Raw genomic sequence first — 60,948 nt, 5'->3', positions numbered from 1 at the left:
TATTATTATTATTATTATTATTAACATTACTACTGCATATTACAATTACCACTCGTACGTCGGGTTTCTTTTCGTTTCAAGATGTCGCGTTGGCTCAGTGAATGGCGGGGCCGACTTGTGAGCAAATTATTACGGATTAGAACCCGAATACTGTGTCAGGTCGTGTCGGCCACAATGGTATATTTTTGGGCAGGACACTTTACGTCATATTCCTACTTATGTTGCTGTGCCATAATGCGCAAAAAGCCAAAATCTTTCATTCGGAATAATTCAGTTCACCTATTTCGATATTTAATAAACACAACCAAACATGTGGTTTAGTTAGAGCCGATTCAGTTGCCACGGAAAGGTCTGAAACACATCAGACTAAAACTTATACAGGCAAGAACATTACAACATATGTAAGTAATATTAGTAGTATTTCGTAATCAATATGCAATTATTTTGTTGTACTATTACTGAATGTTTCGAAATAAATATATATACACAGTGAACAGGAAATAATGAAATTATGTCAACAGTTTGAAAAGCAGAATAGTTACAGATATTACCAAATGTGGTAGGTAGTATTTGTAATACAGGGAAAAATAACACCCCATACATACATGTCACATGTCTTTCAACACGTGCCTATGTGTATAATCTTTCAACTATCACTCAGATGATAGATGAACTATAACAGTACACAATAATACGGTAGGTTTCAAGTTGGATTGCATGGTATTCAGTTGCATTTCTGTACTTTATTGTGTACAGTCGAGAACCTGATAGTCTGAGAACAAAGTATGTTTTTAAGGGAACGAAGTGGAGATCTTCATTTGGCAGATATAACAAATACGTATATTTAGGCGGATTCGTGTATAGCGCGGCTAGAATGATTGGACGCGGTGGTGACAAAAACTCGCCCCGTCTAACCAAACCTTCTTTAAAGTAGCAAGTCAGTTACTTCTCGTAAATATTGAAATGCACATTCGTATTTATTGAACCGGTCTTGTAAATGGTCTGATTGTTCATTAGTAAACATGGACAGAAGATCTCATTTTTCCGGTTTGAATTGAACACCCTATCAATTATAAAACTCAATAAAACAGAGGTCGCCTGAATAAGCCGTCCCACAGTTCAGTCCAAGGGCTTTGTTTAGAATCGTCTTTCATGGGGATTGTATTCCCTTGATAAACAGATTCATCAAATTTACATACGGCACATCAGCTACTCTGGTTTAATGATTGATCGGACCTGACCAGGACACTACGATTTTTCTTCTTCGTGTGCCGACTTTGAGATAACACCGAAATGGTAAGCAAATACTATAAATACTATATCTTACTTTGAGAAAATAGGAATTGATTAATACGAACTTATCACACGTTTGTGGTGGTTTACATGAATACATTAAACAGTTTCGTTACGTATTGGCCATGAGCTGACGATGGAAACAGTAAATGACTTAACTGGATTGCTGTCAGATTAACGAGGTGTCAGATTATCGGTGTGTCAGATTATCGAGGTGTCAGATACATCAATGTGCAACCACGATATCTATATTCAAATAATAGCCTCTGTAATTTCATATCAATGTCAATGCATGTATTTAAGAACATTGGGGATGGGTAAATATGTATCTTCATAGTGAAAGGAATCGTTTTTCCTTAGTTTGCTTTTGAAGCTATTTTTGTCTTCTTTTGCATGTTTTTGTTGCAACAATGGACTTGGACAATATAAGTATATTCACTCACTGAGTTACCTTCTTTAAATAAAATGCATGATGCTAATGACGATGGCGAAAATGATGATGATAACGATACAGATTATTATTATTAGTAGTAGTATTGATCACAAAGAGATATATTAATTATCTTTGTCTTTTAAGAGCGCGTTTCAGTGACTTCAGTGGAATATTGATAATCGAATATATATTCTTTTCATCATCAAATCCTGTTTGTGTGTCCTATTTCTGTTTGTGTGTCCCATTTAGAGATGCTTTTAAAAAAAAATTGATAACTGCTTCTGTTGACTTATCTCATTTGAATCTCTGAATCAAAGTATGTATGTATGTATGCATGTATGTATGTGTGTGTGTGTGTGTGTGTGTGTGTGTCAACGGATGGATGGATGAATGGTTGGATGGATGGATAATGAATAAAAGTGTGAACGTTTATCTGCGTGCCTATCTGTCTGTCTGTCGTGTAGATCCATCCGCAGGTAGTCTTTCAAACGGTTTTATGTAGTTTCCGTCGATCCAATGATCTGGTTATGTACACACAATCCGTGCGTGCGTAGACATTATATATATCTCTAAATGGCATGCACCAACTTGATAAAAATCTATTATGTTACACTTTGTATGATGTGATCATTTCTACGTGTCAATTTTCAGTTATCTTTATTGATTATTTTACCTTGTAATATTACCTGAGCCATATGTCAATGCAATTTAATTTTGTGCTAAAAGAACATTTGTTACCAAAGCACTGTCACTTGCTTCAGATCCTATCATATCGATTTTCCGCACCATATGTTTTGCATTGCATCACTTGAAATCGATAATTTGATATTAGACCCCGAAGGACAATAACGACTGCTCCACTTACTTGCCGAATGATAAGAAAGTATGAATCATCTTGTTTTCTACGGAAGCACATTCTAAAACGTCAGTCTGAGAAAAAAATCTAAATGAACAATGAAAGACATTACTCATCAAGAAGGACATGCATGTTAATATCAGCAGGAGAGAGAGAGAGAGAGAGAGAGAGGACATCAGCACATATTTAAATGAAACTATAGAGGTAAATAAAATCGTCAGCATTTCAAAAGGTTGTACGTGAACGTTCTAAAGCAAATGGTTCTAAAATTGAAGAAATCGTTCCAATTTGTCACAATAAATCACCGAAAATGTCAATAGTTACAATTAAAGAAAAGCGGGTCATCACACACACACACACACACACACATACACTGAAGTGTAAGGTCCCATCTTAGCAAGTACGTTATTGAAATCGCTGCTTAAAAAGACGTTTGGTGGTACATATAGTTTAACTGTAGAAACAAAAAATAAATTATATAGTGTTTTAAAAACTCAACATCCCTTGCTGATTTATTCATTTTGGCCATATGATCAAATCTCTAGGTTAGCGATGGACCTCGAAGGAAATGTCAGGTGGATATCTGACATTATTTTCATGACCCCCCCCCCCCAAATCAGATACGCAATTAAAACTGGTTACGAGCAATCTCTACTTTATGTATTTCTCTTTTCTCTCTTTACACACACACACACACACACACACACACACACACACACACACTTCACGGTAATTATCTGCGTGGTTATGTCTTTTGCTTTTCAGTGATGTTTCTTGTGTGCAAACATTCTTTGTAATGTTTTTATAAACTGGAGCGATGTTTTTCAGATTTACATTCATGTACTTGCTTGTTTATTTCTTTTTATTACTTATGTTTTTATTTTCTTCAAATTTGCGAGGATGTCATATATTTTCTTGTAATGTCCCTTCAACTTTTAAATAAAAAGTTTTCTTCCAGATTTATTTCATGAATCTTTCGTTGACGTATTTTGTTTTGGCCCTTTCATCCGCCCATACATATGGCTTTCTCATAATGAAAGGTCTAATGCATGTACTTCTATCATTTTCCGAAGAAGCAGTGACGCACGCAATAGATATGCTTAGTTATACTTATACTTTTATGGACATTAAGCAACGATTTATGCTAATAACATTACAAACGTTCGCATGTAAGCAATAAATATCAAACATAATGCATTAATATCACTTACGTATGCATGTAAAAACTATCACGTACATCATTGATAAAACGTAAGAGATACTAATTTGCCGAAAATTTAATCATAGATTTAAACCGATGTTAGAAATGACATCGATCCACCAGGAGTTAAAATGCTATAGTCTGTATCACTGGTTGACCACTATTGTCTGCAACAGCATTTGACTCTATTGTATGTACGAGTCTTTAAACGTTATCTGTACCAGAATCAGTTGGACTACCTTCGCTATTTCTGCGAGACAAAAACTAGACTACTGAAGTCAAGTCCATCTGCAATGGTGTTTCTATTTCCGGTCGACCAGCGGCCCCTTCCCCATAACTATTGTTCAGGTTTTCCTATTTACAATGAAATATATACTTCACTTGGAAGAGAAGTTTTGATCACACTGGGTATAGAGATAACTATCATACGACCTTTACCCCGCAATCGCCAAGGCAGACTACTGTTCTGTCGCAAACATTGTATTTACCTTTTTACAAAGCACAAGAGGCCCATGGGTGGCCGAATGGTCTAGGGCGTTCGCATTTACGGATCACTTATACATCACCTCGGTCTGTGTGGGTTTGAATCTCGGGCTTGGCTATCGTGGGTATGCGAGAAAGTCTGCCTGTAGCGAACCGTGGGTCGGTAGCTCTTTCCGGGGTTTCTGTGGTTATTCCTCCTCAAGATATACTAGCCGACATTTAGAGCCTATCATGTGCTGAAAAGATGGTAAGAATCCCACAACAGCAACAACAATGCGCAACTAACTGCATACCATAATATTATCATACGGGCTACTCTTAGCCTGAACCCTGTCCCCGGCTGGTGAAAAGAATTCGTTCACGCACATTTTCCTTCATCAGACCTGAAAATTCTAAAGTCCCATTAGCATACTGCCATAGAATGTCTTGCAATTAAGCTTGGACAATCTTGGAAATAAATTTTAACTTAGTACTATCAAGTAATATTTAGTTATAAAACAAAAATGACCGACTACAAGGATTTGGTTCATCCTCAGACTCAAATGCATAAAGGCATAAGATCCGAGCCAATTATCTTCTCGAAGAAGCCAAAGTTTTTAAATGTACATTTGGTTTAATTATATAATGTTTACATTTTCCTAATTTGCATAGGTTTAGATATTTAACGAAAAAGAGTGTTCTCATGTTTTCCTCACTAGTTATAATGGATATTTAGAAAAGACCTTGTGTATCTTAGGTATTGTTAAAAGTACTTGTTATTCCCTTTATTTGGTGTATGATCGATAGGTGTAATATGGGTTACAGAATATAAAGCTTGACCTACTTCAGATGTGCACTTTAAATAAAACTGCTAGCTCCGCTTGTCGTTTTGACTTCATGGTCTTTGGAGGTAAATTGTACAAAAATGGCCGATACTTTTTTAATTATACATTTGATATATTTTGGTGATTAATTCATTGCACTTTTAGAAGCTGTAATTGTCTAGTCTTGCAAAATGTGTCTCCCAATTTTAATAACTTCTAAAGATAGTGTACTTGAGTTTAATTCAGGCTGATTTTTCGAGCACATGAAAGCAGGTATTTTGGTTAGCTGTGTACTTAGATCATGTATAATTTTCACAGGTACAATATCCAAATAAATTGCAGCCACAGTACATGAAAGTAACATATATGTATGCCAACATTCTCTCCATTGTGAAAGGTTGCAAATGCAAACAACTTCACCTTACACCTGTTACTCTCTCAGATGTGCAAAATATATAGAGCGCCTCCTATAATCGAAAGGTGATGGCAAACTTGAACAGAATTTTGATGACGCATTTAGGCTTCACGCTTACAATACAAATAACAAAAGCGACTACAGTAACACAACTACTCTTACAACAGTTCCTTGTGCGTAATACACTATCAAGTATGTTTTCTTTTTGGACGCATAAATCTATTTTAATAAGACTACAGGTTAGCCTGTATAATTTATCGTTATACCGACAGTAAAAGTATCAAGTCGAAAATACGCTCACATTAAAGCCCTTACAGATTGAGCGATAAACGATCGATATCGATCTTTGTTGCGTTCATATCATACAATTACCTCTAGAATATCTCTTGTAATCTGACCGTATAGGCCAACTGAGTAACAAAACACTGGGTTTCAACAAGTAGGACATATTTATTTGATTTAAATGCTTCTTTAGGCATTGCATGGAAAACAAATTGTACATTGAAATTTTCTCACGGGTCAGACACTCCACCCCGCCTGATAGAATTAAACAAAAGGACAGGAGGATAAATGTTTAAGATTTTTTTTTATTTGTGGTTTAAATCTGTCTTATGCTATTTATATTCTTCAGTTTCATTATATTTAATGCTTTTGTGTGTTTATCTGTCCATTCATCCGTCCGTTACGAACTTTAATTTCTGGGGCAAATTATCAAAACCATTTAAGATATCTTCTTTGACATTTGGCAGTCTTACTGGACTATGGTACATATAAGTCTTTTGCTATCATAGTTTCTTTACTTCAACATTTGCAACATTTTCGATCCATTTATATGCTTATACATCGATCCTTCTCGCTTTCGTTTTAGGAACGAAACTCAAATCCCTCAAGATATCACCATGAATCTAAATACACATGCTAGACTAGTGGTACTGATGTTTATTTCCTATTCAAAATTCTTCGGTTTTGAATTTCTTTTTAACGTCCTTATCCATCCATCCATCCATCCATCAATTGTGTCCTGGGCAAAGTTAGTTTAAAATATCCTTATGCAATTTTGTAAACATAGTAGACAATAACTGTAAATATTTTTAACGTGTTTGTCCATTTGTCTGCACATAGCCTATCCACCATTACATTTCCCTTTCTGGAAGAAAACTGACTAAGTACACCACTTCCCTCTGTACGTGTGTATATGGGAAATTCATACATATGAAATCGTCGATATATCATTATATCTTCAGACATTTTGCCATGGAGATGAAATGAGATGGCACGTTGTTTTATCCCTAGCTCACGCATTATTTAACAGGTGGGGAGTATAGCTCTTTTTGCACCCATCTCTTTGTATATCCGTCAGTCCATACACATTTTCGTGTCCGGAGCATAAATCTAAAACGTTCAGAATATTAGTATTTCAAACAAACTATGTACACATACGGAACAAGTTGCATAACTGTTTCTTTTGATATTAAGAATTTAACATATTCATTATTTTTATTAAACAAATCTTACCATGGAAACGAAGTATATCATCACAGTGTACGACCCTAAGCAGTATAAGTATGAAAGTACTGGACCAAAGAATACTTTCCGTATGAGACTTAACATAAGCTCGGGACCGGAATCCGGGTAAGTATTTCAACTTTAACTGGGGACCAGAAATCGGTATGAGTTTTTACATAAACTGGGGACCGGAAGCCTGGTAAGGTGGCGCTCTACAGTTTCATATTTTGCATCGGGTTAGAATTTTTAAGAAAAAGAATTTCCCTGGGTTTCCTCACTGGTTATACTGGAAATTTAAAAAAGACCTTGTATAGCTAAGATATTGTTCAAAGAACCTTTAATTCCCTTTATTTTGGTGTATGATTGATGGGTGTAATATGGATTATATAGTATACCGCTTGGCCTTGCTCCAGATGTGCATCTATCAACAAAGTGCTAGCTCCACTTGGTTATTTTCACTTCCTGGACATCAGAGGTAAATTGTGAAAAAAAGAGCTGATAACTTTTGTTTTACATTTTATATACTAGTATTTGGTAATTCATTCATTGCACTTTCAGGAGCTGGTATTGTCTAGTCTGTCAAAATTCATTTTTCCTATTTTAATAGCTGCTAAGGATAATGTACTTTAGACTGATTTTTGGAGCACAAGGGAACAGGCAATTTAGTTAGCAGTGTGCTTAGATCATTTACAGTTTCCAAAAGTACAATATCAAAAGAAATATCAGCCAAATTACATTAAAGCAGCACAGAGGTATGCCAAAATTCTCTCCACTGTACGTGTTTTAAATCCAAACAATTTCATCTTACATACGTCACTCTCTCAAATGTAAATTATAACTGGTGAGCGCCCCCTAAGAATTTTTACATAAACTGGGGACCGGAAATCGGAGGATATGTCACATTACTCTTATTAAACCGCAAATAGTTTATTTATATATATATTTATGGGAAATATCCCACAAACATATGCATCGATTCTTTCAAACTGATTGATGATGGCTGGTATATAGTATTGATAATAGTAAGATAATACTCGTGGATTCCGAATATAGTTCTTCAAGGTTTATTATATTAGGTAGTTACAGGAACACAGCCAAAGACCACAGGCTTTGTGTACTAATTAAAATAGAGTATCATACTGTTCTTGTGAGTCCGTTTGATGTTGTTATTCTAGGGTTTAACGCCATAACTGGTGGAGGAAGAACCCTGGAAAACCCAGGGAAGAACCACCGACCCACGAAAAGCTACTGGCAGGCTTTCCCACGTACCCACGCTAGCCGAGCCCTGGACTCGAACCCACACAGACAGAGGTGAGATGGCAGTGTTCCGGAACGGTAAGCGCTTTAGACTACTCGGCCACTCGGGGTTCCAAGTCCTTTCGATAGCAAACATCAAAACAAGTAGTCACCTAAGTAGTTTTGGTTTGTCCTACATTAATCAAATTTTAATCTTACATTTTATCGCGGTCAAAGGAATGAATTATTGGACGAGCTAAATACATTCATTTCTCCATGAAATTAATGGTTATCGTGAGAGTTTGATCACTTCTTTCGTCGTATGCTCTCTGATTATTCTTTTTTCTCGCAGAGATATCAATACTTGTAAATACAGTTATTCTACAGGGACGTGATATTATTACTGTTCAAGCTATAAATGTTATACGCGCTTAAAATTGATTAAACTCGTCTGCGCTATACAGTGTATACGACCCCTACCAGGTTAGGTCATTATATGTAAATCAAATTACTGAGAACCACTCCTATTGCCGCATGATAATCGCTAGAGATACGCTTATTGGTACTTTGAAACTGGAAAGTATTTTCTCTTTTTTTCCAATAGCGTCTGTTCAGTTATGACGGGTTTCTCTTTATGAATAGACATGTCCGCCCGTTTATATGTATGTATCTGTCTAATTATAACGGGGTTCCATCTGCTACTGCAAACGTTTTATTGGTTCACATCTGTAAATGCACACGTTGGCCTTTTATAGCGGTTTCTCATCTGCAAATGCACACGTATACCCATTTATAACGGATTCTTATCTGCAAATGCACACGTATACCCATTTATAACGGATTCTTATCAGCAAATGCACACGTATACCCATTTATAACGGATTCTTATCAGCAAATGCACACGTATACCCATTTATAACGGATTCTTATCAGCAAATGCACACGTATACCCATTTATAACGGATTCTTATCTGCAAATGCACACGTATACCCATTTATAACGGATTCTTATCAGCAAATGCACACGTATACCCATTTATAACGGATTCTTATCTGCAAATGCACACGTTGGCCTTTTATAACGGATTCTCATCTGCAAATGCACACGTATACCCATTTATAACGGATTCTTATCTGCAAATGCACACGCATACCCATTTATAACGGATTCTTATCTGCAAATGCACACGTATAACCATTAATAACGGATTCTTATCTGCAAATGCACACGCATACCCATTTATTACGGATTCTTATCTGCAAATGCACACGTTGGCCTTTTATAACGGTTTCCCATCTGCAAATGCACACGTATAGCCATTTATAACGGATTCTTATCTGCAAATGCACACGTTGGGCTTTTATAACGGTTTCTCGTCTGCAAATGCACACGTATACCCATTTATAACGGATTCTTATTTGTAAATGCAACCGTTGGGCTTTTATAACGGTTTCTCATCTGCAAATGCACACGTTGGCCTTTCATAACGGTTTTACATCTGTGATTGCGTACTTCTCGTTTACAATGGTTTCCTGTCTTCGGATGCTTATACCTGGTGGTTTATCATGGGTTCCATTCTGTGAATGCATACGTTTGCCCTTTTACGACGGATTCCATTCTGTGAATGCATATGTCTGCCCGTTTACGACGGGTTCCTTCTGTGAATGCATATGTCTGGCCGTTTATGACGGGTTCCTTCTGTGCAGGAACATCAAGGTTGTCTTTGATTTCCTACTCAGGACTTAAAGCTAACAGTATATAAAACTCTTCCGATGGCAAGCACGGATATAATAAATAAATAAATAAATAAATAAATAAATAAACAAACAAAATAAAATAAAAAATAGAAAATTAAGATTAATTTCCTTTTTAGAAAACTATGTTTGGCGTGCAATGAACATTTCACAATGTATCACTTCCAAGACACTGCTAGCTGAAGATGTTCAAATCAATTAATATTAACAAATTTAGTCTTGTGGATGTGAAATACGATGTTTTAAAAGGTACTGAGCTATTGGAAATGTTACATTTAAACCATTTAAAAAAATGTGCCTGTTTGTCCGTAAGAATAAAACCCCAAACAAATTGTATGATATATGGAGAACTAGGGAGATTAACAATCTCGACATTAGTGAAAATATTCGGTAACGTTTTTTTTTTCTTCTTTTCTTTTTGCGGGCCGAGGTGGGTGGGGATGCATAAAAGTAAAGACAGTAAAGGAAACAACATTTTTTATTTACTCGTCATTGAGATGCATTATTCTCCTAAACAGAATCATTCTAGAAGATTAATAAAAATAGTCAAAAAAGAAAATGAAGACGTGGTTTTTGCACCTATTTGGGACGACCATGAGAAAATTCCAGGCATAATCCGCTAAGGTTAGTTAAGGAAGTCGAGAGACGATTAAGGGTTCAGTTCATCCAGACTTGGGATATTCATTTGAATAAGTCATCTCAAGGCCTGAATAATATTCATTTGAATAAGTCATCTTATGACTTGAATGATATTCATTCGAATAAGTCATCTCAAGGCTTGAATAATATTCATCTGAATAAGTCATCTAAAGGCGTAAATAATATTATATCTAAAACAGAATTGCTGTTTGAACACAACCCTCTCTGTTGACTTGATATATATAAGAAAATCCTTATATAATTTGGAACATGAAATCATAACTTACAAACTAATGCTTGTAGCAGGCAAACTATTTTTCGAGCCGAACAAATATGTACGTTGCGCCAAATCCACCAATCAGAAGACGAATTGACCCTTTCCTCAAGATGAACGAACATGTAATTTATGCCAAATCCACGAATCAGAAGACGAATTGACCCTTTCCTCAAGATGAACGAACATGTAGTTTGTGCCATATCCACTAAGCAAGAGACGAATTACATCTTCTATTTGAATGTAATGTTTGTCTTTAATGTACAATTTTAGAGAAGAATATTCAGAAAATACACAATTAAACAAAATAATACAAAAATTACAAAGAAATGCTTAAATCAAGATGTTACAGCAATAGGTTCACCTAAGTTTTATCTTTTAAAATTAGTTTCTGAAAATAAAATTCTAATTCTCAGAACCATTGATGTGGCTCATGACGTAAACAGTGTTTCGGTAAGGATAGTGTGTATGTGTGTGTGTGTGTGTGTGTGTGTGATAGTAACATAGATGCACAGTAATCAACGTAAAAAGGAAAATATGGATTTACATGGAAAATATGGATTAACTTGGAAAAATATTAACACGGTAAAGATGGATTAACATGGAAAAGATGAATAATCATGGCAGATTTGGATTAACATGGAAAAGATAGATTCAATGTCGTGGTACATATTTTGTACCGAGATGAACTGAATAATATCGCAAGAAAACCACGAGTACTTAATACATATGAACTATGCCTTTATCAACTAAAGTATCAGGAAATATTGACTGATACATGTAATACAATAATGCATATGATAGACTGGTGCAACAAAAAAGGTAAAATCTATCGTAATCGAATAACAAAACTACAATTATTGTAATATTTACAGACTTAGAACCAGTAAATAAAACTCAAAGTAAGAAATGCCACTGACGGCTTATGAATGCATATATTATGTGATGTATTCTACAGAAAAAGTAGTTGGCTGGGTGAAATAAATTTTCGAAAAATAAAGAACTGCAAGTGTACGGTCCATAATAAAAACAACGAAAAACATCAAAAGCAAAGACCAAAACAAGTGCAGGAGAATATACCAGTTAACTTAATAACGAATCTAAAAGACTTAACAGAAAAAAAAAAGGGCAAAACTTACATAAGCCTTTTATTTGTATGGCACCTAAGAGGCCATGACTATGTTTGAAAATTGATACGATGTTCAATGATGTTGTCAGGAACAGTTCGGTTTCAGCCAATTATCTAAAAGAAATATGTGATATAATTAATGACAATTTGATAGTTAACCAGTCTGCTCGCTAGACCAATAGACTGGATTTGTACGGTCAGCGTAAATACATGCTATTATTTAAAGGTAAGCTCTAGGTCATTTAGGTCATAAGATATTCAGATCAAGATAACAACTACCGGGTTCTATATTTCAGAGATACTCATTATGTATTGACACTCCAGTGCGTTTACATAATGTAAATTTATAATCACCTCATTTCGACTGATTGTCGTATATAGGATGAATTTCATGGATTATTGGCATGTTACAGGGGCATACCTTGTATCTCGTTTGATCGGAAGATAACATTATGGCCTTTATAAGATACAGGGATGTAATCTTTAATACTGATTTGCATAAATAAATTACGACGACTACTACTACTACAACTGCTGCTATCGCTGTTTTTAGCTTTACTACTACTGTTACCTACAATGCACCGCTCCGGTGGCCTAAGTGGCAACTCTCTGTGTGTGTGTGTGTGTGCGTGAGAGAGAGAGAGAGATTTTGATTTTTAACGTAGCTTTAACACCTTTTCAGTCATATCGCTTCGATGTCTGCAGTGTGACAGTGTAAAGTGATGTATAGAACTGGGACATCATGCCGCAGACATGTAGCATGATGTACCACCCAGTCACATTATCCTGACACCAGGCTGACCAGTCCTAACACAAACCTATTAATGCTGAGCGCCAAGCAAGGCAGATGTTAGTACCAAATTTGTAAATCTTTGGCATGACTCGGCCGGGGATCGAACCCACGACATCCCTAAGTGATAAGAGCATCCAACTCAGATGCAGAATATTATTAATCATGCCATTGCTACTACTATTGCTGCTGTTGCCTCGCTTGCTACTACTACTACAGTTATGCTGCTTCAACTTCTACAATTGCTACTGCTCCATCTAGAACTGCTGTTGTCGTTGCTTCTGTTGCTACTACAATTACTGTTGTTGCCGCTATTATTAACATTACTGGTGCTGCTATTATTGTTGCTGTTGTTTCCTCTACAACAGCCACTAGTACTACTGCTACTAATACTGCCACTGTTGCTGTTGTTACCTCTACTATGACTACCATTGTTACTTCTGTCGCTACTACTACTACGAGTAAACTAATGCTGTTTATGCATGTACCGCTACGATTATTGTTGCTGTTTCTAATTCTTTCTTTACCATTACAGTTGTTATTGTTGTTGTTGTGAATCCTGAGTATAATATAAATCGAGGGAATTATCTTTGAAAATGTGATCGATGGAAAAAGTGAAATGTATAAACATTTTACAATGGCTCATCCTTTCCTATTACTTTCGTCCCTATACCTGTTTTACAGCAACGTCAGGTTAGTGTATTCAGTGAACGCCTTCCATCGAGGGACGGTGTGTGTGTGTGTGTGTGTGTGTGTGTGTGTTGATTGTATAAAAAGAGTTAATTGGGTCGGGGAATCCGCCACCCATTTGTATCTACTCATCACTCTAACATAATATATAGGACGACTCTTTTTCACCGGCATGGACAGCCAAACTTTCGATAGGTACATTAATTGCATAGACAAACGTTCATGTTCATTAATTATCCATTTAGGGAAGTAGATTTAAATAACTTTACATCTAATAAACATCCTATGTCAACGGAATTTTAAAACAATATTGGTGAGATAAATTGCAGATATGTACATTATCAGCACGTGCTTTTTAAACGACGTTTCCGTTTTATTTCCCGCCCCAAACCCAACCCCATCTTTCTTGTTAGGCATGACGGCGGGCCAAGCACCCAGTTATTATTGAAACTTCCTGTAACAGCATGAGGTTATCTTAAATATTCGTATGCTTTTATGATAAATTTGCCTTTTGTATGTGAGTTGCAGCAACTGAGCATTCATTTACAAATGAGCCAAGCTGACACGATGATTGCTGAAAATTGTAAACCCATTTCTTGACTTAAGGTGTTGGCATGCATGATCTTCAGGGGCAATAACAACAGTGACTAATCATTGGAAGAAATTCCAAAGCACCCCCACCCTACCGCTTTCAATCTGAAAATCCAACAACAAAATATAACGAGTCTGCAATGTATATTATTTTCAGGCAACAAGAAAGAAGATCAATGCAAGTGATCTGGATACAGGTATATATCTTTCGCTTGAAATTCATAATCCTGTTTAAATTGATTTGTTATACTGACAGTAGTGAAAGCTACAACATAAACTACTACTACCTCCACTACTATTTCCACAGTATTACTGCTAGTGCTGCTACACATGTTTTTACAGCTTCTGTTCTACCACTCTGAATTATAATTGATGCAGTGTTTGGGTATTTTAAAAGAGTCTAATATATATATATATATATATATATATATATATATATATATATATATATATATATATATATAGACAGATATAATACTGTATTTGCAACATTGTATCTATTTTCTACAAACACATTTAGCGGATATCTTTTTGATCTGTCAGATTTTGAGAAAGAAAGAAGTAACATTAAACAAACTACCATACTTGAGATAAATTTACACCAGTATTTTCTATGGTTATATCGATACAGGTCGTTTAGAAGTTTAGAACCTACTATTTTAGTGAAGTGTGCCATATTTTAGAATTCGATTACACATGCGTATAAATGGCAATGGTGAAAGTAACGGGACCTTCATATGCAGGTCGGAATCATCTTAGTTTCCCCAGGTACACGTGGTCATGTATTTAGCCAAATTGAACCAGTTTAGTAAATAAAATGATCAGGCTACGTAATGTCAAAAAGACACTTTTAAAAATATTTTGGAGCCAATATCACCATATGCCATTTGACGGCATGTTGTAAAGATCTGCCTAATGTAATGTATTGTTTGACAGAATAGTAGATCTAATACATTACATTGTTTTTGTTTGTTAGTAGAGCTTTCAGCAGCATTTGATTGATGTCGGAAATCTTGCCATAAACTGGTTGTCAAATTATGAGCGCACAACTAAATTAATATATTTTCAGAAATACAAGAGATGTTCCAAATGTTTGACAAGAATGGGGATAAATCTTTGTCAGTTAATGAGTTAGGGAAAGCAATGAGGTCACTCGGTTTCAATATGACACAAGCGGAAGTGAGACAAGCCATGGTGAAAATAGACACAAACAGTAAGTAATATTTTTTGAAGTTCGGTTTTTGTGCTTCTGATATGTCGTTATGACATAAATAAACGTCGTCGGTCCATTCTAATGCACGTATCTTAGGAAAGAAGTAGTACATAAGACGTGTCTCAGGAACGCAGTCTCTCGACAGATCTGTATTAGGAAAGAAGCCATACATAAGACGTGTTTCAGGAAAGCAGTCTCTCGACAGCTGTCTATTAGGAAAGAAGCCGTACATAAGACGTGTCTCAGGAAAGCAGTCTATCGACCGTGAAACAACCTTGAATTTTGCAACTGTTGATGACAGTCATGAAAAACCAGGGAATGTTCCACCACCACTTTGACGCCGGGAACAATTATGTAATTGAGTCATAACTGAAGTGATCGTGAGTTAAATGTAACGAGTTCTGACCAGAATATTCGGAGGTTGCAGTACGGATCATTTGGGTGCTTTCCGTAAACATGTTTTCTGGGTCAATCCATATGTTCAGTGGATTAGATTCGTCTAGTAGACTATTTATTTCCAATCGACAGCTCGATATCCCAATCTTTTCTTATATGGAAGATACGAAAACCAGTCTAGCATCACATAGGCAAACATCGTGGCGGTAAAACGTAGCCACTCAGCAGATGGCCTAGCAAACTTAAACGTTGTTAAATCGAGTCATGCCTGCATAAAATCGATATGAAAATTATTTATTTTATCAGAAATTGCGAGTATTAGAATCGTTATATCTTTATTCTGCTAAAAGACAAAATAAAACTACGGCGTTGATGAAATTTGACCTGCTACTTATGATTTGCATTGGTAGTTGCACGAGTGTACAAATCTCATAACCCACATGTTCATGACATGCTAGATCCAGTAGTTACGTCATATCAATAATAATCGATTTCAAATGTTATAGAAAAATATTTTTTAAAAAATTAAATGAAAGTCGTATACTGGTTGTAATAAAAAAACAAAACGAAAGAACCTACAATTTTCGTGATTTATTCCGAGCAGCAGCAGAGGGGCTGTACAGACCGAAACTTTTTGCACAATAAACCCCTCCAGGAAACTATTCCTCGATAGAGGGCTTATTTCGACGAAATAAACCCTTCTATTCAGAATACAGGACAAAAAAAAATGTCCCCCGAAAACTCGAAGAGTTTCCAGGGACAAACTCGTTGAGTTTGCACTGACAACTTGGGTTACTTCAATAAATCTGAAACAGTTTCCGTGGCGGGGTCGTTATTGAAAAATCCATGGGTCGGGTCCATCCCCTCTGCTGCTCTGGGAAATGAGTTTCCAAGGAAAAACATTTTTATGTTAGCGGAATTAAATCATTGACAAATAAATAATGGCAAATATTGGAGAAGCACATACGACTAGATTAGCTCGAGAACGTCTCGAAGCAATTCAGAAATTTCTTCCTGTCCGTGATAGTGTCAGACAAAAATTACAACTAAGACAGCAAGCACGGGAAGGCTTTGCAGAGACTACGGAGGAATTATTTAAACCCGTGACCAAAGCTACTGAAAAATCCGCAGCTGTTACCAAAGAGGCTTTAATAGAGCAAAGGAAAATTTTACAGGATATTTCAGCTGGACTTAAACCCCCGCCTCCACCCGATGAAGTTGTTGTGTCAGTACCTGCTGGTAAGCGAGTAACAGGGAGAATTACTGACCCCGCCAAAAGATTTACGCCGGATTATATTGAACTTCTTAAAAATGTACCAGAAGAGAAATTACCTGAGACAATACTGTTAGGATTGATTAGAAGAGATGTGTCTTTAAACCCAGAACACGGTTCTATGACAGATGATAATTTTATCAAATATTCGTATCGTATACGTGAAAATAAAAAACAAATCAGCAGGGACGATACAAAATACGATAGACTTGTAGATGCTATACGTAAACTTGAAATTCCACCATCGCAACCTCAAGAAGAAAAATCACCGTTGCAACACACAGAACGACAACAATATCCTTCACGGCGAAGAGCAATAGATCCTGACCTAACTCCGTTAAGTGAATACGAGGCTGCATCTGAAGGAAGTCCGCGGGGCCAAAAATTCAAACAAACTAGGTCGCCGATAATTAGCTTAACAACATCTTCTGAAAGTTTGCCTCAAGACATTTTATCCCCAAGAATTGTACCATCAACAGGGGAGGGTTTAGGATCCGGTTTTATTGCCTGCCCTAATAATATCATCGATGATGTATCACGGTTGGAAGTTCTCATCGGAGGAAGACGTGCCGGAAACAATTCTCCGGAAATTATAAATGAAGCCGCAGATATCTGTCAGAGACTATTTCAGCGTGGCATCATGGATATCAGCATCTACCGGGGGCTCATTGATGAACTCGCAGACGGTTACCACAGCGACTAATAATTAAATTTGCTAGCAAATTCAGTTAGATAAACAATAATTAAATAAAATGATACTACACGATTCTTTTCGCAGACCAAGAAGTGTCAGAGTAGTAAACTCACGATTACCAGTATACGAGGTTGTTTACGGAGATGGAGTCGGTGATGTTGTTAGGGATTTAGTCACAAGAATCGCTCCGAAAGCTGGACCGTTAGCAAAACAATTCGCGATGAAAGCCGCTGATGTTGTCAAGGATAAAGCCATTGGCACTGTTGGTAGTCTTGCCGGGAAAGCATTTCAATCAATCAAGGATCGACTAGCACAGCTGATACGAAAAAAAAACCCAGTCGAGAGGTTGGTGCCAGTAAAACTACCATCCACTGAAGCTATGCCGGCAAATGTTAGTAGCGTAGTAAATAAGGCCGTAAATCAGAAATTAGCTGAGATCGCAACAGCAGGAATTACCTCCAAAGCGTTGCAAGATAGTGTAACTGCTAATTTGATAGCTGGTAGTGGTTTCCGGTGACGATAACATTTTAATTAGATCATCACAAATAATAATAATGTTTGCACGAAAATCCAATGACGCGTTTGATATGTCCAAACCAGTACTTAAAGATGATTCTGTACGTGATTTTCAATATTATTCTTATGAAGCACGTGATCCTAACCAACGCGGAAGAATTGAACTACAGGTCCAGGATACAAGTAGATACTTCTTGCCCGCTGAGGCCTTCATCGAAGTTGAAGGTAGGCTTTTAAAGAATGATAACACTAACTACGGAATCGGCGACCGAGTTGGATTTGTTAACAACGGCATCATGGCGTTATTTAAATCCGCTATTTACATGATAGATGGAAAAGAAATTGAAACAATTCATGATAACGTCGACGTTGCCACAACAATTCTCGGGTTGGCGAGATACTCGGATGATTACACCAGATCAGCCGGACCATCAATGATGTTTGCAAAGGATATAACCGACAGCCCCGAGAACAGGAATGTAACAATGAATAATGCCGGTGACGCAGTTGCATCGATGAACGAAAATTTTAATTTGGGTTTTGCAACACGTAGATCGATGTTAAGTGGAGATGAAGAGTTCTCAGGTGTGATTCCATTGTCTCACATCTTTGGATTCTGCAGAGATGTCCACAAGGTCATATTCGGTGCCAAACACACAGTTGTACTTGTGCGAAAACCTGATGATAATGACGCTATCTGGCGAGATGCTGCTGTTGCCCCTGGTCAGGTAATACTAACTAAACTGTGGTTGTGGATGCCAGTGTTGTCTCCGTCAATTACCGAAGAACAACGACTGTTGTCTTTCATGGACACGGGCGGTAAATCACTGCTATCCTGGAAAACAACAACCACAGACGTTATTCAGGGTGATAATGGTGGGTTGTTTACATGGCATATATCATCGCAACAAGGAGTATCAGCACCACGACATATTTTCATTGCATTTCAATACCGTGCTAGAACAGATAGCCAGGAAAGAAATCCAATGGTATTTGATACACTTGGAGTTTCTGAAGTTTCGTTGAGAATAAATGGGCATCAGGAGCCATCTGAGGATATATTAATAGATTTCGAACATCATCGTGTCGCACGCGCGTATCATCGTCTGATGTCATTTATGGGGCGCGACCTTAATGTAGACACTGGCCTGCAAATATCACAGCGAGACTTTATGAGTTTATATCCGATTTATTACTTTTCGCTGGAACATCTTGATCTGGTTAAACAATCTGTTGTCGACCTACATTTCCGAGCTCGTGTAGGTGTTCCTGCTGGTGGTTACAGAGCGATTGCTGTCATACTCTCCGATAAAGCAATGCTGCTTGAAGGTGTTGGCGGACGAATGAGGGTCATCGACGCTCCAATCGAGAATATGTAACGCAATTAAAATCAAACTTAGGATATAATGTCATACAGTCATGTTAATGTCACCTTGACTTCCGGTCAAACGAAGAAATTGCAATCAAAGAACGCAAGCACGTGCGGGACATCAATAACACTAAAACGAGATCAGATTACTGGTGGTCCAAACAAATTGTCGTTGACTAATACTCAGCTTAAACATTTTAATAAGGCACTAACAGCAAAAACCGGTGTCCGACTTGATTTCTCTGCTGCAGCTATCAAGGACATGACTAAAACCGGTGGAATATTTCCTCTTCTCGCAGCAATACCGGCGTTGATTGCCGCGGCAGCACCAGCCGTAGCAAAAGCCGCAGCACTCGGTGCAGTTGGAACTGCAGCTGGAATGGCACTAAAAAAGGCAACGGGAAAAGGATACAAGAAAAAAAAGGGACGCGGTCTAAGACTACCAGGAACTCCACCATCATGGTATCCAAAAAAATTCTAACGCCGTTGAGCAATTTTGATTTACTCGATGCTGTTAAAAAATTGCGTGTAAAACATTTCAGAGGCGTATTTATGCGAGATCAATTACCGCAACGACCGAATAATCCAGAAACTGGCATTATCAATCTCGACAACAAAGATGGTCCGGGAACTCACTGGGTTGCTTACGCGATCGATCCACGTGGAATTATCTATTTTGATTCGTACGGTTTAGCACCGCCAGTTGAGTTTCTCAAGTATGTCAGCAGATTTTCTAATGTTCCAGTGTGGCAGTCGACGTTACCAACACAAACATTAATTGATCCGCCCATTTGTGGGAGGGAGGTTTTAAATGTTCTTGATGCAATCTCAAGAAATCCAGCAACTCCTCCTCATAAAGTAGTGTATGAATATACCGCATCGAGAAATGCTAGCATTTGAAAAACAGCAATAAGAATAATGGTGGATATTTACGGAAGACCTTTCACACGAGGAGGTAAACCAAGCACAGATGCTGATCTCTCAAAATATGCGACCAAAGATGAAGTCGATAATCTTTTGAATATAGCTGGAGTTGACCCAGATGAAGTTGCTATTTTCCAAGACAGGCAAGGAAAACTAAGAACGAGCAACATTAAGTGGAATGATATAATTCGCAGAGTTCTTGGAGCTACCAAGGATAACTTCGTTGCATTTAGTGATGGCGGCCGGATCAAGGACTCGAATATATCAATCGCAAGCATCAAAGACAGTATTGATAAAGGTGTTGATAAATGTGTGAAAAAAGCCGGTGACACGATGACAGGCGAACTCAGCATGAGCGGCAACAAAATAACCGCGTTAGCGAATCCCGAATCCGACCAGGATGCGTCAAACAAACAATACGTGGACATCGTCAACGGTAAACTAAATACGCTGCGTGCAGAGCATGATGTTCACGTGGGCGCGTTTACAAGATTTCGAAGAAACTTCGTAAAAACTGATGAGGTCGTGGATAAGTTCTTTGGGACTCCTCCAGTCGTCGATGTAAAACTCGCTGATGTAAAGACCGACATTAACACGATCAAACAAACACAGCAGGATATCGTATCGGGTATTCCTGATATCGTTAACAAAACCAGTTTGATTAAAGTTCCCACTGGAGTTACTCCGGGGCATATCACCAACATCGTATTCACGGTATCATCGGGATTCGCAACATGGTCACGACAAAATAACACTATCAAATATACAGCAACAGCCACCGGTGTTTACAGGTTGTCTGTGTTTTCAGCCGCTAAATTTGAAATCTTCACAACATATCCTTGGAGACATTCCACCGATAAGTATTCCGGGGTTTGCACTGTAATACTAAACAGCGGAACCGAGGAAACATTTATGCTTGAAGCCGAGGACGATAGTTTAACAGCAACATCTTACTGGTTTTGTTTGGAATTCGTCGCTGCAACGCCTCAATTGGTTACCGCGTAATTGAATAATGTCAACGACGCCAGATGCTCAACAATATCGATACAATCAAGTCCGTGAGTGGCAATCTGAGTTAAAAACTGTCATCGAAGTAACTAGTCAAAAAGTAAAAAAATACAAGCGCCGCATAACAGTGCTGGATATTATGGTTTATTCAGTATCTGCCGTTGTTGCATCTGCCGGAGCAATACTATCAGCGGTCACTCCGGTAACTGCAGCAGTCGCCGCCACGATCTGTGTTTCCGCGGCCACAACAACAGCTGGAGTTTTCGGCATCATAGCAAAAAAAATATCATCATGTGCTAACACAAAATTACACGATTACACGACAAAATTAAATACAGCCACGACCGCATATCAGAAATTATCATCGCTGATATCATCATCGTTAGACGTGCAAAGTAGCGACGCTACGATATCAGATTCTGAATTCAAACTAATGTCAGATGCGTACAATGACTATTTGAAAACTAAACAAATAAATAATGTCAATAGAACTGCTTCAACAAATAGTCACAAACACAACACCGGTAAGGACCACAATGATCTCAGTGTCCTCGACGACACCAGAATTCGGTATTAATTTTCGAACTCCAATTCCAGTGAGTGAAATCGCGTTAGCAAAGCTCAGTGTGTATCACAGCTGGCCCAATGTTAGGTCGGCATCATTTGGTGGTCTGCAGCCAAATAATTCATTCGTGTTCGGGAAAAGCAAAGCCGACTCCGGCGAACAGGGTGAACTTGACTGGAATACAATTACACTTCCCACTGGGAGTTATCAGATCGAAGAAATCAATAATGAGATACAACGCCAAATAAAACGAATCACCGGCAAGGAAGCCAAAATATCTATAACAGCTCATGAACCAACGCTGTCTGCGGTCATTGAAATCTCAACGCCAGGATACGCCGTGGATATTTATAACAGCTCAATCCGAACATTATTAGGATGGCCAAAGGCCCCCGAGGTTAAACCTCGTCCACCAAAACCTGAAAAATCGGATTTTATGACCTATAAAGAAGCACTACACGACCTCGAGTACAATTATTATTTACTCCTTGCAGATCAATTACTAGCAAGAAAAAGTACTTTAATGCCCGATACTTGGAGTATAGAATCTCCACGTGTTAAGGGGGGGCAGGAGCTCCGTGTTTACCGTCTAGATGATATAGAATCTGAATTATTTATTCCGATCAATCTAGTACATAAACAACAGCTACAACTCCTGCGAGTATATTTCCAAGATTATATTTCTGATTTAACAAGTCCGCGTGATAATATTATCACAACCATAGAAAAACTAAACAAACTCGCATCGGCCATGGAAACTATAAATCTAAGAATAATTCAGGCTTTACTGGATCTTAAAGACTATATCGATGATAATTATAGACAGATAGCCAGAGCAGATTTTGCAATTAAATATGGTATTCAAGTGAATGATATTTCAGATTTTAAATTTCCTGGATATAACGTGCCCGAGCTGAGAAAATCAGTCTCTGATCTCATCGATCAATCTTTCGAAGATATTCTTGCCGCGTACGAACGAATAAAACCACAACCTGTTATTCTCAAGCACGACAACAGTACAGCATCCGATGGCAGACACATCTCACCCGGGATCGTAAATATCACAGATGTTATTGCGGTCAATCTTGTATGTGACGTCATCGATGGCAGTTACAGCGCATCAGATACTACGACGGCACAACAGGGGTTTATCCTGTATACGTTCACACCAAGAGACCCCCCTGGTTTTCTGATTGTGCAAGAACCAATCAATCCGGTCTATCTACGGTGTCATAACCCGTGGTTGTCAACGATAAATTTCAAACTCACCGACCAGAGGGGGAATTTGTTGGACCTGCGTGACGAGACTGTTAGTATAAACTTACTGGTGAAGTCCTAAGTCAAGGGATCCATAATATTTATAATAGTTTTTTTTTCTGCACTGATCCATTTTCGTCATTTTATCGTGCAAATACCCTATCAAAACCAGCATAAGTTATCGTTGAAAGTGCTAGCACGCATTTAAAAAAAAACGGTTGTGTATAATGTATCAACCCGAGTACATTCATGCACGAGTTCATATTCATGATAAGCAAATTCTTTACGAGGCAATAAAAACCGCATTTCAAATACAGACATTCCCAGAACAGTATTTCCCCGTTAAAATAGTTATTGACGTGTATGGTGACGAAGACTTCTTGTTAACTCCGTCACAATTAACAGAGCTACAGCAAAATCATATGATCATAGTTTGGTGTCAACGAGAACAGATTATGAACTATTCTCATTCCTGTATTGATGTTGAAACGCTTAAGCAAATCCTGAAAATCTGAAAGCGCCCTTCACTTGAGAAACTCTTTGAGTTTCCAAGGGCAAAAAAAATAATACACTTTTTTTTTTACCCGTGGAAATGTGCTTTACACTCCAAGCGGGGGGGGGGGGGGGCGCTAGCGTTCTCAGGTTCTACTTTCACTTTGTGCTGTGAGTCACACGCTATGCGGTTTATACTTCCTTGTCGGCCTCGTAGTCAGAAACACTAGTATTTTTGTCAGAAATGCAAGGCATTTCCGTGTCTAGATTCTTTATATAACCTTTTAACCGTCTCACCCTGGTGCTAATTAATTTTCGAGTCTCATACTCTTGTGACAATCCAAGACGAATCTTCTCAACTGCACGGCACAGTGGAATAAATTCAGATACCTGATTTTCAGTTATCCCGGCAAGTGATCTGTAAACACGATCTTGCAAACCCTTAATGAACCTATAACGAGCAGGGAGATTGTTCTTCCCCAAGCGTGATAGCTCATTCAAGGATTCAAAATCTGACATAATTGTTTCAGTGTCTAGTAAAATATTAAAACCTCGCTGTTGTAATTCTTTAATTTCAACAAGTATGATATTTATATTTTCGTGATTCATATTATTATATATTTTTATATTTTTAATAGAAACACTTTGCATGAGAAACGCTAGCTTTCCAAAACAAAACGAGACAGTCGGAAACATTTATCCCCTGCAAGGGCCTAGATCGTCAAATAACGTTCTAGAACCCCACGAGGACTGCTTCCGACATGACAATACAACATGTAACACGAAACACTTTATCCCCTGCAAGAGCCTCTAGATCGTCAAATAACGTTCTATAGGCTCAAGAAGACGTGTTTAGTGAATTGACAAGGACAAACATATAACACGTAACTTATCCTAAGGACGGACCCCTCTGACTGCCAAGTGACTCAGAGGCACATTTATTTACAAGACGAGACAGCCCTGGCTTCTAGGATCGAGTTCTCTAGCAGGCCCGGCAAACATTTATTTGACAACACAAACAACCTTTACCTCTGATTCGAGTATCACAGCAAGCAAAGGTACAATGAACATGTAATCTTATCCTAAGAGACGGTACAGAACAGACAACCTTTACCTCTGATTCGAGTATCACAGCAAGCAAAGGTACAATGAACATGTAATCTTATCCTAAGAGACGGTACAGAACAGACAACCTTTAACCTCTGATTCGAGTATGACAGCAAGTAAAGGCACAATGAACATGTAATCTTATCCTAACTTATCCTAAGACCTTATCCTATGACGACACAAACATACACAGGTGGGTCATTTTCTACGGTCAGCAGCAGAGCAAAACCATCCATTGAATCGACCATTGGATGGTGCACAAAAGACACCCGCCATTGGCGGATTAAATTTATGGTTTTGCTTGCGCGTGCTGACTTTCGATCGACCCAAAGGTCTTAGGGAGCGATTTCGTATATAACCCAACTGTTACTTGCGAGTTGGAAATTCGCTCTAGCAGTGGGCGGGACTTGTTTAAAATATTTTAATTGTATGTTTTCTTAAGCGCGGTCATATAACAAGCACAGAAGAGCAAAACAGTCGGATATATTCAGTAAAACGAGGATATTGTTTGTAAAAAAATATATATTCTACGGTAAATAAATGATTACATGTTATGAACTCGATAAAATATTTTATCAAGGTGGCTTTCTTAGGGGGAGCAAATCCTCTGACCAGCAACGACAACTCTGCAAAGCGTTACACACTCTCGGAGGAGTTATCGTCGTTTGTGTCAACGATAAGAGTTATATAACAGAATGAAATCTTCTGTTTGAGCTTCTTTGAAAATGCTGTTTTGTAGATCCCATCTGCGACATGCTGTACAGAAGGTGGACAAATACCGAAATACCTACCGGCTGCGCTCATTGATTGAAATATTATTTCTTCACGAGTCTCAACATTCACAGATTTCACTGCTCTTCTTATAGCTGTTTTACATTTAACTCTTCCTCGTATGGTATTCTTGCTCTGAGTGATCGCTTGAAGGTTTTCAATACTGTTATCAAGTCTGTTCCCGTTAATATGATCAATGACAAGGCCTTTAGGGATCTCTCCGTTAAAAACCTCATAGACGAAACGATGACATAAATACCTCCCTTTCCTAACAGTAAATCTTAAATAACCAGCATTATCAACTGTACCAACTTGTTTCCTCAGCCTGTAGTTTCTCACTATGCCATCTCGGTTTGCCTCATAATTTGGAATAGTTGGATGTCGGACGAATTCTTGATTCATTATACTATAAGCAAATCATTGTCTAATTCATAATTTGTCTGAAAACTTATTTATGTAATCACGCTCGCATTTGAGAGCGTTATCACAGTCTGGATTTTTTTTATCATAATACCGTTTTAGTTCTCGATAGCGTTTTCCACCACACGCTGAACATAATTGCGTTATTCCTCGTACTCCAATGCCGCATCTGATACACGGTATCGGTCCTAGACTCCCACCGCGGACCTGTTGAGCATGTTGTCCACAGTATTCGACTCTGCAGGGTTTGCTACACGGCGCTGATGAATTTAGTTTGATCCACTTGCATTGGTTCATCATATAATATATTTGTCTATTTAAATATTTGTCTTAATTATAATAATGGGTTTTGAAAGACTATCCAGAATAAAACCCATATCAGGTTCTAGATTCGATCTTGACCGGTTAACCGCTGATCCACGACGAAGAGAGTTAGCAGAGGTAATTGGTGTTATCAAGAATGCCAAAGAAGAGTTTCGTCGTGATGGTGCCGCACACACGTGGTCTTCGTATAAAATTATCCTCGGAAACGCGAGCGTTTCTCGGGAAATGCAAAGCATTTCTCGTGACCGTATCATTGATGCTACCATGAACGATACAATCGCGCGTAACATAATTGGGTATCTCGACGATAGAAGATATTTCGTACAGATAAAATTTATTGTTGGAGTCGGCGAGGGAACGTGGATTATCAGAGACAAACTAGACCCTGTTCTTGATGCCAGAGGCGTTCGTGGAAAAACCGTTCTGTTAAGTAAAGACTCAAAACCGGGAGTACTTGTTGGGATTGATATACCATATTATGCCAGAGCGTATCCTGTGACCGCAGTTGTTTATGGAATTTATCCGATGAAGAAACCACGCGTTGATAAACTCAAACCGATGAAGGTGTCGGTGTTGAATTGTGTAGCTGAGCGAGTAATGGAACATTTTAAAAATGCAATGCGAGGAAACGGCCTAACACCGCTAAGACAAACTAAAATAACAGCGTGGGCGACACGAGTAGCGGATAAAGGAGCGTCAATAAATGATGTTGCTGAGCTAGAGCGATTACTAAAATTTCCTATAACGGTTTCATCGTTAACCGGTGAGGTATTGTATGAGTGTAAATACAATTCCCGTGGAACACCAATAACTATTATCGATCATAACAGTCACGCCTGGACTGACTCGGTTAGGATATTTCCGCAAGACCGTGTTGTGAAGTATTATCCGGAATTGCAAAGCAATTCTGGGAGCATGTTTGATTTTATTTATCAGATAAGTAAAACCGATCCAGTGTCTGTGTGGTTATTCAGAAGTAGCGAAGATGGAGAATATGATCAGTTTGTGAGACCCAACGGGGAAATATACAGAACAATGGCGTTACAGCAGGAAATGAAAAAACTCGCAGAAAAATATCATGCTGGCAACACTGATACGTTACTGACACACTGTTTTACTGTCCCGGGTGTTGTCGCGCATGTAGCCCGGGAACGAAATTCATGGAGACCAACTCCGAAAAGTTTTCTTGCTGATATCCAGCAGAGCTGTGTCGAATACGGACACGGCGGTTTGTGGAATACTCAGTATGATCACCGCGGTATGATATCCGTGGACATGACGGCGTGTTATCCAGGAAGTTTCCTTGGGCGTGGAGAATGCAGCGAATATTTTAAACGGTTTGGCCACGCTGGCAATACCATGACAAGAGTAGCTGTCAACGGTGTTTTACCCGATTTTGACTTGACCGGATTTGCTTGTGTGTCGTCGTTTAAATTCGCTAAGGATTTACATCCTGTGTGTTATGTTTGGTTTGGCAGACATTTCGTTGAGAAGCGATGGGCACCGATAGTGTTATTGCGATACATGCTTGACAGTCGAATACTGTTGTCGCTGACGGTCAGCGAAGCGATTATATGTTATTGTCGTCAAACCGAAGTTTGGTTGCCAACTCCAACGCCGGTTACGTTAGAAGAAGTCATCGAAGATTGGTCACGAGAATATCCAGAAACTTCTATCGACGCTATCATCAAGAAAGCTCCTGAAGTACTTAAAAGCAAACTCAGAAATGATGAAAGCACAGCAAAAGATCTAGGACGAAGAATAATAGGGAAATTCACTCAAGGTGGAGCGTATGATCATAAACAACATCACAGTCGATTAATCATGGACAAGACTGAATTGGATCTTATTGTCGCTGATGCAGCCACGAACAACATGTTCTGTAACCGCAAAGATGTGTTTCTGTCAAACGGGGAAAAACTAGGGACTGTTTTTAGTTATATTGACGGAGAATCATCTCAGTACATACATTTGAGATCTTCGATGCTGGCTTATGTATCCATAAATTTGTTGTCGATGATCAATAGATTCCCTGTTGCCGCAGTGAGAGTTGCAACGGATTCATTTTATATTGATAAAAAACACTCAGCGCTGTTGGATAATGTTATATCGGATGATCCATCGTGGGGCTCGTGGAGAATAAAGAATGAAATGTTACACGGATATTGTAAATCGGCTGATGTTGAAATCGAGGATGAGTATCGCAGCGCAGAAATATCTTCGATGGTTTCGTCGGGGGCAACTTCGTTGTTGCCGCCGGTGCACGATCCTGTTACAAGACACAAAACAGTTTATCTGAACGGTCCTGGTGGTTCTGGTAAAACAACTCGAGCGATTGAATTATTTAGAAACTCTGACATGATTGTGCTAACATCCACACACAGACTTGCCAGGGAGATGAGACAACGGGATGTTAACGCGTGCACGTATCACAGTTTTTTCAAATACAGCGGCGGCACGTGGACACCTGAACGAATGGGAACGAAATATATTCCCGAGAAAATCATCTGGGATGAGATAGACACTGTGCCGTTGGATACATTAAAACAGTTTCTGGATTGGCTGCTAAAGAAAAATACCGCAGTGGTGATGTGCGGCGATCATGGTCAACCACCCCCAGTTACAGGTGAATCTCCACACGAGTGGCTGAAAACTTTTGTAGATTATTATGAGGAAATAACTAACGATGTTAGAGCACTCGATGAAACGCTGAAAGAGTTTAAGGCACTGATCAGGCTACAAACCAATAAAGTCCAGTGTGAGATAATGCGTGAAATAATTCCAGAGACTTCGCTGAGCGACTTTTGGGAAACGTGGAAACCAGGTGATTTAATTGTGGCAAGTAGAAAGATAGTCAGGGACACACTTCAGCAGCGGTTATTTCAGTTACATCAGAAGAAATTTCCCATGTTGCCAGTGCCGTTGTGTTATAGACCAGCTGATACGCGATTGCAGAATATTGATGTTGATATTCCAGGGCGCCTGACTGCGTCGGGTCCGGAGAAACAGAATTTAGTATTAAATGATATTGTCACAGTTGATGTTGATGCTGTTGAACAGGCACTGAAAATGAGCAAATCCCCGTGGACGCTAGGATACGCTATGACCATCCACAGTTCGCAGGGACTAACTATTTCAGATACAACAGTTTGGATTGTTGATGATCGCATCGAGTGGTCAAATTTAGTTTATTTAGCCGTGTCAAGAGTAAGAAGGATAGGTCAGTTACGAAGAATTGTATTAGATGATGTTGTCAACGACAGCTCAATCGCTGATGACACAATAAGAAAGAAATTAGCCGGTTACAAACAGAGCGACAAAAAAAATGGTAGAGAGTTTGATCCCAAACAAAGTTTGGATGTTGAATTTGTAATACAATTACAACAACAGCAGAATAATCACTGTGCGAGTTGTAATTGTTTATTGCTGTGGCAGTATTCGAAAAACGACCCAAGGCAATTCACCGTAGATAGAATAGATAGCAGTCGCGGTCATACACGTGAAAATGTGATGTTGACCTGTCTTGAGTGTAACCGACGCAGAGGTGTTGCTGCAGTTATTTAAATGATTGAATCACTTCAGTGCGGATCACTTTAGTGATCGGGGTGGTAATTGTGTATCCTCGGGAATCACCTGAAGTTGCTCGCGTTTAAATCCGCGTTGAGGAGCAGTCGAATCTAATCTGTAGATTGCGTTTCTCCCAGTTGATCTGGTTATGCTGGATATCTTATGTGTAGTAACACTCCATGTGGGATCGGTTGCTCTTTTTTTTCCTCCTTCTAGTTCGCCTGGTTCGTATAAATACCTAACGGTGACATTACCCAGCAGTGGGGACGCTAGCGTCCCTGGCTGCGTTGAAACATTTTGTTGCTGTTGTCCGCGTTCACTGACGCGGGATATATATTTTTTTGTGATTGCATTTACAGGTCTCATGTTTGTTGTTCTGGTAATTTCATTATTCAGTGCGGCTATCACGTTTGGCAGTCTTGCAACCCATTCACGAGATCTCGTATCGTAAATGAATTCCCTCGCGTACTGGTATCCGAATAATCTCTCAGCGAGTGTTCTATTAAATCGCTCAACAATTGCCTGATCCCGATGAATTTCAGTATGTCCTCGTCGTATGGTAACGTTATGCTGCTTTGTCAGTGATGACACCGCGCCCTGAAATTCCTTGCCAGGATCAACTTGTAATAATCGTGGCCAGTTTAGAGGTCCTCGTTGATAAATTCGTTTAAACGCAGAGGCGACTTCGGACGCTGTTTTAGTCGCTAACGGTTCTGCTTCTTTGTATCTACTGGCAACATCAACTACTGTTAGCGCGTATTTGTATATTTTTCTACGGACAGTATCATGAGGCAGGAATAGTATGTCAGCCTGATGAACTTCATTGGGCACACTAACATCAAAATGTGCAAAGTTGATTTGTCGAGGTGGTGGTAAGTAGATTTGCCATATTGCTTGTTTTGATAGCCAATTTTTGGCAACCTCGCGTGTTACTGATGCCGCGTTGGCGAGTTTATTAATTGCTGAGTTACCTCTCCAGTATCCGATTGGGGAATAATAAATCGCTTGCATTTTTATTTAATTATCCAGCGCCTAATACTAATTTAGATTTCATCGCTGATCTTACTAACCAATTAGCGAGTGACTCCTTAAATGATTTATTTTTTATGGCGCTTAGTGCATGAATTAATTTCACATCCGCGATATGCCTGTCTTGTAGATCTTTACTTCGATAAGCAACATCATGTATGTGACACGCTGCGTCGATAGCGTTTATCGGATACTCTCCCGGTTTTGGTTTAGATTGTTCATCAAGTCTGATATCTAGTCGGGTCCCTGGACCGCAGTAATTGTATCCTGGGAGATGTTTTTCTCCGGGATACTTTGCCCAGGGAGTTCCGGGGAGCTTTCCAAGTTTGGCTGCAATGTCACCTCCGCTAAATTCTCGCTTTTTTTTTGAAATCTAAATTTTTTTGTGCCACATCGCGTACACTTACCAGAAAGTGCTTGTCTGTTATTTTTTGTTGTAATGGTTGTTAGATCATTCGTAGGGGTTCGTGCCTTACACTTCACACAATATAGATCCATAATTATTATTCTTTATATACAAATGGAAATTACAGATTTTTCTGCGACAAAAAAGAAAGAGCCAGTTAAGCATAATTCAGTGCTACCAAACTCTATCCGCGCGATTATAATTGGGCCATCCGGTTCAGGTAAAACACAGCTGTTGCTGAACTTGATAATGAAGTGGATGAAATGGGATAAACTGTATTTGATAGCTCCATCTGTAGATGATCAACGATGCTATAACGTTATAAAAGATTTTAATGAGAGTGCAAGCGCGCTGAGTAAAGACGGTGAGGATGTTGTTGAATTTATCACTGATATCGAAGAAGCCCCCAGCGTCGAGGATCTTGATGAATCAATTAACAACCTAGTAGTGTATGATGATGTTATGTTGGACAAGCAAAAAAATCCCGCAAGAATATTTTCCCGGGGACGTCACAAAAACACTGATGTGATTTATGTTACTCAGCGTTATACACAAATTCCTAAAGTAATCAGGGATAATTGTAATCTTCTTGCGATATTCAATGGAGTTGATACACATACACTGAGAAATATTCATCAAACCTGGTGTGGTGGCGATATGGATTTAAATAAATTTAAAAATTTCTTCAGTCATGCTCAAAGAAAACCTCACGGATTTGTGACAATAAATTTACACGATCCCAGAACAAGATACCGTATTGGACTTGATACACTATTTGCAACATAAAAATGTTTTTCCTTGGAAACTCATTTCCCAGAGCAGCAGAGGGGATGGACCCGACCCATGGATTTTTCAATAACGACCCCGCCACGGAAACTGTTTCAGATTTATTGAAGTAACCCAAGTTGTCAGTGCAAACTCAACGAGTTTGTCCCTGGAAACTCTTCGAGTTTTCGGGGGACATTTTTTTTTGTCCTGTATTCTGAATAGAAGGGTTTATTTCGTCGAAATAAGCCCTCTATCGAGGAATAGTTTCCTGGAGGGGTTTATTGTGCAAAAAGTTTCGGTCTGTACAGCCCCTCTGCTGCTCGAGCACAACTACCGGGTTTTGTTGTATCACGTGACTACCACGTTGACATGTACTCTCTGCTTGATGAATCTGACTGGCCAGATTGCTGCGACTGCGATAGGTTTCCTGTCGTTGTTCTCGAAATAAATATCGTAATAATTATATGTTCTTTCTGGTGTTTACAAAACATATCTGACTTTCATTTAATATAATTGAAAATTTGTACATCAGCATTAAAAAAGAGTTTCTTGTTGATACTGAGAAGTGTTAAGTCATGTGACTAGTAATGCCAATGGAGTGTGCCGGGTCAACTATGCTGTAGTTTCATCTCGTCTGTCAGCGGATTAAAGATATAACGATTATAATACTCGCAATTGCTGAATATATAAATAATTTTTCTATCGATTTCATGCAGATATGAGTCGATATATCATCGTTTAAATTTGCTAGGCCCACTGGTAAGCGACTACCATATGCCGCTACCGCACGGTGGAGCCAAATTCCAAATTGTCAGTGTGCAATTTCTCTGACACCACATCCCAGCCTAAATGTCTAAATGTGAACGATGGGGTGGGAATATGTGGATGAATCCGGATTACAAAACGGACTGCTATTTGTTTTTAGCCAAATTTGTTGTCAAAATGTCGAATCTCTGAGCAGAACCTTTGTGCGAAATTATTACACAGTGGCATGTAGCTTGAAGCATTGGTTTCAGATATTGAATAGAATGCCGGAGAAATGGGAAATTGTAGTCCCTTATATTATATATATTAAACAGATAATACGAGTCCCTGTATCAATAGAGGTTGGGGGACTGGTTAATCCAATTACAAGAAGACAAGCTGATTTAACATAATATTTAGTCCTTGTTTACACAGCAATTATAAGTGTGAAGGTCTTTTGTCAAAAGTTAAATCAACCCCTTTGTAAATAATTTTTAATTGATGGATTTTTTAACCATTCCGTCCTAAGGAATTTAGGTTGTTTGAAAAATCTTGTTTTGGATTTTATTGGCACATATAAATTCAGGGAGAAACCTTTGTCTTTGTACTATAAGATTCTAATATTTTGCCTTTAGTGTTTTTACATACTGTGACAGGAAATATTTACTTTATATAACATTTATCTACATTGCTATATAATTCTTCTGAATTAAAGGTTTGAAAGGAAACAAAATTAAATTATGTTCATTATGCTGTTTCCACGTAGCAACATGATGCAACATAATGCAGGTCAGCAAAGTAAATTTAGAATTTTTATTCTGTACATTGTAATGACATTACATGCCACTTTAAATAAATAAATTCAATCTTGTTTCATGTGATACATGGTGTGATTTTGCACATGATCATCTTTTCTGACTTAGATGTTTTGGAGAGTCTTGAAAAAAAAACATCTTTAAATTTAGAAAAAGCATGTTTTATAATCTAAAATGTTCTTAAATTCCATTCAGCAATGGTCATACGTGAACCTTGAAAACATTAATTTCATCCTGGAAAAACCGTGGCAATTCATCGTTAGAAAAGCGTGGGAACCATGCGTTCATCAGACGTATATTAGGAAAATAGTCGTTCATCAGACGTATCTTAGGAAAGTAGTCGTTCACAAGACGCATCTTATGAAAGCAGTCGTTCAGCAGACGTATCTTAGGAACGTAGTCGTTCAGCAGACGTTTATTTGGAAAGTAGTCGTTCAGCTGACGTATCGTAGCAATGTAGTCGTTCAGCAGACGTATCTTAGGAACGTAGTCGTTCATAAGACGTATTTTACGAAAATAGTCGTTCATCAGACAAATCGTAGGAACGTAGTCGTTCATCAGACGTATCTTAGAAACGTAGTCGTTCAGCAGACATATCTTAGGAACGTAGTCGTTCAGCAGACATATCTTAGGAACGTAGTCGTTCAGCAGACGTATATTTGGAAAGTAGTCGCTCATAAGGCGCTATTCTTAAGTTTGCTTCTCTAATGATTTCGTAGCAAAAGCATTTCTTAAGATTTTTTTCTAACTTTACTATAGGTGACGCGGTGTCTTAAAATTTGGCATGTTTAAAAATTTTGCGGGAATTATAATGTAAATCAAACTGTTAAAAATAGTGACAAATATTAGGATAATTAAATGTAAGAGCGGCAACATCATCAACGATATCAATAACAACAAATATTGTGGTGGTATGGTGCCTGCTGACGATGATAAAGACGACAACTAAGGATGATATTTGTTGGCCATAAAATTTTAGAAGAAAAACGTGTGGACTTTGTTTCTCCATCCTCCTTTTCTGGTTGTTCAGAGGTTTAAAAGATTTACCCAAATTATATGTCCCTGCCGGTCTAGTTTTGTGTCAGATACAAAAGTCGTCATTATGATTATCAGCAATATCCCGCTTTATTAATATTGTGAAAAGAACTTTGACTTTGGAGCTATGTGAATGAATACATTAATGAACGAATTTTAGCGGTGTCGGTGGCTCAGAGGTTAGCGTGCCCGACTCGAGGCCTGAAGCTTCCAGGAAGAAGTCATTTTAAAATTTCAGAAAATTCTTCTCAACCTAAGTAAGTCATGTCAAAATGTTTTCTCTCTGTTAGGGTCAGCACAGTTGGACCACCACCACGAATATTTTTTTCCAAAACGCAATTTTTCATCAATCATCATATCGTAGCTTCCATATGGCCAGCAGTCACTATTTAAATTAGCTGTAAACAAAAATGTTAAGCTTTAAATGAGACATAAACTTTGTAAACCGAGATTTTGCACCTGGATGCCACCGTGATTTTCATTTAATAAACTGGACATCAAGAGACTAGGTTCCTGTGCTTGCCCAAAATTGAATAATATTAGTAACACTTGCAAAATTACAATTAGTGACAATTAGTGAAAGTTTATGAGAAAGCCTAAATACAATTTCTGAGTAATTTATTAATGTTGACTAAATGATCCGTGCTTGCTAAATCAAAAAGTGAGAACAAATCTGCCTAGCAATGAAATGAGCCGCAAAAGGATGCAAACACTCTGGCATTAGATGAGATGAAATATAAACTGAGCTGGAGAAAGTTTGATTACATTGTATTATTCTTTTAATTTGTACATTCCCAATAGATATATTTAGCGACAAATGTCAGTTCTTCATGAAATCCATGATGGATTTGTAATTATAACACTTTCATGGACATTATATTTGTTTACTTTGCTTTTGCGTACATTTAGTAATACATGATTTTAAGATCTGCTTATAATAGGAAACGGAAAAATATTATTTTCCTTACCCCGTTAGCGTTAAGACTCGCTTTTCTAACCCATGCGACAGAAAAATTTAGCTGATTTGCTAACCTTGCTTTTTTTTAATCTCAGTTTGGTTGTCTCAGCCCAGTTGTCCTAGGCATGGTGTCCACGAGCTAGGAACAATATTTAAAGGGAAGCAACCCTTTTTGTCTTCTGTTGTGTCTGTCCGAATTGTTATAAAATCAAACAACAACGCTTATATATAACAAAAAGAACTTAATTCTTTAAGCAACTTAAGGTCTCTTTAACTTTGAAAGTACACCAAACAAAACATTTTAAGAGAGACAGTTACACACATGCACACAAAATCGAACTATTCGGTAGAGCTCCCAAATGAAAGCGTATCATATAGGCCTATAAAGCATTCTCTAACCCGTGTTGATATTGATTGGCGGTTTAAGAGCTGATATCACCTATTCATTAAAACATCCAAAAAGATGTATTAAAATTTGGCTGCACACATCGATGCACATTTTTTTTTACACTTACCGGTATTTCATCGCTGCTGTGGAGATGCCGTCTGCTGAAGGGTTCTTTAGCGGCATGTACATTATATGTCCTGCGCAAATACTATGTTTTGAGGCTTGTAAATCCACATGGAACATAAAAACCATCTGTCCTGTTGCCATTTTGAATTTCGAGCTAGATATTGCTATTACCAAAAAATGGTGTCTACACTGTACACAGGTGTGCTGTGGAAAGATTTGCATGCAGCAAAATTTCACATCTTAATAAACAAGTGGCATCAGACCCACATATCGTCCATCAGTAGCAACACACATTTGGGGGGTTGGGGTTGATTTATCGGACTAGGGCCTTTAGTGCTGATCACATGACTTAGCTGTTTTAATCCTCGCTGTTAGGCACTATCACACCACCATCTTTATTAAACATTTTATGGTTTAAACATGTTGCATTTTGATGTACGGTGAGGGGAGGAGGTGAAGAAGGGTTAGGAGCAGAAGAAAAAAAACCCATCAAGTTTGGTGATATGTCTTTAAAGCAAGATTGGGAACTAAATTTAGAATATTTCGAGTTAAATGAGAGACAGATGAACATAAAGGACCGGGATGGGTGGGTGGGACGTAAGAAACACATGCAATAAAAAACCAAGAACGTACGCTAACCCTACATTTCCAGATAGGTGTCCTGTACCTACAAATATTATAAGAACAAATGTCCCAGTCACGTCTGTGACCTTACCATACATTCTACCTTGTCCATGTAACCCACATTGATGCACGTGGACCTAATGAGCAATGTATTTTCACGGGCACCAGTTGAGCTAAGAAAGCCGATTACCTAAATAAAAAATGGCTGTGAAAACAAGTTTGCCTAATGTGACTTCTAAGCATATCAAATAATTTCACAGAAACTATTTATGTTAGAAACCAACAGAAACCACTCTCAGCAATTATTGCAAATATGGCTATACCAAAAAATGTGTTATGTCAAACCTGCTGTCTCCAAGCTTTGCCAAACACACCGAATCCACACCATTTGAATCAAACATAATAATGCAATTGCAAATGAAAACTCGTGACATTACCACATTACCAGAGTGGTTAAGACATCAGTCCACAAACTATTCCACAAAATTTCTATGTAGCATGTCATGACACCAATAGCAAGACTTGTCCTTTTACATAACAGAAAATATAAATTTCCTTGAAACGAAAATCTCCTCACAGCTTGATTAGATGGAAATTGCATTAGTAGGGTCTTTAATACATGGTAAATGGAAATGTCACAGTTTGATCAGATGGGAATTACATTTGAGGGGTCTTTAATACATGGTAAATGGAAATCTCACAGTGTGATGAGATGGGAATTACATTTGAGGGGTCTTTAATATATGGTAAATGGAAATATCACAGTGTGATCAGACAAGATTTACATTGGAGGGCTTTTTAATACATGGTAAATAGAAATCTAACATCTTGATTAGATGGGAATTTCATTTGAGGTGTCTTTAATACATGGTAAATGGAAATCTCCTCGCAACTTGATTAGATGGGAATTTCATTTGAGGGGTCGTTAATACATGGTAAATGGAAATCTCGGTATAGTTGGTGAATGAAACATACAAGTTATATTAGAAAATGATGCACAATACAATTATATAACGCAGAGAGAGAGAGAGAGAGAGAGAGAGAGAGAGAGAGAGAGAGAGAGAGAGAATATATTGTATTCAGCAGGACGATAATGCTATGCAATTCTTATCGTTGCAGAAAATGGCAAAATAGAGTTTTCTGAATTTAGAAATTTTATGATGAAGGAATTAGGAAAGTCGTCTGAAGTAAGCGATGAGGAGTACCAAATAAGACAAGCATTCAAAGTCTTCGACAAAGATGGAAATGGCGTTATCGACAAAAACGAACTTAGGTAAGAATACAAGTCCATGGCATCATAATTAGTTATATATACTTTTAAACTTATACGAGAACCGCATATATAAATATTTGTTAGGCTAGTTGTGCTCAATAGTTTCTCCTATGAGATAGCGTTAACTTAGTTAGGTTTCTTATTTTCAAACTGTGAAGTTTTATGAAAATAGGCCATATGTATTAGCATTCATATGGTTATATTATTCAAATTCTCATCACCATGATCTAGTGAATTCAGTGTTTCCATTGTAGATTATAATAAATTTGGGAGTATGCGGGTTTGGTTATAGCGCTCCGTTTTAAGGAGTTCTTAGATTTTTGTGATTACTTGTTTGATTATGGGAACTCGGTCCTGTGAAAATATTCATCAGCCCTAAAAAACCTAGCCAATTACTAGTAGCAAACGTAACAGAGTGAAGTGTTAGTGAGTTTCATGATGCCATGGTTTAATTTTGGTGGATTCAGGTCAGAGCCGCATGACTGTCACTGTCGTTCAATAGTCGCTATTAAAATCTAGTTGTGTACATTGGTGTGTGACCCCAGGTGCAGTATTTATGATTGTGGTAAATCACACAATGGAATAAACGAGAATTGGACTGTTCCGTCGTCGGCAGGCATTATTTATGTTGCCATGGTGGCAAATGTGATGCAATTTTGCAGACGAAATGTGGCTTAAAACAATGATTTGACTGGCCCAAGGTGGCGTAGTAAAAATAGTTGCACGTGTTAGGAAGAGTTGTATAGCTTTACGGCGTGATTGAAATTTACATGTAAATTATCCAAAAAAAACCAAACAAATCTGATAAATTCATATGAAACGCAATTTATTACAGCCACGTTTCGGATGCATATAAATAGTTCGAACAACTTGCTGTTTGATTGTCAGGATTAAATTTGTTTACTTCGACACCGTTTCCTTACTTACATGTACATGTCCAGACGTAAACAGCTCGAAGCAACTCTCTCGTCTGGCTTTGAAATCCGCCCTGGTTTCCAGAAAATAAGACAGGATGGTTCCAATATTAAATTTCGTCAATATCTGAGGCAGCATCGCTGTTGAATAGGCATTTTTCAACTCGATAAACGATGTTGAAGTTGTTAGAGAAATTGATGCTGATGCTAAAGCGTCCGCCATATTTTTCCCACCACCTATCGAGTGGCTATTGCGGTCAGCTGACCACCAGCCAAATGATCAAAATTCCGATCAAATTACGAAGTTCGCCGAAGTCTCCATGAAATGGGCTATGCTGACGGTATGGATAGTTAATGAAGAGAAACGATGCAGATGTGCGTTTGATAGACAGTTGGAAAGTTGTGAAATCAGCGGTCTTGTATTTATTAGAGCAAAATTATATATATGACAGACACATTGGGTTCTCTAATGTACAACAGAAGTTGTACGGAAGTCTCTGGAATTAGGGGAAACTTATGATTTCTAGCGGAATCGCACCAAGGTTTATCATCGCTCGGTCAAGTAAAACCACATGGATTATAACTATATATATATATATATATATATATATATATATATATATATATATATATATATATATATATATCGAGTGGCTAGAGAGAGAGAGAGAGGGAGAATGCAACTTTTGGCAGACTCAAACTAAAAGCGTGAGTTGCGTCGCATTTCAGGTTGGCAATGCGCACTCTAGGAGAAAAGGTGTCTGAAGCAGATATAACTGAGATGATGCGCGACGCAGACACTAATGGCGATGGAAAGATTGATTATGAAGGTAAGAAAGTGTGATGAACGCGGTGCCATATATCATAAAAGAAAGAGCACGCACAAGAAATAAAAAGACAGTAAAAATTTAAAAGTTTCATAAATACACAAAGCAATTGCCGCTCTTATTTTCACTGCAGTCAGTACAAACTTCTCTCTTGTTTTGAAGTGAAATATTAACATGCAAAGTAATTATTAAAAGTCCAAAGGAGAATGGAAATATTAGAGTCTTTAATTCTTTGATTTAAAGAAAACTTTTGTTCCATGATTTTGAAAACAAAATGATGGCAAAGAAATTGAGTTATTTCTTTAGTTAGACTTTCTTAATTGGTTGTTAAAAAAAATGTATTTAAGATGAAATATAACTTTTCTTACCGTAGAATTATCGAAACTTTTTCATATTGTAAGTCATTATTTATCCTGATATTGTGTAAGCATGTTATTGTTTTATATTAAAGAAATTTGAGCAAAGTTACAAGTAAATAATTTTCTTTTCGTTATCTGTATTTAACAATTTGAGCTCCCCACACTTAGGCTAACGATAAATAAAGAAATTAATATTATCAGTCATTTCCAGTCACAAGGATTTTAACTGAATTTATCAATTTCCCTTTGAAATCAAGGCTCCGTACAAGAGTTATGTTTGTCTTCTTTTTCCAGAATTCGCAAGAATGTGGACGATGGGTTTGAAAGTAAAGAAGTAATTTGATTATCACTGTTAAATATATACTCCTCATTATTACTGCTAAGTTATTTTCATTCACTTATTGTTTGTTTCATGTGGTCTGATAGACATATTTTATTTAAAATTATTTAGTATTAAACAAAGTAAAAATGAAGAAGACTTATGTTGTATATTTTCTGCAATGTTGCAGTATTATTGCTTCAGCCCGACCCGCCCCCTCTGAGCGTTTTGATAGTGGTGACTATACAGGCGTAGTACTTTAGTCATATCTTTATTATAGGATTATGCACGGCAGTTAGATACGTTTATTATTTTTAAAGATACGATGGGACAATTATTATCCTAATACTTTTTATAATGGAGAAATACAAATGCACACCTCCGTTTTGACGTCTAAAGCCAACGTGGACATGTGATAAAGCTGACCAAAAGCATTCCGTTTGTCGGGGGTTGTTCCTTATGATTCATCCTCCATCAAAAATACCACGTAAGCCTATCATGTACTGAAAAATGGAGTTTTACCCCACAAAGCCTATTGACGTTTAAACACAGAGTATCTAAGGTAAAATTTTAAGGCACAACACGGGTCAGACGCAAAACGTTGAAATTGTAAGGCACAAACCGGGTAAGACGCACACAGTTCTATTTTAAGGCACAAAAGGGGTTAGACGGAAACAGTTATATTTTAAGGCACAAAACGAGTCAGACGCAAATATTTGTATTGTAAGGCACAAAACGGGCAAAACGCAAACAGTCGTATTTTAAGGAACAAAACGGGTAAGACGAAAACAGTTTGCAAATATTTTTTTTAAATATTTATTTCGTGTGATCGTGGGCGTACGAGGCAGGTTTGAATTTTTTCAACGGTAGCATCGGTAAGCAAACCAGCTTGTATAGTACATTAGGGTCAATCAGTTCAAATGTAGAGAATAGTTACAGTGAATCCATCATGGCGGCTTATGAAGCCAACAAGAAATTCATCGATCACTTCATGTTTCTTCATGAATAATGTAAGCACTGTACATGTATACATTCCACACAAATGAGTGAATTTATCAATCAAATGATTACATATATTTACATTCTAGCAGGTATTTACTGCAATTATATCCTTCTTGAACCCGCTTATTTTCTCGTTAGTTGGTGTATGTGTCGCATATGCGTTTGTGTTCTCTGTAATGATCCTTGAACGTTGGTTAATTTGAAACATTAAAGGAGCACTGTTTGTACGTTTTCCTTAATGGAACGCTCACCCAGAAAGCAGCGGGATTCCGAATTCTGAAGCTTTGGATTTCAATGAGTGACAAAAGGTATTACCTATAACATAGTTAATGTCATGTTAACCTACTTGTTTATAAGATAAGAATTCTTTATTTTAGAGTCGACGATCCTCATTTACAATACAATATAGCTACATTAAAATAAAGTTGTATTTTAGACATAAAAGACATAATTATCTTATGTACATGTATATTCACATATAACAGCACTAAATACTTCTCTCATTGGCAAGATGAAAATTATTTAAGACAGTTAAAAAGTAATTCGTTCCATCTGTCACTAATCATAGAATTAAAACGAATATGATGTCCCCAAACAAAATTCAGTTGTTGCTATTGGTTATATTTGCCATAAGTGACAATTCGCACGTTCCCATGAATTTATCAAAATTAAATGCATTGTCATTTACAAAGGTGCAAATTTGATTCATATGTGTGCAGTTGTCTTAGACGTTCATTAAATCGATGATGAAATATGCAATGCTGGTATTGGCATGCATTCAACATGACCTTTTATGCAACGCCACAATAATAGTATTGGCATTTAGCATTATTCTTGCCCGTCTGTCATTACGTTTGATCGCCATGCTAAAGTTTTATGTTTGGCCATCTCAGAAACTGTGGTGGATCGTCGAAATGCGGTGAAAAGTTTCTAGGTTTAAATTGATAATAGTATTAAAGAAATTATTGTGAGTTAATGATAAAGCAATCAATGGTATTGTTTGTGGATCCATTCATAAAAATATAAGAGCAGTGTATAATGTAATATTTTACACTGGATTGTAGTTTTGCTTTTATTTTTAATTTTTTAATCTTTGATAGTTCTGTTAATCAGTGAATACAAATATTCTTTCAAAATATGAATATTTGTTTTTACTGTAAAAAGGCCCACATTCTCTTGGTTTCAAGTATCCATAGAACACAGTCAAGGAGATTCCTTTTCATCTTACTTGTTTTTAGTCGTGCAGAGATATTGTCAATAATGGTAAAACAAACAAATACTCAAATGTTATCAACATAGATTTAAATTAATTAGGAATATCATAATATGCAGATGATAGGACATTAGTTTTAGATGGATCTGAAATATTATCTTGATTACGCTAATAATCTTTAATAAGCTGTGAAAATATTCGGCCATAAGGCAACTATAGAGAAAACAAATGTGATACGTAAAGGAAATATGAAAAACCAAACAAACAAAAAACACACAACAAAACACAGACAATACCAAAGTGTTGATGGCGACCTTGCAGCAAAAACCATACAGAATGCAGAAAACAGAACAGGGAGACATTTCGAATAAAGGTTTCTTGTGAGCTTCAGTTAAGGTAAAATCTATTGAGAAATTAGGGATTATAGGTATAAAGCTATATGGAAGCACATCGAAATAAAATCCATTTAAATTATAAGATGCATAGGTATAACGATTAACATGCAGAATATTTAATGGCTGGGTTGATATGTATAAATCTTGACATATGTCTGATATAATATTTTGATGTGTTATCATGCAATAACAAGGGTATATTCTATAGCTTGGCTCTTACCAGACCATTTACCGAGGCGTGACATTCGCATTATTTTGACTGTTCACCGCTACATAGTGCATACATTCTAATGGTACTATTTCTTACTGAATTATGTGTACATTAAATTCAGCGTATTACCTGCAGCTGCATAATTATTTGATTTTCTCTTTCGGTGTAGTAAAACGGTTTGCATTTGCCTCCATAATGTTTTGTAGCCGATTTAGTTATCATTCAAATACATTCCTTACTTTGCGTTTGCGCTGTATGCTACCAAGCGCGAAATCCAAACACATGGTATAGTAAATGCGATTGGGAAAGACTACCTCGACACCGTGCCTAAATATCACTAGCTCCAGGCAGATGCCTTTGCATTTCTTAACGTCATGTCGTACATGATATCCTTCAAAGGAACTTAGGAGCTTCTATGGCCTGATGCTTAGCCTCATTTTTTGACGTAACGATTACAGAAAAGCACATATAACACAGACAACGTTTACAGTAAAGAAGCTGAGATGACAACCACAATAGGGACGGCCTGATTTCGTATCGACACAGCAGTCATACTGCGCATCGATGAACTAGAGCATCTTATTGACAAAGCTAATGCTGTGATAATGAAGTGCATTTAACATTACACGTGATAGGTCTGGATGGACATTTGCGAGCTGTGAGGCGTCTGACATCGTTGTGTTGCACTATCACCTATTTTGAGGCCGTACGCTATATTCCAACGCAAAAATGTATCCCAGGGCAATTTGTTCTAGATATGACCCCCCCCCCCGATATTATTTGTTTTGAGTATGCTATCCTGTCAGTCACATACCCAGCTAGTATAATATCAAATACCTAGCTAATGATAATATTGACCAGTCTGGTAAGCACCTGGATTTTTTTTTGAACAGGCATTGACGTACTTGTCAGTGTTAGTGATATTGCCAAGTTTAAGCGCTCAGAATAAACTATCACTGTTAGTATCTTTGCTTGGAAAAATGTCCTGTACAAGCTATGTATTAGCAGCTAAAGAGCAGTCAGATTACACACTATCGATGTATTGTTGCTTGCTTGATGACGACAAGGAAAAGCGGTCTTGTGACAGCAGAAATAGCCCCTGCCTTTGAATGAAGAACATAAGCAGACTGACATGGAAGCACAGCAAATCTTACGGCACAAAGCACGTCTGCAGTCGATGAATACACGAATTCAAATGGGATGATCTTTTATAATGCCACTAAAATGATCATTGTGGTACATGTGAAACGTCACAGCGCCACGATATATGAATCACTGAGTTACGCAAAGAGCCAGTAGAAGGCTCCACCAACAATCCGGACAAACCACTCACCAGTTGTATCTTGTTTCTGTTATGTTTCTCCCTTGTAACATATCCAAGGCGCTAGTGCTATACCGAGTTCATGAGGCTGTCGCCACTTTCATTTGTGATTCTGGAGGGAGAGTTAGGAAATTCGCTGTGATGGTGTTGAGTGAAAATAGCTGAAGGAATTTTCAAGAAGCGGTATACTGCCACGTCTGCGCCAAGAATCATGCACAGGACTGCGTGCGAGACCATTGGCATAATATCGGAAAATTTACCAGTACTGCCCATCAAGCAATTAGTCTCAATCTGGATATCTACAACGAAAATTATAAAGGTACCTGTTGTGAATCATAATTAGAGTGGCTATCATGGTTGCTTAATCACTGAGGTCATCGAGACAAAGAGAAATAGCTCAATCTTAAAGAACATGCTGAAGTTTACGACGTTTTCACTAGTTAGTTTTTCTAGTCAATAGTGTATAAATAGCGGGCTCGAAAATGTTGCTGACATGTCTAAGAAGGTTTAATCCCCTCGGTGAGTCACGCGGATCACACCTTTGACCTTTCGATTCGCTAGGACGTCTACTCACAGGAATACATGAGTAATTCGGAGTGATTCGTAGATGAACATATTCCATCAATACAGTCCGTATTCAGTCAGCTAGGCCTCGCATATATAACATAAAATATTCATTATCATGCCGAGAGCTTTTGGAAGATTGTTCTCCGTAAAACTCTAGGCAACTGTCACGAACTGTACTCAAAGACCAACCAATTTCTGCTAACGGAAGCATTTCGCGACATCTCACTCCAACACTGCTGCAATGATCCATAACACTATTAAATTTCGCCTGGTATGAGCTGCTGCAGATATCTAAATACATTTGTTTATTGAGAAGATACTCTTAGGTGGTATTTCGATAGTACGCTGATGTGGTGCAAAACGAGAACAACCGAGTGTGTGCATCATATGTAAGCGGATAGTCAAACTACTGGATCACCTATTTTTATGGCAACAAGCCATATGGCTGGGTAATGACGCAGATGTTGACAACCGGCGGCTTTAAATTGGTTCCATTAGCCTGGTCTTCTACAAAGTATGGAAAATTCGCCAAAGGGCTACATTCTTGAAGTATCAGGAGGAGCGAGGAGCTTAGTAACAGATACAGGAAATTTCCGCTGATGTGATGATATTTCAAGAAAATTGGCTCAGTCATATTGACGCGGTTTGGTAAGAGAACTAATGGATACGTTTAATGAAATAAAACTGTCGTAGCCTGCATACAATGACCAATACGTGGTTTACTACAGAAACCACAAGTTATACACAATGCTTGGAATGCTTCTAATCATGATTTACTCGGTGCAGGAGCTTGTCTAAAACCCATGGATTACTCCATACATACCCCTCAACATTGATCTCAGGACAAAGACCACATAAGAGTTTGAAAAATATTTCTTCCAGCTGATGATCAACTCAGTATACGGGAAGACTACTGGTTGTCATTGTTAGGTCTGGGGGCGATGAATAAAAGCTACGCAGCCTGATTGCCGACCCGGGGTGTCATATGAAAAAAAAATATTATGCGACAACGGTGTTGAGGCAAACCTGATGTTAAACCGCCCAATCATTGTGCGACAGGCTATCATAAAACTCGGTAAGTACCTAGGTAATAAGTGTACTACGGTAATATCAAGGCGTGCTATGGTGGAAGGGCGGCCGTGCTATATACAAGGACACCAGAAGCCTGATACAACTAGTTGAGAGTGCCGATATGTTTCGCGTCCTGGCTGATGATGTCAGCTTTTACGGCACAAGTGATATAACGCCTGAGCACATAACCTACAGCAAAGTTCACAATAAGGTTGCAGTCAAGTTTGAATATGAGTTAAACAAATGCCAAGTTTGTTTACCTCTACCGAGAAATAATTTGTTGTTGATACAGGGTCTAACGCCATTTTCAGCACAAGACAGGTTATGCATGGCGGCCAGTATAAACGGTGGAGGAAGAACTCGGGAAAACCCCAGAAGGAATCACTGACCCACGACAAGCTGCTGGCAAGCTTTCTCACGTACCCATACTGGCTGAGCTCGAAACTCGAACCCACGCAGAGGAGAGATGGCTGTGATCTATAACCGTGAGAACTTTAGACCACTCGGCCACTCGGCTCTCCCTCCCCAGAAATATGTATAACATTCTGAAGGCTAATAACATGGAGATTCCAACGACTAAATACATTCGCAAGGTGTTTGCGGAGCTGGTACACGGCCTTGGGTTTTTCTGGCGCTCGCAGGCGTAGAGGAGACCTAGAGAGGCTAGAACTAAAATGCCCAGAGATCATAAGGTAGAATATCATGATCTTTGCTTTCCGCTTCAGTCAGCCCACCACCATGCTTTACCTGCAACGTCACAGCGGGTATGTTTGCGTCCGTGCTTGCAGTATCTTATTGGTGTTGTTTCATCTGCACTGCAATCGCGACGTTTGTTGACTCATGTCTGTTCCTGTGGTGACGGGTGTACTCTTGTATGAATGATGATTCGTTAGCCACATTTCTACTATTCGAGCTTTGTCTAGATGATGCCAGGTGTTCATATATTGAGGTGTTTCATCTCAAATTCACGCATTTGTGTCTAGACGGAGGGAACAGTCGGTACGACGGGCTATATATGGTTGTAGGTGAACATGCCCTAATGAAGGGTTGGGGCAGTTAAAATTATATCTATAAATAGGATAGAGGTGAGGGCAGATGCTCCCTAAATACCTTTGAGTGATCGGGTTATTGTTAGATAGTATGCTATTTGATCGACATTCTTGAGCTGTAAAATGCGTCTGACCGCAACCGTATGTAGTCCAAGCAGATACGTCTCCAGCAAATAGGTAATCCTAGATCTCTAGTTTAGCCTCGTTTAATGCATGGGTTTCGGCAACCTCTTCTTCAGTCATCGCAGTGAGGCCGTGAAGAGGAAGATGGCTCCCAAAGCACTCTTTTGCTTTTTGGACTTAGTCAACTATGATAGGTGTTCAGAGGTACTACGATTTGATTGCGCTGGTCGAAACTTTATATGTTGTGGCTGCTAGATTGGTAATTGCTCCGCACTACTGTACGCACCTGCTCCTAATCTGTAGTCTCCCGATAGAAATTGATCTTCCGATACATTGAACAAATCTTCAACATTCATGTCTTGGCGCCTAACCTCGCATTTGTATGTAAAGCGTTTTTGGTATTAACAGCAGCATTGCCAGGTTTTGGATGATATGGTTGGTTGTGCGCTTAGCTCTAAGTGGCTAGCATACAAGTTAGTCTAAGGTACCAATGACTTCGAACGTGGCTTGTAAGATAAAGCCGCACCATGCTATACCAAGGATAGCGCTTCGGCTGCGTTTGTCAATAAAAATAAGTGGGAGCGGGAAAGTTATATAAGACCAGTTGTTCAAAGCAATAGGTCTCCAAAATTCCCGCCTCTGAGAAAATCACATGCTTCAGCCTGGCTTGCATGCTCAATAATGTTACGTATATTTGATTTAGTTTATATTTTATTTAATTTAATTGTTTGTAAGTTTTAAAATCTTCTTATTTTAATTACATGTCAAAAGTTATGTAATTTTGTTATACTAGGAATTTGATATTTTTACGAAAATCAATTGTGACCTGATCTTTTCATAAATACCAAATATTAGAAACACTGTTTCTATTTCTGACACTGTTAACATTTGATTGGCTATATCGAACCTTTGCGTGCATGGGAAGGATATTTTTCTCCTATTGTCCCGTAATGATACAGTCAAAAATGTATTAAAGGTGCTGTTAAAATCAGCAGCAGCAGCCTAAAAACAGCCCCATCTTTATTACGACGCTAACCCTTTACCTGGCACGACGTCTCTGTATGTAATATTAAAATATTTCTTTGACAACTAAAATTGAACCCACAGTATATGTCATAATATTTACATACAGGTGCATGAATACGATACATGTATGTATCTTTAATAAATATCATTATTTCAGCTTTCTTTCATTCGTGGAAAATATTTTATATTTGTTCAAGTACATAATAACAACTGAATTTCATGTTCATATAAGTAAAGTTGCAGAGTTTTATGTCCATTTAAATAGTCTCCGTCTTTGTATCTCTTTCAGCAGTAACCCCCCACCCCCCAAAGGTAATATGCACTATTCAACACCTCATTTGGCAAGTGTTTTAATTTCAAACGTGGAATCATGTTGCAGAAAATAAAGGCTGAGATCTTTTTCTGGACAAGTTCTAAAGATTCGTCGTTTCAATTTAGAATGTTTTAATAGCGTCGTCACAATGAAATTTGTGTGGGGTTGGATATCGGTACTGTTATACAATCTGCCCTTTATAATGCAGGTTAGACATGTTTAGTTATTATCAGACCTCAAGTGAGAATTCTTGCTGCAGACCATCACTAAACACACGTGAAAGATTATAAGTGGATCTTTAATGTATGGTATTTATCTCTCAAATGATATAGGTTTTATATTTCGGTTCTGAAGTAAAGCATTTATAGATTTGTAAACCGCCGTATTACTTTATCATGAGGCAAGTATGTCAACATAGGCTTGATAAGAATTGTCCCAATGTTTACCTACGTTGTCAAGCAGTACACTCGAGAATAACAACAAACTCGGATATTACACGTGGCTATAATCACCGTAATCGAAATTTAGCAGGCTAATAGAGGAACCAAAGTTAAGAAGATTTAGAAAGCTTTGCTAATCTAACTTCGTTTAGTCATGTAATTTCATTTCTTTAGTGAAACATTCATTGATTTTTAACTGTCGCACTACTTTGTCGCATGGCATAAAAGTCAGCCAGTCCTTGATAAAACGATATCGGACTTAAGAGTCCTTTAAATGTTCTTCGTTAAACCTAAATCAAAATGGCTTGTTTGTCCTGATAAGATGTAGAGCACTTCGAAGCAAAGAATAATCGTTCCACTGTTTTCCTAAGTTGTACAATAGGAGACTTGAGTTCACGTTCAAAACAACAAACTCAGATAGTATACTTGGCTGAAATCATCGTAACATAAATTTAGTGGGCTAATAGAAGAATTGAAGTTGAGAAGGTCTTGAAAGTTCTACTAATCTAAATTCTTTTATTCAAATTTACAAGGTTCCTGATTTTGAGGTTGACATTGAGTTTTGATAATACAATTTAAAGAATACGTGACCAATAATTTAGGTAAGCAGTAACTTCAGATATCTTTTAGCCAGGTAGTATCCAAAAGTAATTTCCAATTTCCAGTTAAAAACGCTACACAACTAAATTACAGTTTGTTGATGAATCTCATCATATTTTCCGATACAAATCCTTTAATTACCTTTGAGACGTTCCGCCAATCGCAACAAATTGGCTGTTAAAGTAGATCAACAAACTAGGGAAATCATTCCAATTCTAAAGTCGAAACTGAATCGTGCTTGAGCGATATATCGTGTACTATTTTCTCTTCTAGTTCGATTAATTAATATGCGATATTGTTTGTTTCGCGAATTAAAAAGTTTCAGATACAATTTATACCATTATAAATTATTGTGTCCCCATGTATTCAAAATTAAATATATAGACAATATTTAAAGTAAGTCCATTGCTTTGTTTTTCGCTATCGTCTTGTGTGAGTACCTTTATAACTGTAAAATGATTTGCGGTGCACCAAGATCTTCAGTACGAGATAACATTTCTTCGTGAAGAAGGAAGCGTGACATATGAAATCGATACAAATATATTTTCAAGATACGCGCTTTAAAACTAGGCAGGGATAGAGAAGTGTCAGAAAATAAATACAAAATTAATCCAATATACTTGACCCAGTTTTGAATTTTTCAAAGGTTTAGGTCTTATGTTTGTGAATATCCCGCACTCGCTAGTAAGCGCGCGCGCGTGTGTATTTGTGTATTGTCATAAAAATATGGGAAACTATTGTAAAATATCATGTTTAATTTCCAGGAAGAAGAGGACGAGCATCAATACTTTCAGTGAATAAGAAATCTCAGAAGCCTTTAGGTTTCTTAGTCGATCATATAAGCCATCAATACTAAACAAAATTAAAAACGCACACAGCTTTTGAGTCTATCAGAGATTGTCTTATTTTTAACAAGGAACTGAACACAATTTAATGTGGGCATATAAGTTAGATTTGTTTATTTTAATAAGGAACTGAACACAGTTTAATGTGGGCTTGTAAGTTAGATTTGTTTATCATAGATTACTCGGTTTATTTCTGGTACTTTTTAAAACAAGTTAAAAGTTTGTCTCATACAACTTAATAACATAAAAACAATTATAATAAATAATGTCAGTATAAATTTAGTGAATAATTTATGGATAGACAGAATGAATGAGAAATATACGGAAAAGATGAAAAGCGTGTATATCTTATTTGCTATTTCTTAGCACACGGTTTCCACGGTAACCGGCGCGTGAACACGGAGGTTATGTCAGAAATTAAATTAAAGAACCCAATACTAATGATATTCATCATGTCAAGAAATTCAGAAATGGGACAAAAAGGGTAAGATATCTAGAAATTTCAAATTTTTAAAAATCCGAGATATTAAAAAAAAAATTGAATTTGTTGCCAGTGATTAAGAAGAGTTTGCCATTCAATGTGATATAGAATAACCCAAAGACTTTTGGCGTCACTCTAAAACTCAGTGCTCGTGCATTTAGGTATAACATATATCTGAAAATAACAATATGATTATTGTGGTGTCAAAAACCCCACACTGCCCATATTGTCAATTTCATATATCCCATGAAGTTGTTTATTGTGGATGTAGTACAAAAAAAACCAACCTATTTTGAATGGATATTGTTGGTGAACAATCATGCTCAGTAGAGGGGATATTAGAACGTAAATTTCAATCTTAAAAAAATAAAAATATGACCTTCGATCCACATAGTAATAACTACTGAGCAGCTGTAATGATTTAGGAAACTTATTTGATTACATTTGTATTTGTGTCTGCTCTAAAGTAATCTCGAAATTATACATTGTATTGTAGTTTCTCATAAATCAGCTAATGCCACTGAAAGGATGCAACTAAGCACATTGTTGTTTTGCATAACACCCCCCCACACACCCTAATAGGGATCGGACCAATTATATATATTTCATATAACCTAATGTTATTATATTTAAAACATAATTTCTGGATTAGGTTAACATAAAGCCACATGTTTTCATTCATTCATGTCCTTTTGAGATGTTCTGGATATAGTCATTAATTCGGTTTTGTTTGGAATAAAGTCAACTAACTATTGATTAGTCAGTACTTTGATTAAACATACCAGCAGTCTGGGCTGGGTCAATAATTTTTACATAGTGCTAGCTTCTGTGTTTTTGGTCCGTACCCCAATATCATGCGAGTGCTGTCGAAAAGCATTGCTTACAACTCGTCATTCGCCTCTGGAATGTTGTTTTTATGCCCAGCAGAGATGCAAGCTTGAAGCACCATGTCACACTGGATGATGTAAAGGCCACCAGCGTGTGCGTAATTTCCTTTTGTCTTTTTGTCTTTGTTGTTTTTGTTGCGTCGCGGTAATTATCTCTTGCCCTTGGGACGTCGTCAGCGCCGGAGGTTTTCGCGTTAACGATTGCTCAAACATTCTCCCGACTGATGCTATTCATACACAACTGGTGAGTGAAGCTAAGCGACGTGCCCAGCATCAAGAATACAACCCGTTTATCGTCGCTCCAACAACCTGCAAGAAATGCGTAACGTGCTGTTTCGCGACTGTCGTTGTTTGACACATTGGGGGGGGGGGGCATCCCATTTTCCACGGCTGGATTTATAGGCTGGGCCTTCAAGGGTTTTACTCACATAGGTGTCTCCCACTATCATATATAACCATTGCTATGGAACGCCAGAGCTGTCTTAAGATGAGAATATTTATTATATGCTGTGCTTGTGTACTTATATGATGTGCAAACTTCATTATATGCTGTGCTTTTGTACTTATATGATGTGCAAACTTCTTTATAAGCTGTGCATTTATACTTATATGATATGCAAACTTCATTATATGCTGTGCATTTGTACTTATATGATGTGCAAACTTTATTATATGATGTGCATTTGTACTTATATGATGTGCAAACTTCATTATATGCTGTGCATTTGTACTTATATGATGTGCAAACTTCATTATATTCTGTGCTTTTGTAATTATATGATGTGCAAACTTCATTATATGCTGTGCATTTGTACTTACATGATGTGCAAACTTCATTATATGCTGTGCATTTGTACTTACATGATGTGCAAACTTCATTATATGCTGTGCTTTTGTAATTTGTACTTACATGATGTGCAAACTTCATTATATGCTGTGCTTTTGTAATTATATGATGTGCAAACTTCATTATATGCTGTGCATTTGTACTTACATGATGTGCAAACTTCATTATATGCTGTGCATTTGTACTTACATGATGTGCAAACTTCATTATATGCTGTGCTTTTGTAATTTGTACTTACATGATGTGCAAACTTCATTATATGCTGTGCTTTTGTAATTATATGATGTGCAAACTTCATTATATGCTGTGCATTTGTACTTATATGATGTGCAAACTTCATTATATGTTGTGCATTTATACTTATATGATGTGCAAACTTCATTATATGCTGTGCTTTTGTAATTTGTACTTACATAATGTGCAAACTTCATTATATGCTGTGCATTTGTACTTACATGATGTGCAAACTTCATTATATGTTGTGCATTTATACTTATATGATGTGCAAACTTCATTATATGCTGTGCTTTTGTAATTTGTACTTACATAATGTGCAAACTTCATTATATGCTGTGCATTTGTACTTACATGATGTGCAAACTTCATTATATGCTGTGCTTTTGTAATTATATGATGTGCAAACTTCATTATATGCTGTGCATTTGTACTTATATGATGTGCAAACTTCATTATATGTTGTGCATTTATACTTATATGATGTGCAAATTTCATTATATGCTGTGCTTTTGTAATTTGTACTTACATGATGTGCAAACTTCTTTATATGCTGTGCTTTTGTAATTATATGATGTGCAAACTTCATCATATGCTGTGCATTTGTACTTATATGATGTGCAAACTTCATTACAATCTGTGCATTTGTACTTATGTGATGTGCATACTTCATTATATGCTGTGCTTTTGTAATTATATGATGTGCAAACTTCATTATATGCTGTGCTTTTGTACTTATATGATGTGCAAACTTCATTATATGCTGTGCATTTATACTTATATGATGTGCAAACTTCATTATATGCTGTGCATTTGTACTTATATGATGTGCAAACTTCATTATATGCTGTGCATTTGTACTTATATGATGTGCAGACTTCATTATATGCTGTGTTTTTGTACTTATATGATGTGCAAACTTCATTATATGCTGTGCTTTTGTACTTATATGATGTGCAAACTTCTTTATATGCTGTGCATTTGTACTTATATGATGGGCAAACTTCTTTATATGCTGTGCTTTTGTACTTATATGATGTCCAAACATCATTATATGCTGTGCATTTATACTTATATGATGTGCAAACTTCATTATATGCTGTGCATTTGTACTTATATGATGTGCAAACTTCATTATATGCTCTGCATTTGTACTTATATGATGTGCAGACTTCATTATATGCTGTGTTTTTTGTACTTATATGATGTGCAAACTTCATTATATGCTCTGCATTTGTACTTATATGATGTGCAGACTTCATTATATGCTGTGTTTTTGTACTTATATGATGTGCAAACTTCATTATATGCTGTGCTTTTGTACTTATATGATGTGCAAACTTCTTTATATGCTGTGCATTTGTACTTATATGATGGGCAAACTTCTTTATATGCTGTGCTTTTGTACTTATATGATGTCCAAACATCATTATATGCTGTGCTTTCTTCCTTACATGATGTGCTAACTTCTTTATATGAAACTTCATTATAATGAGATGGCCGATAGCTGCCGCCCGAATGCATCGCTTCACGCCTTCATTGCTTGCGCGGCACGTGCGTAATACATGTTAACACCTCCAAGAAATAAAATACAAATAAAAATTCCTTTTTTCTTAAAGATGAACCTTTAACATTGGCAGAACTTATGACAATCGAAAAGATATAAACTTCCTTGAATTTTCACACGAGGGTGTATGGAAAAAAATGATCAACAGCAGACCAATATTGCATGGATCATTGCTGTTGAGAGGGGAATAAAAAATTTATCTACCATTTCCTTGATGAGCAAGTTTTATATTTAACACACAATTACGGTATTATACTAGTATATACAATCGGCCTATATTTAAAAAGCTTAAATTTGCAGCATGAGAAAAAATATGTACATCGTTCTCGAACTATATAGACGTTCTACATAATAATCGAAAATAATGCACAAGTGATATAACATAGTTTAATTAAAGTCATTTTTCTTTTCAACAGTTTAAAAAGAAAGAGATTGGTGGAATAAGGTATACTCGATTCCGTATACTATTTCTTTGGGCACAACATTATGGTGGCTGCAGTTTAGAAATAACCACAATATTCCGACTAAGAATAATTTTCGCATTCCAAATTTGGTTTGTAGCTGTTAGTATTAGGACGAAACGCTGATTTGATGTCACATTTTAAACTAGGAACTAATGTCTGACCTGGGAGATCCGAAAGCACAGAAATTATTTACTAAATGAAAATCATGTGAGAACATCTTTTACAGGGAAACGGAGTAGTGACTATGAAAGTGGAGTAGCTGATAACCGTGAATAATGCCATATCTTTAAAAGTTAAAAGTGATCACCGAAGTGTTGACTTGGAGAAAATCATCCTCTTTCTGTCACTCGTGTTCTCGCACGTGTTAATATGAAGATATGCGTATATAAGTATATGCATATATGAATATGTGGATGTGCATGTTTTGCACATGAAATATATATATGCATGTATATATGCATGTATATGTATGTATATATATGTATATATATGCATATGTATGTATTTTTATGTATGTATATGTATGTATTTATATATATGTATATAGATATATGTATATATATGTATGTATGTATATATATGTATATATGTGTATGTATGTAGATATATGTATATATATATATATGTAGATATATGTATGTATGTAGATATATGTATGTACGTAGATATATGTATATATGTATGTATATATATGTATATGTATGTATGTATGTGTGTGCATGTATGTATATATATATATATATATGTACGTGTATATGTATGTGTATGTGTGTGTATGTGTGTGTGTATATGTATGTGTGTGTATATATGTATGTTTGTGTGCATTACATGCATTTTTTGCAAAGTCGGTACTCGTTGCCTATTCTGTGTGCAGTTTAATATTTATAATTTTGATATTACAACTGGCTATCATGTCAGTTTATGTGATTCTGATAAACCCATACAATTGTTATGCGGTATGCGGTGTTACCGTTTCTGAATGGATGCGATAGTGTGAAAACGTTTCTAAGCCCGTCTTGTGGAATTTTGTGTTATCAATGAACGGCGGCCATTTTTTAATTCGAGCCACGAAAGTGATTGGGGGTAAAATGATCTCTTCTGTGTGAATATGGCCAATTTACCGCCCCCCCACCAGGGGCTTGTCTTGTCATGTGTAACACATCATAACATTAAAAATGGTTAAAACCCCAATAACAGAGCAACAAAAACAAGTAAAACTAATGGTATTGCTTAGTAGATCGCGGTGTTGTTCGATGGGGGTGGAGGGGGCGGAGTATGGAATCCAATCTATATACAGGCGTGGTTTTAACATTAATTTACAGAAATAAATAAACTAACCTTTGTTCACAGAAGAATGTGGACAGAAATCGGTCTCTACACTGATAGATGTTTATCCATATTTACGTTGAATGTATGTGATGCAATTCCGACTGAAAATACAATTTGTTTACAAATTCTGTAGCATAATGTTTCAAATCATATACTGGAAATATCCGGTCACAAATACATCACTATAAATGTGGCAATTTCTACATCCAGTAATCATTCTTTTACATAAATACAAGAATGTAATGTTTAGTTGTGAAACGGGTACTGCATCGAACAATGCAACATTACACACATTGGACATTCAGTGATGAAAATTGATTTTGTCTCTGTAAAATGTAAAATGTTCTGTTTATTCGGAGGACGCTTGTTCTTTGATTTATATTTTATTAGAAAAGTATTATCTACATTTAAACGTTAATAGTATCTCAACTTTATTTGTAACTAATTTTTAAGCACATCAAATGAAAGGTGCAACGTCTGTCAGAATGAATGCAATTATTCGTTCTTCTTTCTGCATAAATTATCTACTGAAATAGAAACTGCTAAGAAGAATCTAAAAAAGGTAATGATTTAATATTAAATGTATGAAATTCGTTCAATATGTCCAGTTTTTGCAAGCCAAGGCTCGCAAAATCAGGACATTTAGTCAACTCGTTCAATAAATTCAACATTAAATCATTATGTATTTGAGATCCTCTATGTATTATTTATTCTTATGTCAATAAAATCTTTAAAATTGTATACAAACCCATCTGCGTCCCTCTGTCCGCAACATGCACGAAACATGCAGCGGATTGTTTTCCGATAGTCGCATCCGCCCACATATAATGCTAGGTATTACATATACTGGTGTTTGACACATAGGTGGGATGGCTATCCCATATTCCGGGGCTGGATGTATGAACTGGGCCTTTCGGGTTTTTTACTGATATAAATCACCCCCACTCGCATATGCATTATTGCAATGTTGTATCTCCGAGTTATACCTTATGTAGAAAAAAATGTTATTACAGATGGCCACGTATTCTTTCATGTCATTTCAGTTTTCGAACTTGTCCCATCCCGTTGAGCCTGGAATCTGGCATTTATTTTGAGAATCTTTCCCATCTGGTAGTAAACACGAAAACTTTAAAATCCTTTGTCCGTTTTGACTGGCAACATTTTATCGCCATAATTTGCATTTCCTGAGCTCCAGTTTGTATAAAGATCCGCTGTCCCAGCTATATTGGTGTTAGGCATTGATTAACGTTTCAAAAACCTCTAAAAATGTCGTTTCTAAATGAAGACCTATCCAAGAACTGCACGTTGAGATTCAACAACAGCTGTCGGATCTGTTCTCTCTGAATCGCCATAGCTATTGATGACTTAGACGATATATTTAATTTTGCTATTTGGTATATTTGTTAGTTATCAACGTTCCACAGTTCTATGTTCACCTTGATCACATAAACACAACCTAGAATATATTTGGTGGATAAAAGCAGTACATTGTCAAAAGTTACTCCGGTGGGAGGTGAGTCGTGTGGAGACACTGATACTGTATCCTATGGAAAACTATACTGGCGAAGATTGTTGAAGGAAACATTTACCAGCTCTTGTTATGTGTATCTATAGTGCGTGGTTCGTTTTAATTTTAATGAGAATTTCGAATTATGTTCAAATATAATTTGAGAGGAACTTAGAAAAGAAATGTTCATTGAAATTACAAAGTACTTATTTACTGTTTGGACAGAAAATACTTTGGGATTATTGATTGGACTGGATTATATCTTTGTGATACATCAGGATGTTCGACACTAATGACAGTCATGGGAACATTTCATACCTTTGGGCATGAGATAGAACGTTAAGGATTATTTGGAATGTAATACATTGAATTTTTTGAATTTGCACATTGTATTCTTGGGAAATCAACTGTTTGTAAAATTTACTTAAATTGTTGGTTTAACTTTTATATGTTACATCATCTAGGACAATAGATTCGTAGCACTCTCGATATGAATTTTATATGGAAAACATCAACCAGTTAACATTTTGAAAGTGTACTTTCACTCTAGACGTTAAGCATTAGTACAGCTTTGTGGACAATCCACGAGCTGACGTGGTCCTGGATTTCGTTGACACCGACTCCTCAGGTCTTGGCTGTGGTCGCTCTGCTGACAAAACATCGGTGTACATTACAATTAGATTAGAAAAAGTGACAAGGTAGAGTGTACCATCTTCGTGGGCGACAGGCAAGCAGAAGGTTGTTTTCTTTACTACAATGTATATATAATACAAAATATTGTTGAAGCATGGGTAAGAGAGCAAGAATAGGATTAAAACTGCTATTAATGTTTGCACTCAGTCCATTATATATTCGTAATTTCACACTGGACAGCTGTTAATATCATCTTTAAACATAATTTTAATCAAAACACACTTATCCACTTATCTCGTCTGCTTGTTTCAATATACTTGTGTCATTAGAACAAGTGAAAAGCTTTTTGTGAAGGCTAGTTGCTAATAACGGCTAAATAACCTGCAAAATATTAGTTTTATTTTGGCCAAACATAAGTTTCCTTTTGGTTGAAAGTAGTATAACCATAAAATACAGTTAGATTTTATTTTAATGCACACATATGTAAAGTACGAAGTTAATAATTAAAAGATGTATGTGGATGTTTATGAGGTTTCTTTCTCATAAACTCTTATCAACTCTTTTCCCCATGACCAGAGGGAGAGAGAAGACTTCATGCTCCCTAAGGTAAATGTCACTTCCAAATAATGTAACCTTACATCTTGTGGAAGGGAGACGCGAGAAAGCTACGAGATAGCTGAAATAAGACAAGCTCACTTGTCGAAATGGACTAATTATTGAAAAACACAACCTCTCAAATTAATTTCCAATATCAAACTAGATAAACTTACATTATGGATGTAAGAGACACATATAAAAATACGATATTCCTTCACTTGCCAACTTTATACATTGATATTATTTCTACATTAAAAATCGAATTCATGATAGCCAAAGAGTATAAAATTCAATATTTGCGATTAATGCAAAAATCATTTTGAAGACATGTATGCAGTTGAAATCAAAATAGAATACTGATTGGAAATAGGAAACTAAAACCTTGTTCTTTATTAGTTAAAGAATATTTTATTTCCAATTTAAATTTTACTAAACATGAAGTTGGTAGCGAATTCATCTTTTACAATAATCAATACCATAAATGCCAATGTAATTATGATCTTTAGACAATTGAATTTTCCAATATATTATAATATAAAATAGAAAAGAACACACAAAATTGTTGCACAAATGTCGAGCCATGATTGAAAATTCACCGTTAAAATCTTGAACATTAAAAGTCCCTATACCCTAAAGAATTCTACGAACACAAACAATGCTTACCTGTAAGAAAGACAGACCTCCTGATTTTCGATGAATGAACTGATTTGCGCAAAGATTGTTCGCAATGTATACGCGATTTTGGACGTAACCTCAAGTCCAAATATGGACCTTCGTCTAGCTACTTTTTGCATTCATTTATCTCGAATCAGAGATGCTCATATCTTCCTCACTGATATTCTGTCTGTGTACGCCAACAGGCAGAAAATCTACGTGTAATCTTTCTGGTATGCTCACCAAAAAGGAACTTTCTTGTTCAGCACAACTTAAAACCGAGCCTAAAATGTTTCTGACCTAATATGCAAAATAAATGTTATATAGTACAAAGGGGTTTTACAGTTTCTCATAAAAGCACAATCTTTATTAACATAACACACACTTGTAGTACAGAAACAAATACAATTAATTTCAATATAATTTAGTGAAAATTACTTGCAATACAATTTAGGGAAAAATTAAATCCTAATAATTTTCCTGAAATATTATATGCTAATGGATTAATGAAATTGTGATTTTATTATGCCGACGTCAAGGTAATTTTTGTATACATTGTGTGTAAATAAGTAGAAAACATTTGGCATAAATGTTGCAATAAGGATAAAAGATGTTTACTTTTTTCCATTGTATAATGCAACAAGCACAATGTTCAACAATGAAGGTTCAATGTTATAACCTTACTAATGTACATTCGGGGTTATGGAGACCTAACCGTTATGAGAGGATGAGAGAAGGAAGGGACAGAGTAGTAAATGTGACGGTACCATTACGATACAAATACAACCATGAACGTGTAACGAAATATGTTTTCTCAGTTCAAACCACATTTGGTTTCTCTACACAACTGCAGTTTCTAATTCAGCTTGTGGTCATAATTTTGAATGTCTCTTGGCTGCAAATGCCACATAATTGCAGCTCTCGGGTTGCATTAGGAAAGAAATAAATCAACCAGCAACTTTATCGAAATCTATCAGTATTTATCTGCGATCAGAAG

General features: G+C 37.1%; 1 protein-coding gene across 1 annotated transcript; it reads left to right on the top strand.

Moving 5' to 3' along the window:
* Positions 1-321: 321 nt before the first annotated feature.
* Positions 322-40,732, top strand: LOC149769937 (uncharacterized). The gene is made up of 6 exons (XM_089949639.1): positions 322-401; positions 14,252-14,291; positions 15,164-15,307; positions 38,003-38,156; positions 39,800-39,900; positions 40,551-40,732. The coding sequence occupies exons 3-6, from the start codon at positions 15,175-15,177 to the stop codon at positions 40,592-40,594; spliced, it is 432 nt and encodes a 143-aa protein (XP_089805765.1). The 5' UTR covers positions 322-401; positions 14,252-14,291; positions 15,164-15,174; the 3' UTR covers positions 40,595-40,732.
* The last annotated feature ends 20,216 nt before the right edge of the window (positions 40,733-60,948 follow it).

This window comes from Sinohyriopsis cumingii, unplaced genomic scaffold (genome assembly GCF_028554795.1).
Source record: "Sinohyriopsis cumingii isolate HCF-2022 unplaced genomic scaffold, ASM2855479v2 utg002988l, whole genome shotgun sequence".
In the NCBI taxonomy this organism is placed as follows: domain Eukaryota; kingdom Metazoa; phylum Mollusca; class Bivalvia; order Unionida; family Unionidae; genus Sinohyriopsis; species Sinohyriopsis cumingii.
This window is presented reverse-complemented; position numbering and strand designations above follow the sequence as displayed.

What these genes read in the sequence shown, in the direction of transcription:
- LOC149769937 (XM_089949639.1), top strand. Translation starts at nt 15,175, where the DNA reads ATGTTCCAAATGTTTGACAAGAATGGGGATAAATCTTTGTCAGTTAAT. An exon ending in GGTGAAAATAGACACAAACA is followed by an intron (nt 15,308 to 38,002) that starts GTAAGTAATATT and finishes TTATCGTTGCAG; the next exon opens with AAAATGGCAAAATAGAGTTT. An exon ending in TGGAAAGATTGATTATGAAG is followed by an intron (nt 39,901 to 40,550) that starts GTAAGAAAGTGT and finishes TTCTTTTTCCAG; the next exon opens with AATTCGCAAGAATGTGGACG.